Consider the following 72,089-nt stretch of genomic DNA (forward strand, 5'->3'; position numbering starts at 1 on the left):
AGATCTATGGATTAAAGGAACAGATCTGACCTCAAGAGGTCAATGGAGTTTGTGCATGGCATGAACTCGCCGAGTCCAAAGATCAGACTCAGCGAGTAAGGTTAGGGTTTCCCGTAAATCACCCAGTGAGTAGACTTGCCGAGTTGGGGGAGATAACTCAGTGAGTCTGAGGGGGATTAGAGGACTGGAGTTCAAGGCGGAACTCGCCGAGTTGTTCTTGAGACTCGGCGAGTTGAGTCGGGGTGGCCCCACGATTAATGCCAGGTGTGACTCGTCGAGCAAGGGGAGGAACTCGACGTGCCAAGCGGGACTAAAGATTTAGTGGACACGCGTAGACTCGCCGAGTCGCCCAAGTGCACTCGACGAGTCAAGTCAAAGTTTGACCGTTGACTTTGTTGACTTTTAGGGTTTGGTCAACAATGTGGCTTTTAAGCCAAGAGAGGGCTAAAATGGTCTTTTACCCTACCGAGGGTGCTAAGAGAGGGTTTTGTATAGTTATATTTATGAGATTATTTACTTGATGTGATTAGGCGGAGGCTAGATCGTATTTCTACCGAGTCAGAGATTTACCGAGACATCTGAGGTGAGTCTTATCACTATACTTTACCTAGTGTGGTAACAGAGTTATGTGATAGAGTATTTTAGAGTTATATGCCAGTGTATTTGCATGTTATTATGTGTTGTGATTTATTTTGATATATGATATGCATGATTCAGAGTTTACAGAGTTAGGACCAGTGGGTCCAGAGAGTTATGGTACCAAGAGGGTCCCACCGAGATATTCGACTAAAGGGTCAATAGAGTTACAGCCTTGAGTGGCTAATATGTGTTATGTGGTATTTTGGGGAACTCACTAAGCAATTATGCTTACAGTGTTATGTGTGGTGTTTCATGTACCAGCGATGATCGTGGGAAGGCGCCGGCATGACTCGTACACACGCACACTAGAGTTCATATGTTTTGATCTTGGGGTTTTGTATTGAGATGATGTTGACACAATGTTTTCAAAAATGAATGTGAATGATATTTTATGAAAAATTGTTTAAATTTTTACTGTGTTACAGAAATAGTCCCCAGCATCCGGCCGAGAGGACCGAAGGGGAGACCAGCACCCAGATATGCTAGTCAGTATCCGGTCGAGAGGACCGAAGGGGAGGCCAGCACCCAGATATGCTAGCCAGTATCTGGTCGAGAGGACCGAAGGGGTAGGTCGTGCACCCAGATATGCCTAACAATACATGTATGTTATGTGGTTATATGGTATGTGGTATAGTGGGGGAACTCACTAAGCTTCGTGCTTACGTTTTCAGTTGTTGTTTCAGGTACCTCTTCAGTCAAGGGGAAGGAGTTGGCGCGGTAGCGGCGCATCACACACACGCTCTTTGTTTTCCGCACTATGAGATATTCTGGGATTTGTACTCTGACATTATTATGTTTTACGTTTTGGTTTACAGTCACGAGACATGTTTTTATTAAATGATATGATCATGTGATATTTTGTTACAAACATTTTGCAAATCTCTTAATTAAAAATGAAATTTTTGGCCCGTATTTTTGGGATGTTAGAAGTGTTGGATTAGTGTCTAAGGCTGTAACTATAATTGGTAAGTACTTGACCCGGTTATGCATGGTCCTTTTGGGTTGCTTTCACCATAGCAACTTGACAGGGTGATTTATACAGAGAAAAGAGATATTATTATTAATTTATTATAAGAATAATATGTTAAAAGGAATAATAATATTATTTGATTGATACAAGTCATAAATTAATTAGGAATTAATTTGGTGACTTAAAGAGATTAATTGAATAAAGGGGCATAAATTGTCAAATGTGTGATAGTTGTATTTTTGGGCTATGAATCCTTATGGATATGGGAGGGGAAGATTTTAAGATAACGATATCTTAAAAATCGTCCAAGACCCTTATCTAGAAGGATCTTTGGATTTCTTTGAGGCTAAGTTATCCAATTAGGGTTTAAGGTGAAACCCTAGGAGCTCATAGTATAAATAGACCCTTAGGGTTGAAGAAATCGGCCACTCTGTGATTGAGGATACCCTAGGCCCGATTTCTCACCTCTCTCCCTCTCTCAAATCATCTTCTTGCTAGTAGGTGTTTGTAAGCCATTAGAGGAGTGACAATTCTGACTCTAAGCTCCAAGGAAAAGAAGTTTTCAAGCAAGTAACTCAAGGTATTCTTCTAGATCTGATTTCATATGTTATGAATTGTTTGTTTACACTAGATCTATGAAAGAAAGTCTTGTATACATTGCATGTTCAATTAGAGAAACCTAGATCCAAGCGTTAGGGTTTGCATGTGCACATAGGAAAGTTCTTATGGCTCAAACCCATCAGTGGTATCAGAGCCTTGATTGGATTCAATTGAATGTGATGCTTAACTGTTTTGCTTGCTGAAAATCGTTTTTCTTGGCCCCTGCCCAACCCAACTCGGCGAGTCAGTATCTGGACTCGGCGAGTTGGCCCTACTCGGCGAGTCCAGAGCTGACTCGGCGAGTCCGAGCGTCAGGCAGAGGATATTTCGGGATTTAGTTGTTGTTTTGTCTTGGATTTGATACCTAAATCGTTTTATAATGCTAAAATCCGAATTTTGACTTAATTAAATGATTATCCTTGACATAACAATAGATAATTTCAAATCTTTTGAATATTGGTTATTTATATGATAAATATGGGTTATTTAAAATTATTTGGTAATTATCTAATGACTAAAATTGGATTAGGTCAAATATAGATAATTATGAAATTAATTATTTAATTTGAATTATTTGTTATTTGATCCCTTTAGTTTTGAAAAGTTCAAAATTTGTCCTCAAGTTTGAAATTTGAATTTTGTGATTAAAAGTTTAATTTTGAAGAATATAAATTTCAACCCCTAGAGTTTTACAAGTTTAAAATTCAACCCTATACTATTATATTATTAAAAGCTTAATAAATATATAAGTATAATTAAAATGCTAGTCTTACCGTTAGTAGGCCTCATTCACGAAGCCGGTCTATAAGGTGGGTATAAGGTTGCTGCCTATAAAATAGTGCTTAATGGGTGTATACTCACACCCACCGCTTGCTTTACTGGTGGAGGGTCGTTAGACAAACGGGTAGGATAGGGAAACTCTCTCTCGTCATTAAAAGTATAATGTTAAAATATAAATTAACTACATGTTTTTTCCAAATTTCTAATCCTAGTTACTTTAGGCAAAAGTGAATGGATGCAATCCCATGAATTTACACTTTGCACCCTTGCTAAGAAGTTAGTGGAGCGTGTGTGGTTTACTAGCACACTAATTGGTTCTAAGCAATGGTGGCAAAGGGTGATTCATTGTTTATCATAGTTCGATGGAGCGTGTGTGGTTTACCGGCATATCGAATAGGTGATTGTAACAATGAAGGCACCGTGTAGATTTGCATGGTTATTCACACCCACTTTGTGATCCTCAGCATCCCAGTCACAAACGAGAGGGGCATATCAAGATTTAAACATTCCATTGAAAAGTTCAATGAATCTCCAACAAAATCTAGGAATTCTCAAAGCATTTAAAACTTAAGGTTATGTTTTTCATGGTGAAGAATTAGTGAATCCTCATTCACTTACCTCCAAATTATTTGCGTGTTGGATTACGGCATCCCTTTTCTAATATGTGAATAATGTTGTTGGGTCCTAGCCCTAATTTTTCATTTTAGGTGTTTAATTAGGGATTCAATTCTAATCAAACTTTGTCCTTTCTATTTTGTAGATGGCTAATGCAAACAACGTTGTTGCTAACTCATTCACACTAATGAGTCTTTGTCAAAAGGTGACTTTTGATGGATCGAAATTTAGCGAATGGATAAGATACATTCGCATGATTGCACGCTACGAGGACAAAGAGTATGTCCTCAACGAGAAGCTCAAGAAGATCAATCCAGAAATTGCTACTCCCGAAGAGATGGCTGTCTTTGAGACCCACGAACGTGATGCAACGAAAGTACATTGCATCATGATAGCCACTATGAACCAAGAATTCCAAAAGTCCTATGAGGACATGTATCCCTATGAAATGCATCAAGACTTAATGTAGAGGTACCACCAAAGCATGAGGCAAGAGCACTATGAGATCATCACCAACATGATCACCGCTAAGATGGGAAGTGGAGAATTGTTAACTGTGCACTTGCAAAAGATGCAATGATATGTTGATCGTCTTCGCAACTTAAATGTTAACTTTAGCCATCGACATTGTTCTTCACTCCTTTCCCTCATGCTACAACCAATTTAGGATGACCTACCACATAAACAAGGAAGAGGTCACCCTAAGAAAACTCCAAGGACTCCTAAGGATTGCTGAGAGAAACCTCAAGGAAAAGTCTATTGCACCAACTCCCGTACCCCCTGCTACTCCTGTTTTGGCTATTGGGCAAAGAAGGGGGAAGAAGAGGAAGGCTCCGTCAAAGAGCCACAACAAGGGAAAGTCCCAAGATGGTTCCTCTTCTATTGGGACCAAAGATGGCCCTGCTAAGCCCAACTCTAACCCAAAGGAGGCAGAGTGCCACTATTGCCACAAAATAGGGCATTGGAAGAGAAGCTGCCCAGAATATCTGCAAACCATCAAGGATGGGAAGATCAAGCCGTCTTTCGCAGGTATTTACACAATTAAATCTAATGATTCATCTCATGCTATTTCTTGGGTTCTTGATACAAGATGTGGTTACCACATTTGTTCTGATTTGCAGTGACTAAGAAGAAATAGGGATGTGGAGCATGGAAGAATAAATCTAATCATGGGAAATAGAAGATCGTCGCCTGTCACCAAGATTGCAGTGTATTCTTTAGTGCTTAGTAATGGATTAGGTTTAGATTTAAATAATTGTTGCTACTCGCCAGATATGGCAAGAAACATCATTTCATTTCATGGTTTGTTTAGACAAGGATTTAGATATTCGTTTAATAATATGAATGGTTCTATTTATGCTTATCTAAATGGTGTTTTATACTTTGAAGCAATGCCTTGTAATGGAATTTATGAAACTGTTATGGTTGTAGATAACCTAGGAAATGATGTGTTGTTTATGGATTCTTCCAATAGTATGGATAAAGCATGTTTGTGGCATTGTCGTCTTGGACATATCAACAAGAAACGCATAGCCCAACTCCAAAAGGATGGAGTGTTGGAGTCATTCAACATTAGGGAAGATGACACGTTTGAATCTTGTTTACTTGGAAAGATGACCAAGTCACCCTTCACTGGCACTTATGAGAGGGGTGAGGGTTTATTTGATCTCATACATACCGATGTATGTGGGCCCTTTAGATCCACCACAAGGGATGCGAACCGCTTCTACGTGACTTTTACCGATGATTATAGTAGATATGGGTATATTTACTTAATCAAGCACAAGTCATAAACGTTGGAAAAGTTCAAAGAGTTCAAAAATGAAGTGGAGAATCAATTGGGCAGGAAGATCAAGATGCTTCGATCCGATCGAGGAGGAGAGTACCTAAGTCTTGAATTCCACGACTATCTCAAGGAATGCAGAATAGTTTTGCAATTACCACCACCTAGGACACTGCAGTTGAATGGTGTGGCAGAAAGGCACAATCGAACCTTGTTAGACATGGTTCGTTCTATGATGAGTCGTGCTTCACTACCTATCTCATTTTGGGGGTATGCCTTAGAGACTGCCGCCCATATCCTTAACCGAGTCCCTACAAAGAAGGTTGCCAAAACACCTCACGAGATGTGGACAGGGAAAGCTCCCTCATTGAAACATATCAAGGTTTGGGGTTGTGAGGTTTTCGTAAGACGAGAGACTCACGACAAGCTCGAACCTCGTAGTGAGCGATGTATTTTCATCGGCTATCCGTAGAAATCCTTTGGATATCTTTTCTATAAACCGAGTGACAATGTTGTCTTCGTTGCGAGAAGAGGGGTTTTCCGAGAACGAGAACTCGTAAACCAAGGAGACAGTGGGAGGCAGATCGATCTTGAAGATATTCAAGAGTCGAGTGATGAAGGAACCTCTACCGCTGGCGCTCAACCCGAGGAGGAAACTCCGGTTGAACCAATTGACGAGTCATTACCTCTTAGACGTTCCGAAAGAGTTAGAGTTCAACCCCAGTTTTATGGTTTTCACATTACTACTGAAGGGGACATGTATATTGGTGATGGTACACTAATAAATCTAGATGAACCTAATAGCTATAAGGAAGACATGGCAGGCCCAGAGTCTGCAAAATGGAAACAGGCGATGGACAACGAGATTCATTCCATGTATGACAACCAAGTTTGGAATTTGGCTGACAATGTGCCCGGACGTAAGACGGTTGGGTGCAAATGGATCTTCAAGAAGAAGACCGACTTGGATGGGAATGTACACACGTATAAGGCGCGATTGGTTGTGAAGGGATTTACTCAAACTCCCAGAGTTGACTATGATGAGACCTTCTCACCAGTTGCGAAAATAAAGTCTATTAGGGTGATGCTAGCTATTGCTGCATTTCATGATTATGAGATATGGCAAATGGATGTCAAGACCGCTTTCCTTAATGGGAAGTTGGCTGAGGATGTTTACATGGCTCAGCCAGAGGGTTTGTCGATGCCAAGCATCCCAATAAAGTGTGCAAGCTTGAGAAGTCCATTTATGGAATTAAGCAAGCATCTCGCAGATGGAATCTTAGCTTTGATGAGAAAGTCAAAGAGTTTGGATTTGTACGAAGCGAAGATGAATCATGTGTATATGTCAAAGCCAGTGGGAGTATAGTTAGCTTCCTCGTTTTGTATGTCGATGATATACAACTCATGGGAAACGACATCCCGACTCTGTAGGAAGTTAAGTCCTGGATCGGGAAGTGCTTCGCTATGAAGGACCTCGAAGAGGCTTCCTATATTTTGGGAATACGGATAGTGAGAGAACGAAGTAAGAGACTAATAGGACTTAGTCAGAATACTTACTTAGATAAGGTACTAAAACGTTTAGTATGGAAAACTCAAAGAATGGAGAACTACCGATACAAAGTAATGCCAAGTTGAGTAAGACTCAAAGTCCGAGTACCGAAGCCGAGATAGCTGAGATGAGCCGAGTACCTTACGCATCCGCAGTTGGCTCGATCATGTATGCTATGACTTGTACTCGCCCTGATGTGGCCTTTGCTTTGACCATGGTCAGTAGATATCAAGGGAATCCTGGCAGAGCTCATTGGATTGCGGTCAAGAATATCCTTAAGTGCCTTCGGAGGACCAAGGAATGGTTTCTAGTCCTCGGAGGGAGTGATGACTTAAAGGTTCGAGGGTATAGTGACGCCAGTTTCCAGACCGATAGAGACAACTACCGTTTGCAGTCGAGCTGGGTCTTTACCCTTAATGGAGGAGCAGTGACTTGGAAAAGTTCCAAGCAGGAAACTGTAGCTGATTCAACGTGCGAATCAGAGTACATTGCACCAAGCGAAGCGTCAAAGGAGGCAATATGGTTGAAGAACTTCATTGGTGACCTTGGAGTTGTGCCTGCCATAAAGGAACCTATGGAAATTTTCTGTAATAATGAAGGAGCGGTTGCCTTGACCAAGGAACCGAGGGATCATGGTAGATCTCGACATATCGACAGAAAATATCACTTTATTAGACATCGAGTAGAAAAAGGACACCTCGTGGTTAAGAGGATATCATCAGAAGATAACCCAATAAATTTGCTTACGAAGGGACTGAGCAGGGTTAAGCACTTGCAGCACACTAGGAGCATTGGGCTGAAGGATGATATTAGTTTAGATTAGATAGTTTGGAAACTTGTAATAGATAAATGTAATTGAAATTTGATGATTAAATAAAGGAGTATTATTTAAAAGTTTTGTCTTATATTATTTGTTTAACTATTGTTTCACTTTGCATGTTTTGACTTCCTGAATAACTGAGTTTATTAAGAATAATCGAATTATTCAAACCATCCACAATCGTTCATATGTTGGAAGTAGGTATGAATGAAGATTGTCATGAATTGGTGTGTAGATTGTCTAAATGGTATTAAACATTGCAAAGGTTTGCTACAACGTTCATGAGTGCTTATGAACAAGTTTTGAGCATTGGAATAAACCCGCGCTTGCTGGAATCACTTTATGGAATGTACCACAAGTGATCACAAGACGATAATATCATATGGTCTTAAAACCTAGATATATGGTTTATTATATACTAATTGTTTGTGCATTGATAATGCGAAACCGCATCAGTAAATTGATGTCATAAAACGCATTGTTGTGTATAGTTTATTAGTGGATAAGTAAATGCATAGAAGTCGATGTTTATCTGTTACTTTTATCCTAAGAGGGTAAAAGCGATATCACGGCCGCTCGATGATTTGATTTGACTTATGTCTCGGGCACGGTAAGGACTGAATTGATGTGTTCAATTAAGTTCTATGTCAAATAAATCTGAGATCGAGAAAATAATTGCTAGACAATAAGTATGAAAAATGTTTCATGAGATCGTCTGCACGATATCAAAACAGAGGACTGTAAGATCCCTTATCTAAAGCATAGGATACTGACAAGATCAGAGTTAACAGCGTCTTTGAGAGCTATGATTGCTAATCGGATTGTGTTTGCATTTATAGTTACTAGACTTATCCAAGTGGGAGACTGTTGGATTAGTGTCTAAGGCTGTAACTATAATTGGTAAGTACTTGCCTTCACCATAGCAACTTGACAGGGTGATTTATATAGAGAAAAGAGATATTATTATTAATGTATTATAAGAATAATATGTTAAAGGAATAATAATATTATTTGATTCATATAAGTCATAAATTAATTAGGAATTAATTTGGTGACTTAAAGAGATTAATTGAATAAAGGGGCATAAACTGTCAAATGTGTGATAGTTGTATTTTTGGGCTATGAATCCTTATGGATATGGGAGGGGACGAATATAAGATAAGGATATCTTAAATCGCCTGAGGCCCTTATCTAGAAGGATCTTTGGATTGCTTTGATGCTAAGTTATCCAATTAGGGTTTAAGGTGAAACCCTAGGAGCTCATAGTATAAATAGACCCTTAGGGTTGAAGAAATCGGCCACTCTATGATTGAGGATACCCTAGGGCCGATTTCTCACCTCTCTCCCTCTCTCAAATCATCTTCTTGCTAGTAGGTGTTTGTAAGCCATTAGAGGAGTGACAATTATGACTCTAAGCTCCAACGAAAAGAAGTTTTCAAGCAAGTAACTCAAGGTATTCTTCGAGATCTGATTTCATATGTTATGAATTGTTTGTTTACACTAGATTTATGAATGAAAGTATTGTATACATTGAATGTTCAATTAGAGAAACCTAGATCCAAGCGTTAGGGTTTACATGTGCACATAGGAAAGTTCTTATGGCTCAAACCCATCAACAAGTTGGTATCAGAGCCCTGGTTTGAGGGATTTGGACACACCTTCGGGTGTGTCTGGACTCAAATCGAGGGATTAAAGGATTTTGAAAAAGAAAAAGTTTTCTGAAAGATTAACTAAAGAGTTTTAAGAAAGAACAAAGTGTGTGATGTGCGCGACCAGCCAAGCTCAAGTAAGTATTCCCCAAAGTACCCATACAAGTTAATGTTATGTTTAACAGTTTCAGTAGAATAGCATGCTAGAATAGGACTAAGGATCTAGGAGTGATGCCTTATGTCTCTGCTTTATGTACTTCAGCTTATGAGAATTGCATGCTAGTATTGAGTAGACAGCAGTAGGATAGCCTGTTTAGGTTACGCCTAACAGTATGAGTTTAGCACTGTATGCTAGTTTAGTTTCTCTCTATGAGAACGGATTTACTTGAGATTGTTCCCTTTTGTCTGAATGATGCTTGCTTTGTGCTTTGTCGGACTCTGAGTGATGGGAGTTAGCCATTAGGTGAATATGTCACATCACATGTGATCAGGGTTGAATAATCTTAGAGTGCTGGATTTGGCCCTATTGCGCAGCTCTTGTTTGAGTCTAACCATTGTAGGGACGAGTCTGTTACTCGAAGGATTATCTGAAACTCATCACATGTGATGGTATTCAGGTAATGGCTAATTGGCATTACAAGGAGGCCTTCAGCAGCTGAGGACCGGGTAGGGTGGAGTCAGAGATTTCCCTAGGGCAAGCCTAGGATGAGGATAACAGTGATCAGCAGTAGTGAAAGGGATCTGGTGGAGTCGAGGCAGTCCTTGAAGAAGGTACGGATAGATGTGGAAGGTAGTATGTGTTGGGTTTTGAGCATTCTAACACTCCTAAGTGTACAAGCAAACCCTAAATACCTTGGATCTATGTTTTTTCTATTATACATGCAAATATGAACATCCAAGGTATTATCCCAATCTAGCATACAAAACAATGAATATAACAAGATAGAATACATACCTCTTTGATGTAGAATGTCTTCATGAAGCTCGAGTGCCTAGTGCCTCAAGTGTGACACCTCAAATGGTTCACACAACACCAAATACACTTGGAATAACTTGAGAGAATTCTACACTACATGAAATCGGCTAGCCCTTCCTTTTACACACACTAGTGCCGATTTCGGTCAAGAATAAGATGCATATATAGTTAGGATTACACCATGTAAACCCTAATTGACATGGCCTTTCATTTCCATGATCCATGGGTACAAAAACACCATGGAGCATCATATGGGTTTTAGCCCAACTAGATAATCCATGCAACATTAGCCCACTATATAAGTATGGATGATTTGCACAATCAACCCATATATTTAATTAGTCTTCTTTTGATCACTTAATTAATCCTAGATTAATTCTTGATCAATACTAATTAAATAATATTATTAATATATTCGAACTTATAATATATTAACCAACCATAAGTGTTATTTTTCTCATTATAGTCTATCCAAATGCATGATGCCATGCAACCCAAATGGACCATGTCGGGTCGGGTCAAGTCTTACCAATTATAGTTATGGACTTAGACATTAATCCAACAGTCTCCCACTTGGATAAGTCTAAAACTATTATTGCGTATAACTTCAAGAATCGACTGGCAATCATAGCTCTCAAAAGCTTCTGTCGAACTCTGACCTTGTAGATGAACTCTGACCTTTGTCAATGACTTGTCCATTAGATAAGGGATCATATATTCCTCCATTCTAGATATCATATGGACTGAGACATGGATTATAATCATTCTCTCTGTCCATTTGTTGTTTCCCGATTTCCGATTTATGACGACTAACTAATTGAACAAATCAAATCAGTCATGGCCCGGCAAGCACTTCCATTTGCCATCATCAAATCATCGAGGGGCCCACAGATATCGGTTTTATCCCGAAGGTAAAATGAATGGATAAACTTCGAATCATATGGCTTGTTCTACTACTTGTTGAATCATACCGAATGCGTTTTCGTGCAATCAATGTACAATCAACTCATAGTAACAACTCATATTTGTAGGTTTGAAGAATATAAGATATTATCGTCTCATGATCACTCGTGATAAAATCCATGAAGTGATTCCATGAGCGCGGGTTGAATCCAATACTCAGAACTTATGAGCACTCATGAGTGTTGTAGCCCTTTGTCCAACACCTTAGACCTCAACAAGCTAACCCATGACAGTCTTAATTCATACCTACTTCCAACATATGACTGACTGTGGATGGTTTGAATAACTTAGTCATTTAGGAAGAACGAACTAGTTATTCTGGAAGTCAAAACATGCAAAGTGAAACACAAGAATAATTGAATCCAATATGGTCTCAGAACTTATGAATATAAATAGAACACCTTTTATTTATCACCATATTGATTACACATTATTCATTGCATACTTTTTCAAACTATAAACTTTATACTTGAATTAAAACAATAGTTTTCTCATGCTCCGAGCATGTACACTATGTTTTTCTAAACACTAGTCATGCCATACACCAAGTATGCACACTATATTTGTCTATGATCTTTACTTTGTGAACTAGATCAATTGAACATAACTTCAATGATTCTCTTTTCACACTCCCAAATCCTTACTGCAAATGCAAGAATTCCAAATTCATGCCATTTACTGAAATCTGTTAGATTCTAAACTTATATGCATTGATCCTCTTGTAATGATTATGCACAAATTCACACAGACTTGGCAAGAATCATTACAGAGTATTCCAGAGGAGATCATCTCCTTGGAAACATCCTTCTTGCATTAAGTTTCCTAATCTTACACAAATTGCATAATTTCTAACTTTGAAACATTTCAAGATTCCATTTTGACTATCACTTCTGAACAAGAGTTGCCTCCTTACAGATTATGTCAATATGGTCCTTCCAGAATTATCACTATACTTCCAACTATCCTTGAGCAACCAATCTTTGGTAAACCTTATATTGTCCTCGACAATTGTTTAATCCTTTTAGTCATATCCAATTCTAGACCTTTTCCCTTCTTAATGCCCCAGGCATTTGGAAAATTTTAGAACGGATGAATATTGCACATGTAATCGATCCTATATCCGAAGCATATGGGACACGATTCATGATGTCTCACATAAAGACTAAACCAGTCTTTTGCTATAACATTTCCATTTCTATTTTCCAAGTTCTCATAATTCAGATTATAAAAAGGGATGCCGTAATCATAATCGAATCTTAGAACGCAAATAATGGACTCATATACAAAATTTCCTTATGTTGAGCCATTCAAACATGAAATTCATATATATATATATATATATATATATATATATATATATATATATATATATATATATATATATATATATCCTTGACTAAATGATTAAAACCTCAATCTAAGCTTTTAGATTTGAGATGAAGCATAATTTCCACTCCTTTAATTATAGCAAAACAACTCTTTCCCAATTGAAACTTTTGTTTTCTATAATTAACATTTCAAACTTCCAATAATTATCATAATTATCATTTTCCCACTAACATGATGATTATTAGCATAACACTTATGCTCCCACTAGCTTTGACATGTACTCAGAAATCAACTGACTTTCTTACCAAAGTTCAGATTTCTGATACTAGATTGTTTTGATAAAACTTTATCAAAATCATACACCTTGCCTTAGATAGCACACTTGTGTGTCCAAACAATTTTAAGAACTATGAAAAAGGATTCCGTAATCATAGTCTCGATTGTTTAGACCTTTGCCACTTCACACAAGTCCAGGTTAGTGTGTCGGTAAACCACACACGCTCCACTAACGACTTTGAGAATGCAAATATCATAATTGCTATCTACTTCAAATCTACTTGGTGGAAGTGTTTCCTCACCATCATTTTCATGAATCAGAGAGAAACCTTATGACCCTTAGATTTAATGGTGTATGTGTTCTTATCCATGTGAATTGTCAAAACCATAGTCACAAGACAAGGATAATGACAGATCCAAACTCATATGGACTGAACTCAATCCTAATTTCTTGCCACCTGGCAGCTCAAGGGCCTGCCATTGCTTCCAAGTTGTTTTGCAACCAATTGAGAACTCTAAGAACTCATATGCAAAGCCAACTTTAATTGGAATGGGCACAGAATATGTCGACACGATAGGTTATAAACCTTAAGTCGTGTGCTAGTGAAGAACTTTAGGTTTTATTCTTGATTAGTTCTTGAGACTTTCAAGACCTTTAAGACTCCCACTGTCCTCTTGACATATAAGACTTTCTTGTCAGATATTCAAGAGATAGTGCGGACTCTAATCAAGACAAACACTTCACACAATTGGCCTTAGTTGGTCTTTGTTTTATCCAAAACATCACAACTTACCAATTTCAAATGTACAAGAGTAGAAAACTTTTACTCTTAGATTTGATAAGTGTTTTAAACCTTCATTAAGACATGTCACTCAAGTTACAATCTTAGAGTATAACTCTAAGAATTGTTTTTGGAATGAAGTATGAATCATCTTCTTGATTTAACCACTTTAACAATTCATAGCTCCTCTTCTTAGCTATAAGAAGACACTTAGAGGATGAATTGTGATAAGGTCTCTAAATCATTAAGATGATCATAAAAACTGATACTAAAGTACTCTCCCATCTTTTCAGATTTGAGAAAGTTTTATCTTTCTGCCTAAGTTGATTCTTCTTATTCACTATGCCTTACATTGGAACCTTTTTCCAATGTCTCAGAATTACACTTAAGCTTGTAAGTATAACCATATTTACTGAGCTTTAGTAAACTATGACGAATAGTCTTATCAATCTTTTGTGGTGGACTTAATCAGTGCACAAGGATATGTACTCGATCCCTTAGTCCTTTACTTGACTCACACATCCATGTGAACAAGTAATTAGTCTTAATTTTCCAATACTTGAAAGTTCTCATTCATCATGCTATACACCTTGCATGATTCCAAGTCACGATCCAATTGAAACTTAGGTGATGAGAATCTTTCCAGATTTGGTAAATTTAGACATTACCACAAATGAAAGAATCAATTTCATATTTCCACTCTTGCTATTAATGGAATCATATAAGCAACAATTTTTCCTCAAATGCCATTGTAAGGATATTCTAAAATAAATAAAATCAAAATTTTTCTTTTATTTTAAAACTTTGCGGAAAAACTTATCCTTACAATCCATATGAAAACTTATTGTTATCTATTCCTAAGAAATATCTCATAACTCATAAGAAGTAGCTCAAGAATCCGATCTTCAAACTATGTGATAGAAATCCATCTACGCGATCTGATTCAGCATATTCTTTCTTTAAGTTTCTTCACTTTTCTTTGATTCTTAAAACAGCACCATGTGACCCAGTCACATCATGTATCAAGAATCTTAGAATAGAAACTTAGCAGAGTTAGATAGTGGACTTTACCTGAAGTAGAGTCAAACTTATTGACTTTAACATCCTTAGGTAAATTTGGCAGCTTCGCAACCAATGCCCCTTTCTTTGGAAATATAAACATATGAACCCTTTGGTAATGGTACACGGGACTATCACAGGCTTAGCTTTTCTCTTTACCATTTGGTCAACCAAGTTGACTATGGTCGATCCCTTTCCATTGGGAAGAGAATGCTTTTCTGGATTTCCTGTGGCACTATTGTCAATGTCCATCAAGTTTTTAGGAAGTTGATCTTACCAAATGGATAAGATCATTAAGGGTCTTGTCTTAGTCTGTTTCATAGGAGTCCCAAAGAAGCTCACTATGTAACTTAGAAAGTGATGGAACCACCAACTTTCTCAAGACTTTGACACCCAACTCTCCCGACTTGTCAATATGTGACTACATCTCCAAGATGTGACCACACATAGACCTTTACTTGACAATAGGGCTTGAGTGACCTTAAACTTTTCAAGAACTTGTGGGTTAGGGAGAATAACTGGAGGAGGTGAAAGAAGTATGATTTCCATGGGACATCATCTTCATTTAGGAAAGCTTGTTTCAAGAGATTTGGGAAGATCATAGATGTCTAAACCAGACATCTTTTGGGAGATATTCAAGATAGTTGATCTAAAGTCCTTAATATGACACCCAATACGAAATATTAAGGCTAGGACCCAACAAACTATTTTATAACTTGGAAGAGGGATGCCGTAATCCAAGCTATAGAATATTTGAAGGTAGGTGAATGACGAATCACCAATTTCCACCATGAAAAACGAAATAATTTATTAGGTTTTAATTGGATTTGAAACTCCTAGATCTTTTGAGATTCATTGAACTTTTCAATGGCATGTTTCAATCTCGAGTGTGCCATTTACGTTTTGTGACTGGGATGCCGAGGATCACAAAACAAGGTGTGAAGTAACCATGCAAATTACTTGGCACCCTTAAGTGTTTACCCCTCAATCGATGTGTCGGTTAACCACACACGCTCCATCGATACTATGATAAACATTAAGTTACCCTTTGCCTACCTTGTTAAATACGAGTTAGTGTGCCGGTTAACCACACATGTTCCACTAACCGACTTAAACAAAGTGCAAAGTGTAATTTCATGGATTAGCACCTTATTCACATTTTCCTAAGTAACTAAGATTGGGTATTTATAAAATGTTTAGTTACTTAGTATTTATCATTAATACTTTTAATGAAGGGAGAATTCTAGTCCTGTCAAACCCGTTCAGCTAACGACCCTCCACCGGTCAAGGAAGCGGTGGGTGAGAGTGGACACCCATTAAACTGCCATTTTATAGGCAGTAACCTTATACCCCCCTTATAGACCGGCTTCGTGAATGAGGCCTACTAATGGTAAAACTGACTTTATTCTTATACATATATATAAATATTATTAACTTATAATATTATAAAGTATAAGGGTTGAATTTTAACTTTTAAAATTCTAAGGGCTAACTTGGAATTAAAGTATTCATAAGAGAAAACTTTACAAATTCCAAAACTTGAGGGCAAGTTTTGAAACTATTCAAAACTAAATAATTCCATAACTTATGTGTTTAAAGTAGTTTTAATCCAAAAACACTTCAAGTTCCATAACTTGAGGACAAGTTATGGAAGACTTTAAACTAATAAAAGAATTAACTTTTCTTTATTTTATAACTTATGGAATTAATTAAGGTTACACCTATTTTATTTATTTATTATTTAATGAAGAGACTCTTGGTCCTCCATAACTTGAGGACAAGTTATGGAGTCATAAAACCATTTAACAGAACTAGACTCTTCATTTTGTAACCTTTGCCAACTTTTATGAGTTTTATGAAACTTAAATGTGACTTTTCATATAACTTGAGGACAAGTTACAAAAACACATTTTAGAATCAACTCTTAGATTAATTTGGATTGAAAACAACTATTTCACTCAACTTTTCTATTAATGTAAGCAACTCATAAGAACAAGCACTACAAGAAAAAAGGCCTTTTACGACGCTCATTGCGCGTCGTAAAACGCTCAGACGACGCGCAAATGCGCGTTAAGGAAGGTCCTGTCATAACGAGAGACGACGCGCATTTACGACGTGCATTTACGACACGCAATGCGTATCATTAAAACCGCTGTCAAGAAAGGCCATGTCATAAATGAAGATGACACACATTTATGCGTATCGTAAATTTTATTTTCATTTTTTAAAAAGATTATTTATTTTACTAATTTTCAAATTAAATTTGCATGTCATGTCTCATAATATAAAATAAAATACCATATACAAAAAAGACAATCCATTGCACAAAAGTTAATGTCATACAAAATACAAAATAAAATACAATAAATAAGAAAGATAAATCATTGCACTAAAATGTCAAATACAAATAATCATCGCTAACTATATAACCTAATACTACATGCTCCTTCAACATGTTTGTAGACAAAGTGAAGATACTTGGCTCCCAAAATCTCTGCATGCATAATGAATAATGGGTATTAAGACTTAAGAGATTACATAATAAAAGTGATAGAATCTGAATTACAATATAGATCATACCTTCATATCTCTTTCCTGCCCATCAAAAGCCATTTGTAGTTTCAGCTGACTTCTTTTCGTTCGTTTATCAGAGATCAAATTCTTATGAAGATTTTGATCTTTCACAAGCTTTTTGTCTTCCGTTTTGAACTTTATTGAGAAAACAAAAGAAAATCTCAAAATTTAATTGATATTCACACCACATAGAACACAGATAAAAGATATAATATGATCAACTTTATATCATCAGAAGTAGTTTTTAAAAGAGTCATGTTTCCATATTACAGGTATCTTTAGCAGCTGCAAGTCATTGGTGATCAAGAATATACAAAATGTCAAGCAATTATGATCGCTTATGAAGAATACCAAAGATACATTGCCAAAGCAAGAAGATGGTAAACTACCTCGCTCTGCACCATCTATCTTGCAGGAAAAACCTGCATACAGTGAGAAATTAAGTAGTAAGTTGACAAATTAAACAACATTCAAGCATATATTTTCCAGTGAGAATGTAAATTTATGATTTAATATTCAAATAAACATAATTCAAGTAAACTAAAATTTCTAGTTTGTAGCCATCTTCTCTAGAGCAAAATAGCAACCTGGTTGGTCGTTATTGGAATCTGCATCAACATCTGCTATCTAAGGTTCAACATCGCCTTCTTCTTGATTCTCTTCTTGGAACTCGGTCAAATCAATCTCAGTTGACTCCACACTACAGGTTCCCATACATAATTAGTGATACATATGTTTGCAAGCTATTACTATTCTACAAAAATCAATAAACAAAACATGCCTGATTACTGAAGTTTTTAGAAGTCTTGTTGCTAATTTAACATGGCCAGGGTGAACCTGAAACAGAATACACACAATTTGGAGCTAACTTAGCACATAAGTCGCAAAAGAGGAAACTAGGACATGAGAAAACATTTTGTATATGTTTGACAAGAGGATAAAAATTACAATTTTTTGTAAAACTTAAAAAGATGAAACAAGAAACTCCTTCTCTGCAAATCATTAAAAATTGCAAAACACTTAAAAAGGTGTTTGTTTGCTACAAAAGGATGCAAAGACCAAGACAGGACATCACATAACTGGTTTCTGTTAATTTTTCTTTACCTCATCATCGAGGTGACACCTGGAAATTGCCTCTAAAAATCTGATTAGAGCCTCTAACTGTCTAACTGTCATGCTATATGCAACTCTACTTCCTGGAGTTGTATCTCCTCTAGGAAGAGCAACATAAGAATCAACCAAAAATTTTCTTGCTTCTGCACATAGCTGCATTAAAATTGACAACATGTTAGAAAAGATAAGATGATAAGATGATAAGAAAATCAGACGAACCTTTGGCTTTTTAGACTTGGCAACTTAAATGTAACACTTGAGTTGTACAGTGGTGAAGGCAGGAGCAACATCATTTTCATGCTTTTGATGAACCCTCACAATGTGATATGCGATACGATGATAAGAAAATCATCACTTTTGATACTGACAATAAAAAGAAATTAAGAAAAATAGAAACTTGCCTGATGTAGAGTTTTGTAGGGTAGAAAGTGTTTGTATTATACTCCATTAACCCACGAGCTAAAAACCTTCATACATCAACCAATTAAAACAAATCCAGAAAGAACAGAAGACAATAAATTATGGCATCCATAACAAAATAAACTGTTTTAGGAAATGACATGCACATTTGAAAACCAATGATGAACAAAAATGATTTTAACAGCTTGTAACTTACCCATACTCAGCATCAGTGAAAAGAAATGGATTTGCAACAGCTGCAGGGGGTGGATTATATGGAAAAGGGGATGGATCGAAAAATGGAAAGAATCTAAGGGTTAATCTTGGAATTTCTTTTGGTACTAAAGCAATCAACTGGTTCATAGACCTTTCAACAGTTGTATCAAGAATCTATCTTCTTTGATACTATTAAATAGCTGTCAATATATGAAACAATGGTTAGCATAACAACTTGAAGTTACAACTTACAAGCCAAATAGAAACATAAAGTAAGTAACTTTTGACATACCAATTGAAGAATCATCTATATAGCTTCTAACTAAACTAAGTAGGGCCACATCTATGACAGATAACAAGTTCTCACTAACCAAAGGCACCCAGAAGAAGGAACCCTGCATAGAAGATGATATAATTGGTTAAGTTCAAACTTCAAATTGTATAAACAATAATATAAATGAAGGGAAACGATATAATAACAAAAGTTAAATTAAGTTTAACCTCTGTGTAGTTTGAAACTCCATTAGAAGAAGAAAAAAGAGACCTTTCATACGCACAACATATACCTAGAATCTAAATTAGGCATGCATGAAGCACAAACAATGATTTTAAACCTAATAAAGTCACAACATAAACCATAATCTAATTCCATTCTACATGAAAGTAACCTGACCAAAAGCATAAATTATAGCATTAAAATGTAGAGCACAAAAGTTCAATCAAATCATGTCTCAGAAGCATAAGAAGAAAGAAGAACAAAAAACCAAGCTGAGGTTGTGTGGCTCTGAACTTATGTGCTCCTTCAACCACCATTTTACAAACCACCTCTTGTAATAAAAAGAATACGACATGTTTAATTTGAGTAGCAGTAGACATGGTCTACTAACAAAACCTGCAAATAAAAAAAAAATCAAACCTAGTATCGATGGCAGATCAGTGCAAAAGAAGAGTTGAGGTGTCAAATTGAGACAAGAGAAGAAGACGTCGACTTAATCAAACCTAGCATTCCTCCTGTCAAAATGATCAAACTCATGTCTCTTTGACGGGCAACGCGTAGGTCAGCGACGGTGGCGGAGAGGAGAGATGGGTTAGAGGAGAAGGCGGAAGTGCGTGCTTAGGTTGATGGCGAGCATATGAACCCTTCAAAGGCAAATATAAAGTATCCATTATTTATTCATTAGTCTTACAACCCCTTCAAAGGAAAGTATAAAAAGTAGTCAGAATTTCTTTTACCTGAACCTGGTGGGTTACTAATGCCATTATGCCCTTCCAGTTTACCCTGTCATTTATGTAGCAAAGGGCTTAGACGACGCTCTGTTCAACCATAACAACCGGAGCAAGAAAGAAAGCATACCTTAGTTCAATCCGAGCTAGGGCTTGTCAGAATGACAAAAAAATCACGAGCAACATCTTCAACACTGTGTGGGATGAGAAGTTGTAAGGCCCTAAATCGTCGGCTCTAGGATAGAAGTAGATGGAGCAGGTAAGTTCTTCATACTTTCCGATTAGATGTCGCGAATTCAGATTCCAGCGGGTGCAGGTGAACGAAATTGTTGTCGATTTCTTCTTGGTGTTTCAATGGCGTCGGGAGGAACATCGTCTTATGATTGGTCGTCAATCGGAAAATTTTGTATGTTTTTTGTTTTTTGGGTGTTTTGCTTTTCCAGGGATTTGTTCCCAGGTGAACGGAATTGCTGTTGGTTTTGTGTCTTCTGGTTCGGCTTCCTGTTGAGATTTAGGAACTGGAAGGGATTGTTGTCTTGTTGGCCTTGATCTTCTACTGGAATTGTTACATAGTCCTTCTAATTTCGAAGAGCTAATAGGTCGATGGCAGAGGAAGGTGTGAAAAAGATGCGACGTTGGCGGAGGGTCGACAATGGTAGAGGGTCGACGACCAGGAAATAGCACAAAGTGGTGGTCAGAGTGTGAGGGGAGTAGTTAGCGGTCGATGTGGGAAGGGGAAAGAAGTATCGCCGATTAGGGTAAAGAGGGAAGTGAAAGCGGGCTAGGGTAAAGAGGGAAGTGAAAGCGGGCTTTTCTAATTTTTGGGTTTTCTTTTTCCCGCTTATTACTAAAGAGCGCGTTTCATTAAAAAATATAAAGCGACATGTTTAGATGACGCATATTTTATAATAAGTGCCCTCCGTGTTTTTTTCTAACACTTATTCTAGGTCACGCAAGAATGCGCGTTCTAAATCCTTAAAATTTCTAGAGAGCTGACATTATTTTCAGGTCACGTGCTTTTGCGTATCATAAATCACTGCGTGACATAAATTGCGCGTCGTAAAAGGCCTTTTTTCTTGTAGTGAAGATAATTTAAATTAAACTTTTTCATGTAATTAGTCTAAACCTTAAACTAATACAAAACATGAATCTATTGACAATTATCTTTGAAATTGGATTAGCATGAACATTACCACAATCAAAAATAAGTTTATAAGTCCAAAAACATCTTAGGGTAATGTTCCTAGTCCAATTCTAGCCAAAAAAGTCGAATTTGTGCTGTCTGGGGTTCCAACTCGTCGAGTGCACGAACCAACTCGGCGAGTTGGATGCATTTTGCCTTGGACTCGGCGAGTCCATTCATGGACTCGGCGAGTCTGCTGGGCAGACAGCATCAAAACTCGATTTTTTAGCTACTTTTGCAAGTATAACAAGAAAACAAGCCTAGGCTCTGATACCACTGTTGGATTTTGAGCATTCTAACACTCCTAAGTGTACATGCAACCCTAAATACCTTGGATCTATGTTTTCTCTATTATACATGCAAATATGAACATCCAAGGTATTATCCCAATCTAGCATACAAAACAATGAATATAACAAGATAGAATGCATACCTCTTTGATGTAGAATGTCTTCATGAAGCTCGAGTGCCTAGTGCCTCAAGTGTGACACCTCAAATGGTTCACACAACACCAAATACACTTGGAATAACTTGAGAGAATTCTACACTACATGAAATCGGCTAGCCCTTCCTTTTACACACACTAGTGCCGATTTCGGTCAAGAATAAGATGCATATATAGTTAGGATTACACCATGTAAACCCTAATTGACATGGCCTTTCATTTCCATGATCCATGGGTACAAAAACACCATGGAGCATCATATGGGTTTTAGCCCAACTAGATAATCCATGCAACATTAGCCCACTATATAAGTATGGATGATTTGCACAATCAACCCATATATTTAATTAGTCTTCTTTTGATCACTTAATTAATCCTAGATTAATTCTTGATCAATACTAATTAAATAATATTATTAATATATTCGAACTTATAATATATTAACCAACCATAAGTGTTATTTTTCTCATTATAGTCTATCCAAATGCATGATGCCATGCAACCCAAATGGACCATGTCGGGTCGGGTCAAGTCTTACCAATTATAGTTATGGACTTAGACATTAATCCAACAGTTTGGGCCCGTACTACTGAAAGCAGAGGATTCGTACCCGATCTAAGGAAGGCCGAGACAAGACCAGGGAACTTGTTGTGGGTGTGATCCCTCAAGAGGTATCAGTATCACTAACAGTTGTTATTTATGTATTGCAGAATGGTGGTACTATGACCGAGGTCGACAGTTGGCAGTTCAGGAGAGGGATCAGGTTCCGAGGCAAGTAGATGAGGGGCTACGCGAGTTAATCGCGTTAGAGATCACCAGAGGCATCCTTGAGTCGACCCCCATCATCTTCGGGTCGATCAAGGAAGGGATAGTTGAGTTAATGGAGGATCGCCTTAGGGCATTCAGGAGCAACATGGCATCTGGCCAGTCGGGATTTCGCACACTGTCCTTTAAGGACTTCAGGGGAAGTGGTGCGCCGGATTTTCACGTGGCAAAGGACCCCATAGCTGCCAGACGATGGATTGCAGACATTGAGTCTACACAATTGACTAGCTTCTGCCCTGAGGGGTTAAAGGTGAGGTTTGCAGCAGGGTGTTTAGGAGATCGAGCTAGAGATTGGTGGGAGTCCGTTGGTGACTCGTTGGGAGCCTCGGCTGTTGAGGCAATGACCTGGTCGGACTTTGTGACCAGGTTCAAGGCAGAGTTTGCGCCGGCTGTCGAGCTTCAACAGTTGGCCAAGGAGTTCTTAGATTTGAGGCAGACGACGGAGACTGTGGCGGTGATCACCGCCATGTTTCGGGAGAGGGCGTTGTTGGTGCCTCAGTACGTGGGTGACAAGGATATGAGGAGGACCTGCTATCATGACATGCTACGAACTGATATTCGGGAGCATGTCAGTTTTTCAGCTTGCCCTACTCTGGACTCTATGATTGCCAGGGCAAGGGAGAGGGAGATAGATCTGGAGCACATCCAGAAGAGAAAGGCAGAGGAAGGGCAGGTTACGGGGGCTTCGGGGAAGAAGCCCAAGGGACCAGACGCGGGGCCGAAATGCCAACAGGGGCGAGGCCGCTACAGGAAATGCGGCAAGATGCACGAGGGAGCGTGCAAGTTGGGATCGTCAGGCTGCTATAAGTACGACAAGACAGAGCACTTTAGCAGGGATTGTACTGCCCCTGCACCGGTTATTCAGATGTCTGAGTTGCTATGTTTCCACTACAACCAGAGGGGCCATAAGAAGGCCAACTGCCCCCAGTTGACAGCAGCAGCGCCAGTGAAGGTGCCAGTGAAGGCACCAGCTCCAGCGACTCTGCCAGCAGGGCAAGGCAGAGGCTCCAGTGGTGAGCAGCCGGTCATTTCAACTGACTACCGAGGAGGGACGCGTCGCAACTGATGTGGTGACGGGTATGATTATTTCCCTCTGTTTTATTTATATGATGTTATGATATTGATATGTGCTCTGTGTATATACGTTAGGATCGTTCCATGTGAGCGGTATCCCAGTGCAGGTGTTGTTTGACTCGGGTGCCACCCGATCGTTTGTTTCTCTTGCGCTTAGCAAGAAGTTTACTGAGTCTTCAGGCACGTTGGATTTCCCTTTAGAGGTAGAGATTACCGATGATCGATCGGTGCGAGCATTAACAGTGTTTAGAGATTGTGTTCTAAGGTTGTTTGAGGAGCGCTACTTGGTGGATTTGGTTCCCATTTCGTTGCGTGCGAACAAGGTGATTATAGGCATCGATTGGTTGAGCCCTAATGGGGCGGTGATAGATTGCGCACAACAACTGGTGCGGACCAGGACCCCAAGTGGGGGAGAGTTGGTGATCCACGGCGAGAGGCCACAACACGGACCCACAATATGTTCAGCAGTGAGAGCTAGGCGCTACCTACAGCAGGGTTGCGCGGGATATGTCGCGTATGTTATGGATACCCGGGAGGCGGGTAAGGTGATGGTGGGCGAGGTTCCAGTGGTGCGAGACTACGCAGAGGTGTTCCCAGAAGAGCTTCCTGGGATACCTCCGGAGCGACAGGTAGAGTTCAGGATCGACCTCATCCCTGGTGCGGCTCCGATAGCCAAGGCACCGTATCGGTTGGCTCCTCCTGAGATGCAGGAGTTGTCTACACAGCTGTAGGAGCTGTATACAAAGGATTTATTAGACCGAGCAGTTCACCCTGGGGAGCCCCAATTCTGTTTGTGAAGAAAAAGGACGGGTCGCATCGGATGTGTATAGATTATCGGGAGCTGAACAAGGTAACGGTGAAGAACCGTTACCCACTCCCAATGATTGATGATCTCTTTGACCAGTTACAGGGAGCATATTGGTTCTCCAAGATTGATTTGCGTTAGGGATATCATCAGATGAGGGTCAGAGAGGAGGATGTGCAGAAGACCGCATTTCGAACGCGCTATGGCCATTATGAGTTCGTGGTGATGCCGTTTGGGCTCACCAATGCTCCTGCCGCATTCATGGACCTCATGAACCACGTGTGCAGACCGATGCTGGACCGGTCTGTGATAGTTTTCATTGATGACATCTTGGTTTATTCCAAGACGTAGGAGGAGCACGATGAGCATCTGAGAGAGGTTTTGGAGACCCTGAGGAGGGAGAGCTTGTACGCTAAGTTCTCCAAGTGCAAGTTTTGGTTGTGCAAGGTGCAATTCCTTGGGCACCTTGTCAACCAGAACGGTATACTGGTCGACCCGGCCAAGATAGAGGTCGTGATGAGATGGGAGCTTCTGAAGTCTTCATCTAAGATTCGGAGTTTTCTGGGATTAGCGGGCTACTATCGGAGATTCATCCAGGACTTCTCCAAGATAGTCATACCCCTGACACGGTTGATTAAGAAAGCCGTGGTCTTTCGATGGGGGCCTGAGCAGCAGGCAGCGTTTGAGGTTCTGAGACAGAGATTGTGTGAGGCGCCAATCTTAGCCCTGCCAGAGGGCGAAGAGGATTTTGTGGTATACTGTGACGCGTCCATTTCAGGGTTGGGCGCGGTACTGATGCAGAGAGGGCATGTCATTGCCTACGCTTTGAGGCAACTGAAGCCTCACGAGGCGAACTACCCGACGCACGATTTAGAGTTGAGGGCGATGGTCTTTGCCCTCAAGATTTGGTGTCATTACCTCTATGGGGTTCGGTGTACCATTTACACGGACCACAAGAGTTTGAGGTACCTCATGGATCAGCCGAATCTGAACATGAGACAGCCTCGGTGGTTGGATGTGATGAAGGATTATGATTACGAGATCCTTTATCACCCAGGGAAGGCCAATGTGGTGGCCGATGCACTTAGTCGCAAGGCAGCGCCGATTAGAGGCGTGTGCATGAGGATGACGGTGGTGACTCCCCTATTAGAGCAGATTCGGGAAGCTCAGCAAGAGGCTATGAAGGAGGAACCTCGTAAGAGCGAGCGAATAGTGGGTCAAGTTACCTCCTTCGATTATGATAGCCAAGGATTATTGACACTACACCGTAGGGTGTGGGTGTCGTATCACGGAGGCGTGCACTAGGTATTGATGGAGGAGGCGCACAAATCCCGATTCTCCATTCATCCCGGGGCAACGAAGATGTATAGGGATCTTCGTCTAGACTATTGGTGGCCCTGCATGAAGCGGGATGTGGCTTGGTACGTTGAGCGGTGCTTGACCTGTAGGAAGGTCAAGGTCGAGCATCAGAGACCGCACGACAAGATGCAGCCGTTGGATATCCCGTTGTGGAAATGGGAAGACATTACGATGGATTTTATCACGAAGCTTCCCAGGACCACACGAGGAGTGGATTCGATATGGGTCATCGTGGATCGATTGACTAAGAGCGCCCATTTTATTCCGATTCAGGAGAGCATCTCGGCCGAGAAGTTGGCCAACATCTATATCAGGGAGATAGTGGCACGACACGGGGTGCCAGTGTCAGTGATTTCAGACAGAGATGTGTGTTTTACTTCCAGGTTTTGGAAGAAGTTTCATGACAAGTTGGGCACTCGTCTGCATTTTAGCACCGCCTTCCACCCGTAGACGGATGGTCAGAGTGAGCGGACCATCCAGACTCTTGAGGATATGTTGTGGGCATGCGTGCTAGACTTCGGTGGTAGTTGGGATACCTATCTTCCTCTAGCAGAGTTCTCATACAACAACAGCTACCACGTGAGTATTGACCATCCTCCCTTCGAGATGTTGTACGGGAGGAGGTGCAGGACCCCAACATGTTGAGGTGAAGTTGGCCAGAGGGTCATGGGGAGCACCGAAGTAGTGCTCAAGACGACCGAGAGGATACAGCAGGTTCGGAGCAGGCTTTAGACTGCACAGAGTCGGCAGAAAAGTTATGCCGACAAGCGCCATTCAGACTTGGAATTCCAAGTCGGGGATACGGTTCTTCTGAAGGTGTCGCCATGGAAATGCGTCATCCGATTCAGAAAGCAAGGCAAGTTGGGCCCAAGGTACATCGGGCCATTCAGGGTTATAGCCCGGGTGGGCAAGGTGGCATATAGGTTGGATCTGCCAGCCGAACTCATCCAGATCCACAGCACTTTCCACGTCTCTCAGTTGCGGAAGTGTTTGGTGGACAACTCGGCAGTGGTGCCTTTGGAGGATATTCAGGTCGATGACAGCCTAAATTACATCGAGCGGCCTGTGGCAATCTTCGACAGGAAGTTGAAGGATCTGAGGAACAAGAGAGTAGAGCTGGTGAAGGTACGATGGCAACACCAGAAAAGCTCGGAATGGACTTGGGAGCCGGTGGATGAAATGATGGAGCATTACCCAGAATTGTTCCGGGAACGGGCAACCGACTTCGAGGATAAAGTCTAAGATAAGTGGGGGAGATTTGTAACATCGGATTCCTAGTACGATTTCTATTTATGTAATTTTTCTCATTTTGCCTTGGACTCGGCGAGTTGGAGGCCTGACTCGCCGAGTAGGATCGACCTTGGCACGGGACTTGAGCAAGGGACTCGGCGAGTCGGGTCCCAGACTCGGCGAGTCCGTGCTGGACGAGTAAAACCCTAACATGGGTGTTTACACCCTATTTAAACACCCTAACTCGGCCTCCCTTGTCCCTAACACTTCCAGAGAAGCTGAAGAACGAAACCCTAGCCCCCTTATTGTTCTTGTGAATGATTTTGGCCTTGTGAAGGAAGTTGGAGCTTAGAAGAAGAAGGAGGAGGTTGAAGAGTGCAAGGAGGGGAAGTAGATCTGAAATCTACACTGTGAGAAGCTTCCATTCAGGTAAAAAGGTCCCTACCTTGATCACTAGTTCATTAGATCCCCTTTTTGTCCCTAAATGGTGGTTTTTAAGCCCTAAAACCTCAAACTCCATGTGTTATGCATTATGTTCTGAAAGGACTTCAAATCTGGACCTTGTGGACGTATTAGAAGTGTAAAGTCTCTGTGGCTGAAGTGATTGAGGTCCCTATTGAGTATATGACCTCATAAAGAGCTTGGACTTGCCTTTTGGAGCTTATAGGGCCATGCATGCACGTAAAGTTTTGCAACTTTACGTGATAAGCATGCCCTAGGAACATAGATCTATGGTTTGGAAGCGTTGCATGTCTCAGCTTTGGTCTGTATGGGAAATGGGTCGAAGGGACTCGGCGAGTCCCAAAGTGGACTCGGCGAGTTCTATGAAGATGGTCTTAGACTCGGTGAGTTGGATGAACAACTCGACGAGTCCTATGAAGATTGCCTGGAACTCAATGAGTTGTTCTTCAAACTCGGCGAGTCATATGAACTGTTGCTAAGTAAGAGGGGTTTAAGTGTAGAAGGTCCAACCCTTCGTAGCTGCACGTGGAATTAGCAATTTAACATGTAGCAATAGTCCCAGAAACCCAAATCCTCATAAAGGATGCTTTGGAGAGGATTTGGAAGCGAGTAGGAGATCTGCTCGTGGGGACTCGGCGAGTTGTTCTCGGATTTAGCGAGTCGGATCGCGAGTCAGATTAATCGTCCCAAGTAGTGAGTTAAGGGTGACTCAGTGAGTGGAAAGAGGGACTTGACGAGTAGGACCGAGTTAGTAGGAGAGGGACTCGGCGAGTCTGTGCCATGACTCGGTGAGTCCAGTCAACTGAAAGTTGACTTTGACCAAGGAGTTGACCTTGGACCAGGGGTGGGTCAGTCATTTGACCTAAGAGTATTTATGAGTGACTAATATGTGTTTATGGATTTATAGCCGGAGGATTACCGGTTCAGCAGTCAGACGCTTAGCAAGCAGACTTTCAGCAGCTACTTTTCGAGGTGAGTTACCTTCCAGTAGCAGTGGGTCTACGACCACAATATCGGCCCACTAGTAGGAGTTGTATGATTAGGTGATTGTCTCTATGATATTCACCTAGGGTTGCTACTACCTGTGATATGTTTATGTGCTAGTATGATATGATGCTATGTGCTAGTGACAGTAGGGGAGATAGTCCCCAGATTACCGGTCGATAGGGCCGAAGGGGCAGTCATGCCTAACCATGCTAGATAGATTATGTGATATGTGTTATGTGGTAGTGGTAAGGGTGAAATAGTCCCCAGCATCCGGTCGAGAGGACCGAAGGGGAGACCAGCACCCATATATGCTAGTCAGTATCCGGTCGAGAGGACCGAAGGGGAGGCTAGTACCCAGATATGCTAGCCAGTATCTGGTCGAGAGGACCGAAGGGGTAAGTCGGGCACCCAGATATGCCTGACAATATATGTATGTTATGTGGTTATATGGTATGTGGTACAGTGGGGGAATTCACTAAGCTTCGTGCTTACGGTTTTCAGTTGTTGTTTCAGGTACCTCTTCAGTTAAGGGGAAGGAGCTGGCGCGGTAGCGGCGCATCACACACACGCTCTTTGTTTTCCGCACTATGAGATATTCTGGGATTTGTACTCTGACATTATTATGTTTTACGTTTTGGTTTACAATCACAAGACATGTTTTTATTAAATGATATGATCGTATGATATTTTGTTACAAACGTTTTGCAAATCACTTAATTAAAAATGAAATTTTTGGCCCGTATTTTTGGGATGTTACATATAGTCCTTAATACTTTGTATATATTTAGTCCTTAATATTTTTTTTTCAAAATAAGTTCTTTTTTGTTTTTGTACTCATTCAATACTTATGAATGATTTATTTAGGTTTTTCTCATGACATCTTACATGTGACAATCATTTATGAGGTGTTTGAGGTTGTTGATGCTTATGTCCATCGCAATCTCGACTGCTTGGTTGCGTAGGTCTTGTGGTTTGGTTTAGGCCTTGTATTATAAACGTCGTAACTTCTTCATACAATATCAGATTTTAACGATCTTTATATCCACGTGTTCGTTTTTTGAGTCCACTACAACTTTCGTTAAGATTACTCCGGTTCAAAAGATAATATATTTTTACTTATGATTTTATAAAAAAAAAACATCCATACACGCGTTCATAAAAACCGTATGGATATAAAGATCGTAAATAAAAATATATTACTTTTTAACGGGAGTAATCTAAATGAAAGTTATAGTAGACTGAAATACGAATACATGGATATAAAGATCGTTAAAATCCGAGATTGTATGAATAAGTTATGACATTCATAACACATGACCTAAGCAACCAAGTAGTCGAGACCGCGATGTACATAAGCATCAAAAGCCCCATACGCCTCATTAATAAACGTCTCACGTAAGATATCGTGAGAAAACCTAAATAATTTTCTTATAAATACTGAATGAGTACAAAAAAAAAAAACCAAAAAATAACTTATTTTGCAACAAAAAAATATTAATGAATAAATGTGTATAAAAAATATTAAGGACTAAATGTATACAACGTAAGAAATATATTATCATATTAAGTCATTTTTACCAACTAACCTGGAGTAACCGGTCATAAAGACTGAATATGTATAGTTTAACAAGTTGAAGGGGTAAACGTAGACGTAAATAAACCCATAACGAAAAGATATATAAAAATGAAAAAATATATATTACCTTTTTAAACATTATCTTTTTTATAAAATAGGCTAAATTTATTTAATTTAATAAGTATTTGAAAAAAAAAACCATAAAAATGCTTATTTGCTTATTTAATCCCAAAAGTTGGATTACTTTACCGATATCTATGAGGCCAAAACCTTTCGCTTAACCTTTCCTTTCAAGCCAAAACCCTGAACAAAGAAACGATCATTCCATTTTCAAATCCCAATGGCTGAAATCGTTAGCGCCTTCATTACTTTGCTCTGTGGGAAGCTCAACTCCGCAGACTTGATGAAGCTGGCTCAATCTAATGGAATCGACACTCAGCTGAAAAAATTGAAGAAAACCTTGCCCCTGATCCAAGCTGTGCTTGCTGATGCAAGAAATAAGCAGATAACATACATAGCTGCTCAACGGTGGCTGTGCGATCTCTGTGAATTGACTTACGATATAGACGACTTACTCGATGATTTAACCACCGAAGATATGCGAGGCAAGTTGAATCAAGAATCCCGTGCTAGCATCAACAATACGATTTTGAAGTTATTGTCAAGTTTTAGTAATTTTGGTCCCCACAGCATCATGTATGGTCGGCAGATGAGTTGTAAGCTGGATGAGATTACCTACCAGTTGGATACATTTCTGGAAAGGAAAAATGATTTGGGTTTGAATGTAATTGTTGAAGTAGAGTCATATAGAAGGGCGAGACGGTTGGAGGAAATTCCAGTTGAGTCGCAAATAATTGGTCGGGAAAGGGATAAAGAGGCATTGCTGATGAAGTTGTTGGGAAGTGATGAAAATGTTGGCGTAGTGTCCATAGTTGGTATGGCTGGGGTAGGCAAAACCGCTCTTGCTGAAGTTTTGTACAACGAGGAGAAACTGAAGGATCACTTTGAACTTAGAGCATGGGTTTGTGTTACTGAGGCATACAGTATATTTCATATCGGCAAGTCCATTTGGGAAGCTGTAAGCGGGGAGGCCAAAAGATTTCCTGATCTTAATCTGCTTCATGTGGCCCTGAAAGAAAAACTTTCAAAGAAGAGGTTCCTACTGGTTCTTGATGATGTATGGAACATAGACTACCTTTTATGGAAACTTCTTGGAAGCCCGCCTCTTGTAGGTGCACCTGGAAGTAAAGTTATTGTCACAACCGGGAGAACCAGGGTTGCATCAGTGATGGGCTCTATTGAAACTTACCATTTGGATTTGTCAAATGAAGATGCTCTGTCTTTATTTGCTCAACATGCCTTGGGTGAAAAAACCTTTAACAAACATCCAACACTTCGGTTGCATGGTGAAGCTATTGTGAAGAAATGTGGTGGATTACCTCTTGCTCTAATAATGCTTGGGAGGGTCTTGAAGACAAGTAAAAATGATGATGAATGGAAGAAGTTGTTGACGAATGATGTATGGGATATAAAGGATGCAAGAGGGATTCTTTGGACTCTAAAACTAAGTTACTATCATCTCCCTCCACATTTGAAGCTGTTGTTTGCATACTGCTCCTTCTTTCCTAGGGGCTATGTGTTTGACAAGAAAACGTTAGTCCTAATGTGGATGGCAGAAGGCTTCTTGTCCCAATCAATAGGCGACAAGTCAATGGAGAGTTTGGGTTATGAGTCTTTTGAAGAGCTAAAGTCAAGATCGTTTTTTCAATATTCAACAAATGACGAAGTAGGGCATACAATGCATTACCTGCTAGGTGACTTGGCAACAAGTGTTGCAGGAGAGTTTTTCTTTAGATCCGATGAAGAGATGGATGTATCCAACATGAATGAAACTTTTGAGAAGTTACGCCACTTTTCACTTAAAGCTCTACAAGGTGTCTCATATAAAAAGCTGATCAAGGAATTACAAAGATCCCAACGTTTGCGCACTTTCTTACTAATGTCATCTGGTTGGAAAAGTAATGATTTATTGGACAATTTTCTTGTTGAATTACTTCCTGACCTACAGTTCCTAAGGGGGCTCAGTCTAAGTGGCTGGAATATAACAAAGATACCTCAATCCATTGGTGATCTCAAGCATTTGCGGTACCTCAATGTTTCTAATACTAGAATCACATGTTTGCCTGAACAAGTGAGTGACCTTTGTAATTTACAAAGCTTGTTGGTTAGTGGTTGTTATGAGTTATCTGCCTTGCCTGAAAGTTTTGTTAACTTAATAAACCTGAGACATCTTGACATAAGTCGTACTCCAAAGTTAAACAAGATGCCCTTGGGGATTGGTGGGTTGACAAGTCTACAAACTCTACCAAAGGTTATTATTGAACGAGATAACGGCTTCAAAATATCTGACCTTAAGGACCTATCAAATCTTCAAGGTCGACTTTCTATCATGGGGCTGGACAAAGTGATAAGTCCACTGCAAGCAAAGGATGCCAACTTACATGAAAAGGAGGGTCTTGATGTTTTGGATATGGAATGGAGTGATGTGTTTGATGATTATCGGAATGAGTTGATTGAATATGAAGTACTTGAAGAGCTAAGGCCTCATCATAAGTTGAGAAATCTGAAGATTTTGTTCTACAAAGGAATGACATTTCCTGATTGGGTGAGTGATCCCTCATTTGACCAGTTAACCGAGCTTACATTATGTGGGTGTAGAAATGATTGTTTACCAATGCTTGGATGTCTACCTTCACTTGGTAAATTGTTTGTTAAAAGAATGAATGAGGTGAAAACCGTGGATTTTGAGTTACTTTCATCTTCTAATTCTTTCCTTGGTGTTGCATTTCCATCGCTTGAAGTTTTGAAATTTGATGATATGCAAGAATGGATGGGATGGTTCATTAGTGGTGGCAATTACTATGGAACTAAAAAACCGTTTCCTCGTCTGCGTGAGTTATCTATAAAACATTGTCCAAGATTGGTACAAGTGTCAATTGGATTTATACCATCACTTCGTGTTTTACATGTAGAAGGATGTCTGGAACAAGTGTTAAGAAGCATTATTGGTGCCACTTCATCGCTCATCGCATTGAAAATGGGGAATGTTAAAGGACTTGTTCAACTAGATGAAGAGCATTTAATGTGTCTTGGGGCCGTTGAAGATCTATATATTGATAGATGTGATGAATTAAGATACTTAGGGGAACCAGAAACGGAGGACTATGAGTTTCTTAGCAGTTTACAGAAGTTGGAGGTACGTAACTGTGACGCATTAGAGAGTTTGATTTGTCCAAATCGTGTGGAGAGGTTGGTGATAAGTTGTTGTCGTAAAATGACATCTTTGACCTTCTCACCATTGCTTCAACTCCCTTCCTCAATCATGTTTTCCCTAAGATCTCTTGACATCCATGGCTGCAACAATCTAAAATCATTTCCTCATGAGCATTTGGAGAGTCTCAAATCTTTGGAAGAACTGTGTATATGTGATTGTCCTAGTATGGACTATTCCTTTCCTTGTGGGTTGTGGCCTCCTAATTTACGTAGCCTTGGTATAGGATACTTGAATAAGCCCATGTCAGAGTGGGGCCCACAAAAATTTCCAACCTCACTTGTTGAACTACTTCTATATGGAAAACATTCAGGAGTCGTTTCATTTGCTGTGGGAGAACATGCGAGCAATACCACTACTTCTACATCATGTTTTCTTCTGCCACCATCTTTAGCATCTCTGGGACTGAATGGTTTTATGGAATTGGAATCACTTTCAGAGGTTTTACAACACCTGCCCTGCCTTAAAACTCTTCATATTTGGTCATGCCCGAAACTTAGAGATCTGCCCGAGACAACTTCATCTTTGACAGTAAAACTGTGGCTGTAGAAAAGGTATGTAGTTTCCTCCCCTCTCAATTTGTCATTATCAGTTTATATTTTTTTGCTGAAGTTATTTTGTTTCGATAGGATCGATCTGTGTATGTACTCCCTTTTTGGAAAGAGTCAAACTCAGTACTTTCTAGTGCAAAATTTACATGATTTTTCCTCTAAAACAAACAACAGTTTTTATGTAATTTCAGGACCTTTTATGAAGTTTGATTAGATTTTTGTTTGAAAGTTATGCAACTCCAGATGAATGTTGAAATTGGAATGCATTATTTGATCGACACTAGAATCAAATCTGTTATTTTTTTTTTACAGGTCGTATCAGATCAAGATTACCATGAGATGGGAAGATAGTGACTATGCATCTTCTATGTGAACTCCTTCAAGAGTGGTTCAGTCCGATGGGTTTTGGAGATGGAGAGTTAATAAGGTAAAAAAGAAGTGTTTATTTTGTTTTTGTTCTTATAAAAATATAAGCTTTTCAGTCTTTTTTATGTTTATAGTTTTGTTATGTTGTAGAGTCGTGTAAATCAAGTATTTTTACATAGTTTGTATGTCTTTTTTATGTTTATAGTTCAATTTTTTTGAATAAATTGTGCCATAAAACTCCACATACATCATTGCATTTACCAGCATCTATGTTTTTCCCATTTCTTTTCTCTATCTGATAATACTTGACCATATATGTATCATTGAGTTTACCAACATCTATGCTTTTCCTATTTCTTATCTTTGTCTAATCATACATGACCAATATGTTGAATAGGTTCAGAGACGTCTCCATGTTGGAGACACATAATACGTTTGTTCTTGCAGTTTCGTTACTCCAGGTTTGTTGATGTTTTGCTTTTTGCCTCATGGTTTTGTCATAAAAGTAAAATAAGGATTTTGAACGATTACAGGTATATATTCATCTGGGATGAGGATTTTAGATTGGAAGATTTTGATGGCGAAAGGTGAAAATTTCAAAATCTTGTACCTTTTAATGACTGAAAAGTAAGTAATTTTTAAAGTGGAAGTACACTGCTATAATTGGCTTGATATTTCTGACCAGTGTATGGTAACATGTGTTTTATCATGGTTTATTTCAGAATTAGAACATATTCTCAAGTCAAGACAGATGCCAGGTGGCGCTGAAGCTACTGTTGTGAAATTGAGTTGCTACTAGGATCTAGAAAAAACAGTTGGTAAATAGCATCCTTGTATGTGTCAACTACATTTTCAATACACACAGTAGCAAAATACTTACATTTGTTTCTGAATCATAGCTTCCTACTTTCTTTCTGAAATAGTGGAACTGTTTAAAACTGTAATTTCATATTCTAATTTTGAATTGTAAGATTCTACTTTCATATGTTTTCTGTTAAGCATTGTACTCTTAAATACCACTTTGGCCCGCCTCGAAGTGCGGGATACCACCTAGTTATTGATTATTAATTGTATCAATTGTAACCATACCAGTATCGGTCTTGTCATTGAAGAAAAGAAAAGCCACCTCAACCAAATATAAAGACCCACACACATCGATCTTTTTGCATAATGAGGTTGTTCCCATTTTTCTTTGTATAAATACTTATAATAAATAGGGCCCTTTATAGTTTATAATTTATTTGCAAATAAATGGGTGTGGCCCCACTCAAAACACTATTAGTCTTGTTTACGAGACTCTAAATTTACATTTGAGACCCTTGAACTATCTTAATATATTATATATATCATTGTGTTAACTTTTATTCATTTATCTTTATTATCTTATCCATAAACTTATTTCTTTATAATATATATATATATATATATATATATATATATATATATATATATATATATATTGTTATAAAATATGATCAAATAACAAGATAAATTATAAAGTAAAGAAAGACATGAGAGTAGATAGAATTTTTATTTCAATACTTGTGATGAAATCATCAAACTTTACAATACATAATATTCACTATTTATACTAGACAAAGAAGATGAAAGGTGATGTATGATATGAATGCTCATTATAGTGGTGCATAACTACACTCATAAAACACATAATAATGTTTGCTATAATGTTCACAAATTATGGAGAGTAATGGGGGAATATGGAGAATCCAATAGTTATTCACTAAATAATAATTCATAACACTCCCCCTTGAATGACGATTGTATCATGCCTCGTTAAAACCTTAATCGGTAAAACCTCATGGGAAAAACCCTTTATTAAGGAAAAAGAGTACATGATTAATAATAGATATTGGAAACAATTGCCTCGTTAAAAACCTTGCTAAGAAAACCCGGTGGGAAAAACATAGCTATGGAAAAGAGTACAATATGTTTCCAACCCCCCCTGATTAGCACATCACTTGATTTTCTTGAAGCACCGCATAGCAATGTTTCGTACCATCTTTTCAAATTTCGATGTAGGAAGTGCTTTAGTAAACCAATCAGGAAAGTTGTTACTGGATTGGATTTTCTAGATGTTGATGTCACTCTTTTTGAAGATCATGAGTGAAAAAAAAAACTTTGGTGATATATGCTTGGTTCTGTCTCCTTTGATAAATCCTTCCTTGAATGGAGCTATACAAGTTGTAGTATCTTCACATAGTATGGTTAGAACATCTCTGTTAGAAGTTAGGCCACAATTCTTGCAAATGTATTGAGTTAAATTTCTTAACCAAATACATTCATGGATTGCCTTATAAATTGCTATAATCTCTGCATGGTTTGGATAAGTAGCAACTAAAGTTTGTTTAACAAAATGACAAGAAATTACGTTACCTCATCAAGTGAATAAATAACCTGTTTGGGATCGAGCTTTGTGTGGATCAGATAAATATCTAGCATCCGCATAACTAATTAACTTCGCATTTTAAGAATTTTATTAGTATAAATTCATATCCATTGTACCTCGAAGATATCAAAGAATGTGTTTGACTCTATTACAATATCTTCTTGTTGGACAAGAACTATATCTAGCTAATAAGTTTATGACAAAAGATTTATCAGGTCTTGTATTAATAGTAAGATATAGTGGTGCACCAATAGCACTAAGATATAGTTCTTCGAGAACAAGAAGATTTTCATGTTTTTTTATGATGCTGAAATTGGTCCTTTTTGGCATCTAATTGCCTTACCACCTTCGGGTTACTCATGGATGTGAGTTATTCATATAAAACCTTTTTAGCACCTTTTCTAGATATTAATGTACAAAAACTCCATTTTTATGCGCTTAATTTGAAGACCCAAATAGAATTTCCTCTTACCAAGATCATTCATTTCAAAAAATTTTTTCAAACAAGAAGTGACCTTTTCCAATTCTCTAGGAGTTCCAATTATGTTCAAATCATCTACAATAACATCAATTATGATAAATTCTTATCTGGATCTTTTTATGAATACACATGGGCTTAATGGATCATTTTGATAGCACTCTTTCAATAGAAATGTACTAAAACAATTGAAGCATATACGGCCAGATTGTTTCAATCTATACAAAGATTTATTTAATTTTACCAAATATACTTCATGAGAATTGGAAGTTTGTGCTTCTGGCACCTTAAACCCTTCTGGGATTTTCATATAAATATCATTTTGAAGTGAACCATATAAATAGGCAGTAAATACATCCCTTAGACACATCTCCAGTTTTACATATATTGTTAAACTTATAAAATAACTGAATGTAATTGCATCAACTACCGGAGAATACATTTCTTCATAATCAATTTCGGGCCTTTGGGTAAAGAAAGACATGAGAGTAGAGAGAACTTTTATTTCAATACTTGTGATGAAATCATCAAACTTTACAATACATAATATTCACTATTTATACTAGACAAAGAAGATGAAAGGTGATGTATGATATGAATGCTCATTATAGTGGTGCATAATTACACTCATAAAACACATAATAATGTTTGCTATAATGTTCACTAATTATGGAGAGTAATGGAGGAATATGGAGAATCCAATAGTCATTCACTAAATAATAATTCATAACACTCCCCCTTGAATGACGATTGTATCATGCCTCGTTAAAATCTTAATCGGTAAAACCTTGTGCAACAAGTATTGTTTTATATCTCACAACTTCATTTTTCTCGTTTCTTTTGCGCACGAATACCCATTCGTATCCCACTGTTCATACTCTGTTTGGTGTATGGACTATAGGTCCAATAACTTTTCGTTGAGTGAGAGAATTAAGCTCTTTATTAAGCTCTTTATTTATTTCATCTTTCCATTTTGGTCAATATTTTCTATTCATACATTTCTCAATATATTTAGGTTCAAGATCCTCATTTTCTTTATAATCACATGCGGAACATGATATGAAAAATTATCGCCGACTTCTGTCTTATGTTGGTTTCGTCTTATTTCTGTCATGACATAATTTATTGATATCTCATCATTTTCATTTTCATTTTTTTTCAGGTACCTTATATTCTTTTGTTATGTCATTGGGCTCTTCTAGAGCTTCATTAATCTTTTCAAGAGATTTTTTTTTTCTCTTTTTTGACCATCAATTATATTTGTTCCCATTCCTTTTCAAGGATTTTTATCTTTAGAACAAGTTGTTCTTTCACGCTTCAGGCGTGGCTTAGATTCATTTGTAGTTGTATTTTTTCTTCTGGGATATCAATTCTAATTGGATCATTATAGCTAATACACAAGATTTTATTTTCCAGCTTCTTTATTTCTTCCCCTAATGTTGGAAAATATGATTCATCAAAATAATAATCATCAAATATAGCTATAAATAAATCTCCAGTTGATGATTTTAAATATTTTACTATAGATGGAGATTCATATCCAACATAAATTCTCATTCTTCTTGAGGACCCATTTGTGTGAAGTGAGGTGGAGAAATGGGTACATAAATTATACATCCAAACATCCTTGGATGGTAAATAATTGGTTACTGACCTCAAACCAGTTGAATAAGGAGAACTCATGATAACTAGTTGACATTATGCATATAAGTGATGTTGCATGTAAAATTGCATTCCCCATGTCAATATAGGAAGTTTAGAATGCATTAGTAATGGTCTTGCAATTAATTAAAAGTGTTTGATTAACGACTCAATTAAACCATTTTGTGTATGAACATATGCAACATGATGTTCAATAGTTGTCCTAATCAACATGGAATAATAATTAAAAGCTTATGATGTAAATTCTCCAACATTGTCAAGTCAGTTTTTCATAATTAGGTAATCGGGAAAATGTGCCCTTAGGCTGATTATTTATGCAAGTAATATTGCAAAAACCAAATTACAGCTAGACAACAAGCACACATGTGACCATCTAGTTGACTCATCAATTAAAACCATAAAATATCTAAATGGTCCACATGGTGGTTGAATTGGTCCACATATATCCCTTTGAAATCTTTCTTAAAACTATGACTTTCATACCCAACTTTTGTTCAATGATGGATGGGAAATTAATTTTCCTTAAGAGCATGCAACACAAGAGAATTCATTAGCTTGAAAAATCTTCTGGGTTTTCAAGGAATGATCACTTGAAGTTTTAATTATTTTGCGCATCATAATTTATCCAGGATGGCCCAACCGGTCATGTCAAACTTTGAAGGTATTATAATACCTTTTTTATTTTCAATAGCATGAATCATTGTAATATTTGTATAGTACAATCCGGAGGACAATACATATAATTTTTCCAAAAAACTTTTCTTACCCGGTATCATTTTTGTAATGTTGAGATAATTTGTATTACCATCATTAGTTGTTTCAATATGATATCCGTTAGATAGAATATCCTTAAACTTAATAAATTTATTGATGATTTTAATGAAAATAATGCATCACCAACTGTAATTATTGTCACTTGTGGTAATACCATATTCGCTCTTCCGGAGCCTTCAATCTTGGTGATTTAGACGAAAATAATGCATCACTAATTTGTAATTAGTGTCCCTTGTTGCAATATTATATCCGCTTTTTCGGAGCCTTCAATCATTTTGCATTACATGTTATTATATTAACATTTGTTTCTCAAATTGATAAGTAAGCAAAATACTTTTCATTATTAAAAATGCTATGCGTTATTGCATTGTCTGCAAGAAATATATCTTCATTATTTCTTTTGCGAATATCCATGTTTCTTTTCAACAAATAAATAAAACATAAGAAACATTCGACTTAGAGAAATAAATTCATATTTTATTAATTTGGAAAGATTGTGATGGCATCATTTCTCATGAAACGAATATGACATAAAAACATAATAAATGTCATGAAACAAAACTATTATATATTATTTTTCCATTACCATCAATAGCACTACTTGTCCCTTCTGGGTAGACAAGATAATTCACAACATTTATATTTTAGAGAATCTTGATAAAGATCAACAAAATGCTTTGGTAAGTGGCATGTACAAGACCAATGATCGATCATTCCACATTAGTGACAAACATTTTCAACTTTTTTTTTGCCTTGACCACTTTTATCATTAGGATGTGGATTTTTGTTATTTTCCAACTTCTGGTGGTTGCTTGTAATCTTTTTAGTTTTTATGATAATAACCTCCACGACCTCGATTATACCCATGACTATTATGATTATATGATATTGCATTCACTTCAGGGAATGCACTAGAACCGGTCGGGATTGATTGATGATTTTTCATCAATAGTTCATAGTTTTATTCAGCCACAAGAAGAAATGAGATTAATTCATAATATATTCTTTTTAAATCTTTCTCACGATATTGCTACTGCAGGAGCATGTTGGTGGCATGGAAAGTAGAGAAAATTTTCTCTAGCATAACATAGTTTTTCATAGTGAAAATACTAATCAAAATAAAGACTTGTATGTTCAAGAATTGTTAGTTAATAAATTTCATAAAATAATTTTTAAGCATTGTACATGTAAACTTATAAAAAAAATACATACCTGAAAATAAATAATAAGAGCGATAAAGAGTTAGAGCTCTATGGTAGAGTCGTGTTAATAACGTGTTATAAAATATGATCAAATAACAAGATAAATTATAAAGTAAAGAAAGACATGAGAGTATAGAGAACTTTTATTTCAATACTTGTGATGAAATCATCAAACTTTACAATACATAATATTCACTATTTATACTAGACAAAGAAGATGAAAGGTGATGTATGATATGAATGCTCATTATAGTGGTGCATAACTACACTCATAAAACACATAATAATGTTTGCTATAATGTTCACTAATTATGGAGAGTAATGGGGGAATATGGAGAATCCAATAGTCATTCACTAAATAATAATTCATAACATATATATATATATATATATATATATATATATATATATATATAGGGTTAGGTTCATGTGAGACAATAGTATTTTGTGACACAAGGGGACCAAATCTTGACCATTCATCTTGAATAATCTAAGACTAAAATAAAATCAAATTACACAATAAGGAAGCACAAGGAGACGGTGGCATTTTTGCAATTAAATGGAACTTCTGGATTAGAATAAGGGTGTGGAGGGGCAGTAAGGGGATTTTACTGTCTATTTCATTCAGGTCGTAAAAACTTTATATATCCTCTTCAATCTTCTTCATTCTGATCTGCAAAACCCTAAACAACCTCGATACGAACACCACAATTCGTCTTATCCAATCTCGATCATCAACATATTCTACTTCGTTTTGATTCGGAGTTTCAACATTGTTATTTTGATTCTAAAATCGGATCAAGTTCTCGAGCATCAACATTCCTGAATCAAATGAAATCGAAGCTTAGTTTTACAACAAATGGATCATTCAACAGAACCGAATTCATATTTGCATCAAGAGTTAATCCAGGTGACGTATAATACTATAATTTCTTCTTGATTTTATATTTGTGGGTGATTTTGAGTTAAAATATTCTAATTGTCGATTTTATAATATGTATGTGATGATGAGTTGATGTATTCATCTATGAGATTTCTTCTCATTCTGATTCTACTTTGCACCGATCTTCCAAAACCCCCAATAAAACCCTAAAAATCGATTTTCATTCACTGTCATTTTGATTTTAAACGTTTTTATTCATATTCTGATCTTGAATCATGCTTCTGCCATTCCTTCAACTGCTACTTCTTCTCATGATTCTTAGTTGAGGAAGGATTTTTCTCATCAGGTAATAAAAGATTTCATTGAATCATTTTTTTCTATTAACAATTTCAATGTTAATAAATCTACAATCCAAGCTAAGTTATTATGCATAAATGAAGTTATTCACAAAATTTGTAGAGATATTCTAGGAATTTGAATTATAATTTGATTCAAGATCTTAGTTTTTTTGGTTTATCTTATTAGTTTCATACTTCTAGTATCAGTTAGGTGTTTGGTAAATTTAGTCATCGCCCGCTAGGTGTTCGACATAATGCACTCTGTATTGATTTCATATTTTCTGCAAAAAAATTGTTATTGAAAATGATAGAATGTTATGCAAACATAACTTGCTTCCTAAATTGATTTTAGATGTTATTTTCTTTGAGTAATTGGATTATCTAGTAAATATTTAGTGAAATGTTGTTTGATAATTTGATATTCTAAGTATTCTAGTTTTGATAAGTAATATGGTACTTCTTAATTTAATTCAGATGTTACTTTGTTTGATAAGTTAGATGATCCAGTAAAATATTAGTAAAATAGTCTTTAGTAACTTAATATTCTAGGTATTATGATTTGTAAATTTAGGTGTCACTTCATAAATTTGATTTAAGATGTAATTTTATTGATTAACCAGATGTTACTGCTTACTTTGATAAGTCAAAACTAAAATTTTGAGAATTTGTTATTCTATCCTGACATAACTGAATTAATCTCTTTATGTTTTAGTTCGATAATATTTGATTCAGATTTAGATTCTACATAATGTAGATTCTAAATCACCTCTTATAATAGGCTTTAGGAAGTTGTTAAACAATTTATTTTAATTTAGGAATTATTTTCTGAAATTTATATTGTAGCTATGGTTAGTGTTTGATTTAGATTCACTATAGCTTGCGCTAGAAATGAACTTCTTTATTGTAGTTTCGGTTAAATATTTTTGAAATTATTTGCTATGGCTAGGATTAGTGTTTGATAAACATTAAAAGCTAATGAAATTTATTCTGATGTGTTCTTAATGCGACAGATGGCAATTTATTCTGGAATAGTAAATGGAAATGTGAAATATTGACTTGGGTAAAGAAGATCTTCTGCAGAATAAGAAGCATACAAAATAGTTATGCTTTGACCAATCAGATTCCAATTCCATAAGAAAGTAACTGACGAAGCAAAGGAATAGGGAAAGGTTGATAATGATGGTCATCAAAAATGATGAAGGAATGGATCGATGCAAGAAACATAGGGGAAGGATGTGAATAATTTTTTTTAGAATATTTGTAAGTATTTGATTATGAATGACATGGTAGTGTTTTGTTTGTTTGAATATTAGTTATCTTTTTTTAGTTTTGAACAATAGGTATGGTTGTTTCAATGCCCAGTAAATGTTTCACGTAATAATAGTCATGGTTAAAAAATAGTTATGCTTTTACCAATCTGAAATATCATGCTTTTATGATCAAATGTTCATTTTTTGTTATAGTTCATGTACAATATTTTAATAGAGTGATGTTATATGTTTTGTGTACATTTATAATATTTTATTAGAATAATGTTAAATGTTGTTTTTTATAGATTTATATGTAATGACCTTTTTACAATAATATTTTAGAATTTATAGATATATGTAATGTTAAATAAAATCTACTTACTGTGTATATGAGGAATATTCTAATAGAATAAATTTATAGGTTGTATGCTTATGTATAATAATTCTATTTGAATAATGCTATATGTTTTAGAATATTAGAAAATTACATATATTATATTTTTATGAATACAGAAATATTATAATATTTCACTAGAGAAAACTGGTCTAATGGTCTTAAGGTCTCAAAAAAATTGACATTTAGAACATTCTATTAGAATAGTGTTAAGCTTTGTTGGTTTTTATAGATTTATATGTAATGACCTTTTTACAAAAAAAATGAATTTATAGTTATATGTAATGTTAATAAGACTTATTTACTATGTATATGTAGAATATTCTGATAGAATAATTTTACAGGTTGTATGTTCATGTATAATAATTCTTTTGGAATAATGTTATATGTTTTAGAACATTAGAATATTACATATATTATATTTTCATGAACACTAAAATATTAGAATATTTCACTAGAGAAATGTGGTCTCATGGTCTCATGGCCTCACAATATTAAGGTCATCTCATTTGAATCTAGCGCATGATGTATGATGTTGATAATCTAATTGAATAATTATATAGGTTACTTGTTAAATAACTTCATTTATTAAATAAAAAAATATGTATATGTAGAATATTCAAATAGAATAATGTTATGTGTTATTTTTTTTCGTAAATGTATATGTAGAATATTCTAATAGAATTATGTTATAGGTTTTAAAATAAATAAATTAATTTATTACATGAAAATAATGTGTAGTATATGTAAAACATTCTATTATAATAATGTTATATGTTGTTACTTTTTAGAGGTTTATACATAATAAGCTTTTTTAAAATATAACACTACTTGATTATATCAACAACAAATATCAATGTAGAATATAACACATAACAATAATCAAATCTAGAGTATTAGTCATAGTAAGAAAAAACACATTCAATTACATCATCATTTATAAACGTGTATTAGAATATTACACTTATAAATTATTAAAAATAGAATTATACACTTTAATAAGATACCAGTATCATCAATACAGAAAATATAAGTTATTAAAAATAGAATTATACACTTCAATAAGATATCAGTATCATCAATATAGAAAATATAATAATAGACTATATCATTAAATATGTGCACTATATCATGTATCATATTCTAAACAAAATATGGAACTAATTGAGTAGTTCAACAAACAAAAATCAAAGTAGACTATAACATTATATATATGTACATGTACAATATCCGGAATCCAAACTAAATAATCATTAGTTGAAACGAGTTCATTGCTTGAGTGTGATTCTTCAGCACCATCATTAATTTGACCTACAAAAAAGTATTCCATTAATATTAATTATTGTATAAATATTTACAAAATTGTATTCTAAACTTAATTTTCTAAATATAGAAGGACGTATGAGTAATGTTTTTCAATTATTCTAATCAGAATAATATACAATTAATATGTAATGTAATAAAAAAATATGATGAAATGCGACCAAGTACCACTTCTGCTTCATGCTAAACTGGTCCAAATTCATCTTTTACTTCACATGCTACTGACAAGGATGATAGTAACTAACCAAAACCTTTCACTCATATAATCAAAATAATAAAAACAATGAGGAAACATCTTTCAAGCTTCAAGCTTCAAGCATCAACATAGTTTGAGATTTCCCTACAATGATTACACCAATCCTTCATATATGCACCATTTAGTGTACTTGTCTAAATATGATGGAAAAAGAACAACATTTATATCAACAAGAATATGATTTAATCATTTAGAGGCAAACCAATGATAAAACATGTTCCAAGCTCCAAGCATCAACATGGTCAGATATTTCCCTACGATACAAGCACCAATCTTTCAAACATGCATAAATATACATCATGATACTTAAATAAAACATAAAACATAAAACATACTATTATTCTAATCATAATAGTATACAATTCTATCAAGATTTAAACAAAATTATGCTAAAATCAATCTCCAACCTTTTGTGTTTGAAAAAAAATCATATTTAAACAAAACTGTAGTGAAGCTAATATGAGAAGCAAACATTATATCATTTTTCACCAATTGTGACTAATATTTTGTAAGTATACACATATTATTAAAGAGGACTTAAGTCGTAGGAAGGAGGGAGTGATACATCAGACTCATTATTCATTCAGGACTTTCATCAAACAGGTAGAGTGCATTTTTAGTTTAAGAGAATTTGCTCAATAATAATAATTTTTTATACATGCATCGTTCATTTATAGAAAGAATGCATATTCGCTCAAAGATTCGTTGTTGTTGCTTGCTTTTCTTTACGTAATATGTGCTCGAATGCATAGGAAAAAAAATCTTGAAACTAATTATTAATAGCTGAAATCAAAGCCTCTAAATGAGAATACATCTAAGATGATGATGAATTGCTAAAATCACAGATTTGATTGTAAAAAAATCAAAGCTTGATAAGTGTTGGAAATCGATATCAATTTGCTGATGATGATGATCTGATGAAAATCATTGAATAGACTAACAATCGAAACTTGAAGTTCTTGCAGATCATACTTTTAGTTGTGATTTCATCAGGTGAAAGAGATAACTTTTTGTGGGGGATTTGATCGATTTGGTTGCGATTGAGAAAATCATCAAATGAATAGGACGACATCTTGTTACGTTAAATGATGAATAGGAGATAAAACATGATTAGTTATTATGATTAGAACATTGACTAAACTGCGCCTAACAACTTAATTAGGCACCTTAATCTGGGTTATTTTTTAGCCACAAGATCAGTTTTGATCGAAGGTTAAGATTTGGTCCTCATGTCTCACAAAATATAGGTGGTCTCAAATGAACCTCTACCTATATATATATATATATATATATATATATATATATATATATATATATATATATATATATATATATATATATATATATATTATTTGTTAGGTTAAAACGTAACTAAAAGAGATAAGAGTTCAACCTTACACAAAACATGGAAATTCAATAACTAAAAGAGTTCGAAAGATATTTGAATTAGGTTGTAACCCCCAACAAATGACCATATTTTAATGCCAAAGTCTTCAGTCCAAATGGAATTTCACCCCAATGATTTTATATTATTAAACAATGTATCAAGTTACATATCATATTCTTTTAAGTGTTTTTCTCAAGACAATGAATACTTATTAGATACATAAGGTGGGCCAATCTTTAAAGCAATACACAACACAATGGAAACATAATCACGTTATCCACGACCCACGTTTATACAGACATCCTGAAGAACAAAGGAATATTTGATCATATCTAAGAGTTGTTCCATATCTAGTTCATATGAGTACAACAATTGCATTGGATAGAAAACTCTCTACTAATTATTAGTATATATCAGACAGAGTTGGATGACTTTTGCAAATGGGAAACAGTTGGAAATGGTGCCCACAGTAACAGACTCGGGTTCATATAGATATCTTGAAGAGCAAATAAATATTTAATCACTTATCTAAGGATTGTTCCATAGCTAGATCTTATGAGTGCAACAATTGCATTAGATGGAAAAAGTCTCTGCGGATTATTATTAGTAAGTATTAGACCAAACAGTGTTAGGTGATTTGAACAAATGGGAGATTGTTGGAATAGTGGTCATAGTCACACCAGTTGGTAATATTAATATTAATAGCAAGGTCCTTTTTGGTTAAATGCAAATACAAATAAAAGCAACAATTTGACATGAGAGTTTGTTAATTAATTAAGTGTTTAACTAATTAATAGAAACTTGTAGACTTAATGGGTTTAAGTGTAAAGATTTGAAAGTCATTATTTAGATAATTATTTAGTGACCAAGTAATTATCTAATAAGGATTCCTAAACCTCCCTTATAAATAGAAGAGCTTATGACCAAATTTAACATGTGATTTTCACATGAGAAAAAAACCCAAAAATCGGCAGCCTCTGTCTCCTCTCAAAGAACATATTTGTTTTCGCGTAACGGAATCTAGTTCGATGGGTCGTGTGGCCCACAAACAAAACCCTAGGGTTGGTACTTCGTAGTTATGGTGTTCGTACTACGTTCCTTGGATGTGTGTTCCTTGGGTGTAACTATGAAAAAGGAATGCTTCGTTGAATTCTAAACATTCGTTTTACTGGAAAGAAGAAAACAAAAGACTTCTTTTTCATTCTATTGTTGTTTTATAGTTGCGTAAGGTTTTATTTAATATGTGATCATGTTGGTTTCTGTGGTCTGGTTTTGTCATTATGTTGTGCGTGAAGAAGATGACGCAGGGGATGGTGTAGGTGATGTAGGAGGTGTAGAGCTAGGTGGTGGAGTATTAGATAGAGCGGTTATGGTAGGTTCAAGATTAGGATAGAGGGTGTATACGGATCAAAGGAAGATGTGGGTGGAGATGGTAGGTTGATTTGGTAAGGAACGAATTATTCATGAAAACGAACACGACGAGTGATATAAAGGTTTTGGAAAGCGGGTTAAAGCACCGATAACCATGGTGTGAGATGTTATATCTAAGAAAAACGCATGAAATACATCTAGAATCCATTTTGTGCTTGTTATATGAATGGGATGTGGATAGCATCGACAACTGAATACACGCAGAAACGAAAAATCAGGTTTGTGTTTGAAAACATGTTTAAAAGGGGAGATATTGGAGTTGGTTCTAGAAAGCATACAATTTTTGAGATAAATTGATGTGTCAAAATCATAATGCCAAAACCCTTATGGAACACCAGATTGAGCAAGAAGAATAAGGTCGGTTTTGACCACATGATGGCGACGACGCTCGACCACACCCATCTGTCGCTTATGTGAGGATAGGAGAGACCATGAGTAATGGCGAGAGATGAGAAAAACTAAGAGAGGTTTCGAATTCACCTCCCCAATCAGTTTGAACAAATTTTAGTTTGGTTTGAAATTGTCGTTCTATTGTAAGAAAAGAAAGTAGTAAAGTAGTAAAGACATCAAAGCTCGAGAGATCGGATACAACATGATGAATGGAGCCAGTCCAGTGACCCGGGTAGAGGAGGCCTAGGATCGATAATTTGCAAATTAAACTAGCATATGGTTGTTGTTGTCTCACGCATATGGTTGAGGGATTATGAAGAGGGCATTGAGATAGAGCATGCCCAATATTGCACCTGTTACATGTACCATACAAAGTATTTTGATTAGATGCCTAACTAAATTGGTTTCGATTACCTCTCCATGTGGACGATTGTTGTACTTCCCATGCCCACGATTGTGTGTTGATCGGTTGTTGTGATTGTTTTCTGATCAATTTGTGTAAAAAGCTTCGGATGATGTTGAATTGGTTGGTTGGAGTTATAACTCCAGCTGTTGTGCAAGCTTTTGAAAAACTTGGATTGCTTCATCTTGTGATAGAGACGAACCATTAGCCAAAAAACTAAGAAAGTATCCAATAAACTAGGAAATTGGGCTGTCTAGTGGTGGTTATTAACGCTTGGGCTGGTGGCAACTTTGTGGAGATCTTCTTGATCATATAGTCATGGTCGACAGTAAACCATGAAGTTCAACAAAGGCTGTTGGAGACTGTCTTGCTAACAGGGTAGATTTCAAAACATTGTATTCTTCTCTTAAGCCCGAGATAACCAACATAACAATATCATTTTATGTAACTGGTTTGCCAATATTAGCAAAGAGCATTAGAATACTCTTGTGGAACAATTAAGTAAGCAGAGGAGGACTCATTTCATTCATTATGATCTTCAGAAGTTGGGTTTTAAGAATTCATGAGAAGAGGTATGAGGAGCATAAGCACCTTCTAAAGAAAGCCAAAGATCACCAGATGTATTACTTTGAACATGTTGAAAAGACTGTCTTAGAGACGGTGGACATCGAACACGCGCATCCTTATAGACCAATGTATTGTAACAAGGGTTAGTTGTAGATGTGGATGTGGTCACGGTGTCGCCTTCTTTTCCTGTAGAAGTGGAAGTGGTGGACACGATGATGGTGGCCGGTGGGCAATGTATGGTGCCATCAACGTACCCAAACAGGTTGTTAGTAACTAGAAAGGGTTGTAACATAGTTTTCCAGTAGCCATAGTTGTTTGGGGACAAAGTAAAGGCATATTTATAAGAGTTGTTGGTTGTTTTCTTGGAAGTGGTAAATGTTGTCAAAGTCGGCATTGTATTGGCTGGCATCGAAATAAGAGAAGGAGAATGGTAATAGGTGTTGATCGATGTGGATGATTGTTTGTAATGCCCTGATTCTCAGGTATTGTTTTAAATAAGATTTCATGGGTTAAGCTCTGCTCGACGAGTTGATTGCCCTACTCGTCGAGTAGCAACGGGGTGGGATCGCATGTTAAGTGCCTTACTCGATGAGTCCATATTGGGACTCGGCGAGTAGGAGCTGGCAGATGAAACCCTAAATCCCAGGGTTTTCACCCTTATTTAAAGGAACCTTAGCCTCCCTTGGGCCTCTTTACACTTCTAGAGAGTCCTTGAGAGCCCTTATATGTGTGTGCGTGCCATTGTGTGTGTTTGAAGCTTGAAAAGAGAATCTTAGGAGGGAGAAGGCTTGAAGGAAAAGGAGATTGGAGCAAGTAGAGTGTGGGAATCAACACTTATCTCAATTATCATCTTCTAGAGGTACCCAACTCGTCATTCTCCTTGTAGATCTCTTTTATTGGTTGACTTTTAGGGTTTTTATGGAATATTAAGTTGATAAGATGAACTATGGGCTAGATCTGAAGTTGTAACTTCAGATCTGGACCCTCCTTGGATTCTAGAAGCATAAAGTTACAATTTTTGGTCATGATTGAGGTCTCTCTTGAGCATGAAGCTCCATTAAGAAATTAAAATAGGCATTTAGAGCCTTTATAGCCATGCATGCACGTAAAGTTTGCAACTTTACGTGATTAGCATGCCCTAGAAGCTTGGATTTGTGATTTGGAGCCGTTGCATGGCTCAAAATAGGTCTGTATGGAAAAAGGACTGAATGGACTCGGCAAGTCGCAAGGTTGACTCGGCAAGTTACATGCAACTGGCCGTGAACTCGATGAGTTGGATGAACAACTCGGCAAGTCCGATGAAGATTGCCATAGACTTGACGAGTTCAAGAACAACTCGGCGAGTTGGATGAGTTTTCTCTGGGATGTGTATGCGTGTGTATCCATTGAGTTGAATGGAAGAAACTCGACGAGTGGCCTTAAGGTTTGATTGAGAATCAAAGAAACTCGACGATTCACCCCGGTGACTCGGCGAGTTGGAATGTGCATCAAGGAACTCGGCGAGTGAGGTCAACATGGACTGTTGACCTTGACTGAGGAACTTGACTTTGACCAGGGATTGACTAGTGGGTTATAAAGTACCTTATAAGGTTAAGGACTTATGAGTATATTGTACTATGATAATAGGTGGTGGATCCTATGTCAAGTGATCCGAGAGTTGGAGTTTACCTTCCGAGTTGACATCTGCGAGGTGAGTTATCCTCACTATATCGATAGGGTCTACGGCACCAAGGTCAGACCTTTAGTTGTTATTGTTATGGTATGCTACATGTGGTTATGATTTGTTAGATCGGAATTAGGGTAGACAGTATGTTATGCTCTTATGATCTGTAAGGATTGGTATGTTAGTGACCTGCTAGGTCGGTGCTCTAGTTACGATAGAATTCTATGATTGATGATCACTTAGATAGATATGTTTGATGTTTGTATATGCCAGTATATGATAGTTATGCGCACATGGTTATTTTCTTGATTGGCTGGGTTGAGGCGGTCCTTCTTTGTGCTGAAGGCCAACATACCATATGAGCGGTCCGGGGAGACTGTAGGCCCACGTGGCGGACCAGTCATGCCGAAGGCTCGGGATAGATCCAGATAGACTGTAGGCCCTGTAGGGCGGTCCAGTCAGGCCGATGGCCCAATATGCATGTTGATTGATTGATTATTACTGATATGGTATTGTCAGTGTGGTATTGGTATTTTGGGGGTATCTCACTAAGCCCTCGGGCTTATAGTTTTCAGTTTATTGTTTCAGGTACTTCAGGAGATCATGGAAAGGTGAAGGCGTGACCTTATCGCTCCTCATCCTTATGATATGATTTTGGGACACTCTGATGGATAATGATTTGAAAACATATTTGTAAACAATGTTATTTGATTTCTATTTATGATTGAAAAAGTTTAAATTTGACGTAAAATTTATGGATGTTAGAAGTTGGCATGAGAGCCTTGGTTTGAGTAAATTGGAGGAATACTCGTGTGAATCCAGTCTCAAATCAAGGAGGTTTTTGGAAAGTAAGTTTTTAAGATGGTTTTCAAAATAAAGGATGGAGGGTGCAGAGTGTACGATCAGCCGGAGCCTGTAAGTTAGCCCCAAAATAACATACAGTTATTTGATATTCTGATATGTTAGAACAACATTCTAGTGCTAGGCTAGGGATCTTTAGGAATCACATGATAGATTTGCATGAATATATGATGCCTATTAGCCTAGGGTTTCTGGTATATCGAATTGATATCATAACTGTAGATGTTTAGTGTATTCATCACGGATGTGTATTGTCAAGATCTTATAGCCTGAGAATGTCTAATTCAACCTTAGTGTAGGATTGGATATTTGAAAGTCTATCGGGTCCAGCATTATGTGCAGCTAGCATATAGCACTGCAGAGGCTGATGGAAGTTTCATGGATGTGTGAGTTGTGCGGAGCTATGGGATCAGTTGTGAGATAGGCGATGTCCCCTATTAGTGAGGGTTGAGCGCATATTATGTTGAGTATAGTATTAGGGCGTTGTGGTGATACTTGAGACCAATATGGGTAGGTGTGGAAGGTAATATGGGCCCATACTACTGGAAGCACAGGACCCATACGCGTAGCAAGGAAGTCACAACCCCTAGGGTTTGAGGGTATTGGTCTCCCGACATTATATTGTTTATCTAACATATTGAGTGTAATTGCAGTATGGTTGTGACGAGACGTTTTGCTGATGGATCCGGGTCGGGATCGGGGTCAGGGTCGGGGATGGGAGACGGAGGGTTAGAGGTGCTGATTGCACCTGAGTCCGTGGTACAGATAGGGACGGAAGAGCTGGATACCAAGATCCGGGAGATTCTGCACGATGAGGTCGATGCAAATTTCCGAGCGCAGCTACCAGAGATGTTTAGGCCGATCAAGACCATGATGGTTGAGTATTTTCATAAGCGATATGCAGCTCTGGCAGAGACAGCAGCCGCTGCAGCCACTTCGGCTGTAACTACGGCAAGGGTTGGAGGAGGAGCCGGCAGGGCTTTCCAGTACCGGGACTTCGATAATATGAAGCCCCCGACATTTGATGGTACAAAGGATGCGATTAGGGTTATAAGGTGGTTATCTGACGTGGAGGGCTGTTTCTTCACGTGCTCATGTCCTGCTGATCAGAAGGTCAGGTGTGCCCTGAACCTACTGAGGCTTGGGGCAAAGGACTGGTGGAGATTAACGACTGGGTTGTACACTGATGATCAGCGGGCTACTGTTACTTGGGAGCAGTTCCGGGATATGTTTCGCACGTTCTATGTTCCGCGCGTGGAACGGGAGCGGCTTGCTTAGGAGTTTTTGACATTGAGACAGAATGGGGAGTCCGTGATGGAGATTACCCGGATGTTCACTGAGAGGGCTATGTTTTGCCCGAAGTTTGCGTTAGAGCAGTCTCAGATGAGTCGCTATCTGCGTATGCTCAAGACGGATATACAACAGTTTGTGGCTACATAGCGTTGTGATACCCTCCTGGATCTTCAGGAATCCGCGAGGCGGCGTGAGTTGGAGATAGAGCTGCAACTGAAGGAGCAGCGTCAGGCACCGATATAGTCTCAGCCGGTGCCTAAGCGGTCTAAGACCGCTAATACACGGTCTGGGGGTCAGCAGAGCTTCACTTGTGGAAAGTGGCAGGTTTCGTTCGGGGTTTGGGGAGCAGGAGTTGGGTGCCACAAATGTGGCAAGGAGAGGCACTATGCCAGGGACTGCTGTCAGTTCGCCCCTCCAGCAGAAATGAGGATTTGTTACCATTGTCATCTGGTTGGTCATGTGAAGACCAACTGTCTGCAGCTCGCCGCCAAGCCGGCACAGGGTTCCACCCCAACTACTGTGAGGATTGGATATGGGAGGCCAGTCAAGGTGGAGCCTCCGTGTAACGCCCGCAGATCCGGGCTAGTCAATTTTGAGGCAATAAGTGTCGAAAATGACTTTTCGACAAAATATTATTTAGAATAAATAATCTTAACCAATTTGTAGAATATGTCACAAGGTTTCCGTACATATAAAAAACGCCAAAATCCGAGTTATAACGAAGAAGTTATGGCCCGTCGAAGTTTCGCGACGGAACCGGCACGGCACCAGGAAGCGTAAATAGTGAATTTACGATGGAGGACTTTTTAGCCTTGTTGATCTAAATGAAAGTCGTAGAATATGTTAAACCGAGAAAATCCATAAAAAGAACGCCCAAATCTGACTTCGTATGAAGAAGTTGTGCTTTTTCTAAGATTCGGCTTAGCAGTGTACAACCCGAAACTCGAATTTTAGTTCGAGTGGTTTTTGGCTTACGCGACCTAAATGAGAGTTGAAGATCTCATTAATAGGAACTCAACGGTAAAAGGATGGACGAAAACGGAGTCCGTATGAAGGAGTTACGAATTCTTCGCGGTCATTTAACAGTCTAAACGCCTCCTACTGTTAAATTTGATATCGGTCGAGAATTAGCCGACAGAGTCTAAACAAAAGTTGTAGATCTTGATTTTACCTACGCGTGAATATAAAGAACGTCGAAAACGGAGCTCGTATGTGAGAGTTATGATTTTTCTAATTTTGAAGGTTAATACGCGATAGGGGGTGACGTGGCACCACCATAATTGGACACGTGGCACCACCAGAAGGTTGCCACATGCACCAACTCGACGAGTAGGTCCTCCTACTCGGCGAGTAGGTCAGTCAGCACCCCTATAAATAGAGGTGTCGGGTCTTGCCATTTCCTCACACCTTCAAACCCTTCTTTCTCTCTCTAGAACTTCTCTCTAAGCCTCCCTAACCCCCCTAAAAGCCTAGGAACCTCCCTAGCACCCGAAGGAAGCCCCGAGGCTCCCGGAGTCCCGAGAAAAGAGCCTTTCGGCTTGGGAATGCTGCTCCAGCGAAGCCCGGTTTTCGAGAAAACTCGTTGTAAGTGAGCTATGTCTACCCTATCTTTAGTATAGCTTATGTTTTAATATAGTAATGTTATTAGGACTTTATAATAAGTATTTGGGCTATTATTATGAGTTATATTGAGTGTTATTTAACGCTTATATAATAATAATAATAATAGCTAGACTATTAGTCGCGGTTAACGTTAGACTAAACCCTAGTCATATTGATACTAGGTTTTGTCGAGGAAATTGTTTTAAGAGTAACGAAGTGCTATCCGAGTGTCGACTCACCACCTAATCAAGTGAGTGCATAGTTACTTTCATCTTACACATAAATATGAAGTATTTTATATAAACTACGTGCTATGTGTGCATATTATCTGAATACTTGTTGTCTATGCTGGATGAACGTTTTATACATGTTTTAAATGATTTAAACTGTATACGTATTTTATATATACGAATATGTTGGGTATGACATGGGTAGATGAATGACGAGAGATATAAGATGATGAAAGTATACATTGGCAGCAATAGACTTAGTGCCTACCGGACAAACACCGGTAGCTATGGACTTAGTACCTGTTAGACGTTGGTAGCTATGGATTTAGTACCTGTTAGGAATTGGTAGCTATGGACTTAGTACTTATTAGTTAGATGCTGGTAGCTATGGATTTAGTACATGTTAGGAATTGGTAGCTATGGATTTAGTACCTGATGAGTAGACCATAGCAGCTATGGAATTAGTGCTTTACGAACGAACATTGGCAGCTATGGATTTAGTGCCAGTCCTATAACCCGGGAAGTAAGGAACTCCGGAATAAACGAATGCAAGATAGATGACTCTTAGGATAAATCCTTAAGAGTAAAGAAGATAATGGGGATGGGTAATTGGGTTGATTGTTTGATTGTTTAAATATAATAATTATATTATTGTGGGTTGAAAACCCTATGTACTCACCAGGTTTCCCAACCTGACCCACTCAGTTTATTTACATAACAGGTGTTGATATGAAGTCACATTACACTGAGAGATTAAAGAGATGTAGATCACTAGTGTAAATAAATGTAAGATCCGTTTATGCTTATGTTTCTATATTGACGATGACATCCCAAACGTTTTAACATAAATTAAATACGTTTCTTCAAAAACGTTTTGATAATGTATTTATCGTGTTTTTCTAGGAACAAATTCCGCAATATTTTTAATAAAAGAAGTACTCTGATTTTTACAAAGCATAAACAAAACCGGTCTTTTCTGGCCGTGAAAAATGGGGTTGTCACACTCCGAAGGCTCAGGGTCACACCTTCTAGCTCACGACCGAGGAGGCCAAGACAGCATCGGATGTGGTTGCTGGTACGTTTCTATTCTCTGTCTCAGTTATAGTATATGTGTTATGCTTATTGATTGTACATGTGATTAGGTACGTTTTTAGTGAATTCCTTGCCTGCTTTGGTATTATTTGACTCGGGGATGAGTTGGTCGTTTGTATTTCAGACCTTCTCTATAGGGTTCAGTGTGTCGATAAATGATTTCAAGTGTCCGTTGCGAGTTTCGAACGCCAACGAGCATGTGGTTTTTGCTTCTTCGGTCTACTGGGGATGCGAGTTGGAGATTTTCGGGGTGTCCTTCCCGATAAAGTTGATTCCTATCCCCATGGGGGAAGTATGTGTGATTGTAGGGATGGATTGGCTTAGCCGTTTTTGCACTATGATCGACTGTGAGGGACAGCGAGTGGTGGTTCGAACCCCAAGTGGGGGAGAACTTGTAGTATATGGTGAGGGCACCCAGTTGCAATTAGGGTTTTGTTCGGCAGCCAGGGCTCGGCAGTATATTCAACACGGGTGTGCCGGTTATTTAGCGTATGTGGTGGATACACGGCTTAGGGAGCAGCTTTCATTTTCTGAGGTCCCGGTGGTTAGGGAGCTTGCTTATGTGTTTCCGGAGGAGTTACTGATGGGTTTTGAGCATTCTAACACTTCCTAAGTGTACATGCAACCGTAATAACCTTGAATCTATGCTTTCTCTATATACATGCAAATTTCTATTTCAAGCTTATTTCCTAACTAGCATGGCATGGGGAATACATAATACATAAAAACTAGTAGAAATACATACCTTGTTGTTGCTTGGATTCCTTCAAGACTTTGTGAGCCTAGCACCCCAAATGTTGTGCCTCAAATGCTTCACACAACACTACAACCTTGGAATAACTAGAGAGAATACTTCAACACTTCAAAATCGGCTATGCCCTCACAAGAATACTCTAGTGCCGATTTTGCATGCTATATGGTTTCTTTTATAGTGTGTCATAATTAGAAGTTACACATGAATACTCTTAATTGTCATGACTCTTCATTTCTCATGACCCATGGATTTGTAACTCCCATGGACTATCCATGGAGCTCCAAGTGGTTACATCCATAACCCATAAACCATGGATCATTAATCCACCATAAAAGAATTGATGATTGTTATAATCAACCCTATATATTTAATTAGTCTCACTTTGATCACCAAATTAATACTAGATTAATACTTGATCAAATACTAATTAAATAATACTATTACTAATATATTAGAACTTATAATATATTAATAATCATAAGTGCCTTATTCTCTCATTTAGTCTATCCAAGTATTGCAATGCCATGCAACCCAAATGGACCATGCCAGGTCGGGTCAAGTTCATACCAAATAAAGTTATGGACTTAGACACTATATCCAACAGTTACCCGGAGTGCCTTCGGAGAAGCAGGTTGAGTTGAGGATTAATCTAGTGCTTGGTGCAGCCCCTATTGCTAAGGCGCCATACTGTCTGGCACCGCCTGAGATGCATGAGCTATCATCTCAGTTGCAGGAGCTGCTCGGTAAGCATTTTATTCGTCCGAGTAGTTCACCCTAGGGAGCATCGATCCTTTTTGTCAGGAAGAAGGACGGTTTGCACAAGATGTGCATTGACTATAAGGAGCTGAACAAGTTAACAGTGAAGAACCGTTATCCGCTCGCGAGGATAGATGATCTTTTCGATCAGCTGCAGGGTGCATCTTGGTTTTTTAAGATTGATTTGAGATCAGGATATCACCAGGTCAGGGTGAGGGAGGAAGACATGGAGAAGACCACGTCTCGGAATTGTTATGGTCATTACGAGTTCATGGTGATGCGGTTTGGGCTCACCAACGCGCCGATAGTATTCATGGATTTGATGAACCGGGTCTGCAGACCAATACTCGGTCGCTCGATCATTGTGTTCATAGATGATATCTTGGTGTATTCCAAGACTCGAGAGCAGCATGAGGAGCATCTCATGGTGTTGCTGGAGGTTTTACGGCGAGAACGGTTGTATGCCAAATTCTCTAAGTGTGAGTTTTGGTTGCGAGAGGTCTAGTTCCTCGGACATCTCGTTAACCAGGAGGGGTTTTTGGTCGATCCAGCCAAGGTGGAGGCGGTTATGCAGTGGGAGACTCTGAAATCTCTCTCGGACATCAGGAGTTTCTTGGGTTTAGCAGGTTATTATCGGAGATTCATTCGTGATTTTTCCAAGATTGTCGTACCCTTGCCTCGTATAACGAGGAAGGGGGTGGATTTCCGGTGGCACCCTGAGCAGTAGAGGGCATTCGAGACCCTTCGGTGATGTTTATGCGAGGCACCAGTGTTGACACTCCTCGAGGGAGTTGAGGATTTTGTGGTATTTTGTGATGCATCCATCACAGGCTTGGGGGCAGTCCTCATGCAGAGGGGACGAGTGATAGCCTAGGCGTCGAGGCAGTTGAAGCCGCATGAGACGAGATACCCCACACATGATCTTGAGTTGGGAGCGTTGTTCTTCACTCTCAAGATTTGGAGGCGCTATCTGTACGGGGTCTGTTGTACTATATACGCGGATCACAAGAGTTTGAGACACATCATGGATCAGCCGAACCTGAACATGAGGCAGCGCAGGTGGCTGGATGTGGTCAAGGACTATGATTATGAGATCCTTTACCATCATGGTGAAGTGAATGTGGTTGCGGATGCTTTGAGCCGCCAGTCAGCCGGGTCCTCTACCCCAGCCAGATGTATGAGGATAGCGATGGATTCCCCGCTAGTGGGTTTGGTCAGGGATGCTCAGATTGAGGGTATGAGACCAGAGAACTGGAAGTTGGAGAGGATTAAGGGCGAAAGCGCCTAGTTTGTTCAAGATAGCCACGGATTGTTGACCCGTTACGGTTGGTTTTGGGTTCCGATGTCCAGAGGGGTCCGGCAGACAGTGATGGAGGAGGCTCATAAGTCTCGTTTTTCTGTTCACCCGGGAGCCACCAAGATGTACCATGATTTGAGTTTGAGTTATTGGTGGCCTGGTATGAAGCGAGATATCGCTTGGTTTGTTGAGAGGTGCTTGACCTGTAGGATGGTCAAAGCCGAGCATCAGAGGACGCATGGTAAGCTACAGCCTCTAGAGATTTCCATGTGGAAATGGGAACGGATTGCGATGGATTTCATCACGAAGTTGCCAAAGACGACAAAGGGGTTCGATGCTATATGGGTCATCATGGATCGATTGACCAAGAGTGCTCATTTCCTAGCCATATGGGAGAGTTCGTCAGCAGAGAAGTTGGCCAACCTGTACGTCCGCGAGATTGTCTCTTGCCATGGGGTCCCAGTTTCCATTGTTTCCGATCGGGATGTCAGATTTACTTCCCGTTTTTGGCAGAAGTTCCACGAGGAACTGGGTACGAGACTGCATTTTAGTACGGCGTTCCATCCACAGATTGATGGGCAGAGTGAGCGGACCATTCAGACCCTCGAGGATACGTTGAGGGCATGCATCAATGATTTCAGTGGGAGTTGGGATTCCCACCTACCGCTTGTAGAGTTCGCCTACAACAACAGCTATCATTCTAGTATTGGCGCCCCGCCTTTCGAGCTATTGTATGGGAGGAAGTGTAGGACCCCAGTCTGTTGGGGCGAGGTTGGGCACATGGTGATGGGTCGGACAGAGGTATTTTTGCAAACTACCGAGATGATACAGCAGATTAGACAGCGACTGCAAACTGCTCAGAGTCGGCAGAAAAGTTATGCCGACCATCGCCGATCTGAGCTGGAATTTCAGATGGGTGACATGGTTCTCCTGAAGGTCTCACCCTGGAAGGGTGTGATCCACTTCAAGAAGAGGGGGAAATTGGGTCCCCGTTATATTGGGCCGTTTAGGATTGTTGTCAGGGTTGGCAGGGTGGCTTATAGGCTAGAGCTTCCGGAGGAGCTTAGCTGGACCCACAACACATTTCATGTTTCGCAATTGTGAAAATGCATTATGGACTAGGAGGCAGTGGTATTGTTGGATGATATTCAGGTCGATAAGCGCCTGAACTATGTGGAGAGGCATGTGGCTATTTTGGAAAGGAAGAAGAAGATTCTGTGGAACAAGGAAATACCCTTAGTAAAGGTACAGTGAGAACATCGGAGGGGATCCGAGTGGACATGGGAGCTGGAGGCAGAGATGCGCGAGCATTACCCGACATTGTTTATTCCAGCGGACTTCGAGGGCGAAGTCTAGTTCAAGTGGGGGAGAGTTGTAACACCCCGATTCTTAGGTATTGTTTTAAATAAGATTTCTTGGGTTAAGCTCTACTCGACAAGTTGCTCGACGAGTTGGTTGCCCTACTCGTCGAGTAGTAGCGGGGTGGGATCGTGTGTTAAGTGCCCTACTCGACGAGTCCATATTGGGACTCAGCAAGTAGGAGCTGGCAGATGAAACCCTAAATCCCAGGGTTTGCACCCCTATTTAAAGAAAACTTTGCCTCCCTTGGGCCTCTTTACAGTTTTAGAGAGTCCTTGAGATCCCTTATACGTGTGTGTGCGCCATTGTGTGTGTTTGAAGCTTGAAAAGAGAATCTTAGGAGGGAGAAGGCTTGAAGGAAAAGGAGATTGGAGCAAGTAGAGTGTGGGAATCAACACTTATCTCAGTTATCATCTTCTAGAGGTACCCAAATCATCATTATCCTTGTAGATCTCTTTTATTGGTTGAGTTTTAGGGTTTTTATGGAATATTAAGTTGATAAGATGAGCTATGGGCTAGATCCGAAGTTGTAACTTCAGATCTGGACCTTCCTTGGATTCTAGAAGCATAAAGTAACAGTTTTGGTCATGATTGAGGCCCCTCTTGAGCATGAAGCTCCATTAAGAACTTAAAATAGGCATTTAGAGCCTTTATAGCCATGCATGCACGTAAAGTTTTCAACTTTATATTATAAGCATGCCCTAGAAGCTTAGATCTGTGATTTGGAGCCGGTGCATGGCTCAAAATAGGTCTGTATGGAAAAAGGACTGAATGCACTCGGCGAGTCACATGCAGATGGCCGTGAACTTGACGAGTTGGATGAACAAATCGGCGAGTCCGATGAAGATTGCCATAGACTCGACGAGTTCAAGAATAACTCGACGAGTCGGATGAGTTTTCTCCGGGATATGTATACGTGTGTATCTGTCGAGTTACATGGAGGAAACTCGACGGGTGGCCTTAAGGTTTGATCGACAATCGAAGGAACTCGATGAGTCACCCCGATGACTCGGCGAGTAGCCGAGGGTACTCAGTGAGTGAGGTCAACATGGACTGTTGACCTTGACTGAGGACTTTGACTTTGACCAGGGGTTGACTTGTGGGTTATGGAGTACCTTATAAGGTTAAGGACTTATGAGTATATTGTACTATGATAATAGGTGGTGGATCCTGTGTCAAGTGATCCGAGAGTTGGAGTTTACCTTCCGAGTTGACATCTGCGAGGTGAGTTATCCTCACTACATCGATAGGGTCTACGGCACCAAGGTCGGCCCTTTAGTTGTTATTGTTATGGTATGCTGCATGTGGTTATGATCTGTTAGATTGAAATCAGGGTAGATAGTATGTTATGTTCTTATGATCCGTAGGGATTGGTATGTTAGTGACCTGCTAGGTCGGTACTCTAGTTACGAGAGAATTCTATGATTGATGATCAGTGAGATAGATATGTTTGATGTTTGTATATGCCAGTATATGATAGTTATTTATGCGCACATTGTTATTTGCTTGATTGGTTGAGTTGAGGCGGTCCTGCTTTGTGCTGAAGGCCAACATACCATATGAGCGGTCCGAGGAGACTGTAGGCCCACGTGGCGGACCAGTCATGCCGAAGGCTCGGTATAGATCTAGATAGACTATAGGCCCTATAGGGCGGTCCCGTCAGGCCGATGGCCCAGTATGCATGTTGGTTGATTGATTATTACTGATATGGTATTGTCAGTGTGGTATTGGTATTTTAGCGGTAGCTCACTAAGCCCTCGGGCTTACAGTTTTTAGTTTATTGTTTCAGGTACTTCAGGAGATCATGACAAGGCGAAGACGTGACCGCACCGCTCCTCATCCTTACGATATGATTTTGGGACACTCTGATGGATAATGATTTGAAAACATTTTTGTAAACAATGCTATTTGATTTTTATTTATGATTGAAAAATTTTAAATTTGGCGTAAATTTATGGATGTTACATTGTTGTTGTCTGCTTGACAATCTGTATGATTGACAATGGTTATGATGAGAGCTATTGTGGAGCCAATTTTAGGGTTAGGGAAAAGAAGCTCTGATACCAAGATGAACTTGGTAATCGTTGAATTGTATATTATATCTTGAATATGTCAATTATATGAGGTATTAATACTAGATATATTTACACTATGATCCCTCTAGATTATAAACATGTAACTATTGTCTAATATTTATAACATTCGTCTAATATTGTTATTAGTAAAACTTTTGTGTTACTCTAATCAACAATTTTGGTAATGTAAAAATTCATAGTACATTGTTATAAATAAGATTTCCAGCAAAGTACATTGCTAGTTTTGGCAACGAACCATTCCATTCACTCCGAGATTCCATTATACCAAACACTGTCTAAAGCAATGCAACAATGGAGGATGGTCATTTTAATTCAATGACTTACTTGAAAAATCAATTCATATAACTTTCTAAATAAAGTTTATAATAATGATATGACACAAATAGAATACCTTTATGCAACCAAGGTTCATGGCATCATCAACCTCGCCTTGTACCAGAAACTAACTTCCGATTGTTTTCTTCATGAAGAAAGTCTTCATGCCTCTAGAGTTGCTAGAAAACACATCACATTATAATTTTTTAAAATGGCTTCAACTACATTGAAAAATGTTCTTATAGAGTTGTCATACCATTCCATTTGAAATTGGCATTCCTTTGAAGTAAATTTCATTATGATCGACACTAAATAGTTTATCAGTTGCTCCCATATAGATAGAAAATAGCCCAGTTCACCAACAAACAGTTCATAATCCGATAAAACACCAGAATAAATCAATTCAAGGGGAAAAACGGTAAATCATATTTATGGTGAACTTTTGGATAGATAACTGGGGGAATATTGTAACTTCTTTTTTCACATCAAATGTTGTATGATAAGTTGTTCAATGGATAAATTATGTTTATCGCCACCAGATCCTTTCCAGACTCTAATCAAATAAAACATAAGAAAATAAAAATTATGAGAAAATGGAAGTGGTTTTACCTCACATCTAAACATCATATTCTATAAAAAAAAATAACCATACATCTAATCAGGGTTAGAAAAAAGAGACATGTAATCCTGCATGCAGTTGAGCTTTTGTAAGCTTTTTATCATTACAACCTTGGTGTATGTGTGTGTATAGACAACAGAAAGAGTGTGTGCATGTATCTTTCATAGCATCCTTCTCGATTACACAATAAATAGAAAGAAACATAGGGGGAAAGAGGGCAAATTCGGTTTAAACAAGCAAATGAAAGAAGAAGAAACACTGACACCAACGTGTCTTAAGAAGAAAGAGAAATTGGTTTTAGAGAGAAAAAGTTTGTATTTCGAAATTTGAATTCAGATGAGAAAATGAGGGAAATAGGTAGACGGCAGAAGGGAGGAGCGGTGGTGTCATAAAGTGTTTACTTATATGAAATAAATGAAACATGTGACTTTTTATGGTTTATTAGTTAAATATTCAAAAACAATTCTTATAAGATTAATGTTGCTAATTATTTTGGGAAAATTATTAAAAAGAAAAGAAAATATAGAAATTGAAAAACCTTATTTAAGAAAAAAAAAAAAAACTTAAGACGGAATATTGCCTTTATTGAAAAAAAAAAAACTACAAGGAATTAGTGATGTTTATGGTAGGAGGTTTCACTTTTCCACACGTACACAAGTACATGTTCGAAGGCGTGATCACGCATCGGGCTAGTACGCTAAGCGTACCACCCTGTACACCCCATGTACTAGTCTTAAGGACCATTTTGCAAACTTTTTCGATTGGGGCTTAAAATGAAACTTACAATATTTTTCCAAGTGTTACCATTTTAGGCTAAAATACCGTAGTCAAACTTACACTTAATTAAAAAAAAAATTAGAAAAAAACCAGGTGACGAAACCAAAGTCGAGATGAGAGGAAAACATAGAGGGCCACATGCCATCTATGATTTCGTCATCTTAGAAATGAAAAAATAAAATAAGAATTATAGAGTTGACCGAAATCGAAGACAATACCACGAAACCACAACATAACAAACGAAACTGAAGCTGAGTAACCCAAACTTCAAATGAGCCTCCATCATTTATGGTTTGTGTGACTATTTTATGAAAACTCATAATTTTTTTTGCTATTTTATAACATAGGCTAAATTTATTTAATTTAATAAGTATTTGAAAAAATATATAAAAAAAACTTATTTGCTTATTTAATCCAAAAATTGGATTACTTTACCAATATTTATCGGGTCATCGTCGAGTAATCCACGCGTGAAGGCCGACATGGCAAGGTTGGCTATGCGTAAACACCGCCCTTGCGTGCGTTATGGCGTGGTTCTTGCTATGGGAGAAGACAAGAAAGTAAAATGAAGATTTGACAACTTTGGTCCTTATAGTTTTGGCTGATTACAACTTCTACCCTAAGTAAAATTTCTTATATTTAGATGATTTTTGGAAATTATAGATCAGATGCTTGATTTATATATCTAAATTCAATTTTTTTAATTTCTAATATACCTTTAAATATTTCTTGAATTTTAAGATTATGTTTTTTTATTTAATTTATGATATTTTTTATTAGTAAAATATTTATTTATAGTTAATAACTGTTTTTTTATTTAATATGAATAAATGAATAAAAATTAAAAAAAAATTTAAAAAATAAAAAAAATAAAAAATAAAAAAAAATAAAAAATAAAAAAAAAAAAAAAAAAAAAAAACTTGTAGTGAACATTGGAGTTAGACGTGGAAAAATGACATCTCGGTGGTAACCATATCCTTAGCCTTTCGCTTAACCTTTCCTTTCAAGCCAAAACCCTTAACATAGAAACGATCATTCCTTTTCCAAATCCCAATGGCTGAAATCGTTAGCGCAGTCATCACTTTGCTCTGCTAGAAGCTCATCTCCGCAGACTTGATGAAGGTGTCTCAATCTAAAGGAATCGATACTCAGCTGAAAAAATTGAAGACAACCTTGCCCCTGATCCAAGCTATGCTTGTTGATGCAAGAAATAAGGAAATAAGCAGATAAAAAACATAGTGCTCAACTGTGGCTGTACGATCTCCATGAATGGACTTACGATATAGACGACTTACTCGATGATTTGACCGCCGAAGCTATTCGACACAAGTTGAATCAAGAATCCCGTGCTAGCACCAGCAATAAGGTTTTGAAGTTATTCCCAACTTTTAGTACTTTTGGTTCCCACAGCATGATGTATGGCTGGCAGATGAGTTCTAAGTTGGATGAGATCACCATCCTTTTCGGTATACTTCTGGAAAGGAAAAATGATTTGGGTTTGAATGTAATTGTTGAATTAGGGTCATATAGGCGGTTGGAGGGAATATCATTGGTTAATGGGTCACAAATAATTGGTCGGGAAGGGGACATAAAGGGATTGTTGAGTAACTACAACAATAAAACCCTATGGTGACGATAATTTCGGACCCTATCCTGACGACTTGTCGTCGGTATACGGTATATCATCGACAAATCGTCAGTATAAAGTCGTTGGCGTAGTCGTGTCGGCATAGGTCAATAGAGTCGTCGGTATAGATGTCGTCGCGATAGCGTCACTTATTCCGACGACTAGTCGTCGGGATAGAGTTTGTCAATCATATTTTCGGGATTAAAAAATAAAGTTTTATTAATTACCTATAACAACGACTTGTCGTCGGCAAACCTTTAGCGACGACTCGTCATCGCCACATGTTTAATCTATTACGATGACAAGTCGTCGTTATAGGGTTCTAACAAGAGCCAATGACATACCTATAGCGACGACATGTCGTCGGGATAGGTACTGTTTGTTTGTTTTTTTTTTTTTTTTTTTTTTTTCTATTTTACAAATTTAGTACATTACAATTCCTGTATTTTTAACAAATCCAAAACAGATTCCAACATATATCACTTAAAATGCATTAACTAAGTACCATTATTCAAATTCAAAACATCAAATCCAAGTTTAGTAGTTAACTAACATTGTTCAAATCACTAAAAAAACATCAAACATCATTATCATCATCATATCCTTCTTCTTCTTCTGCTCCTTCTGCTCCTTCTTCTCCTTCTCCTTCTCCTTCTTCTCCTTGTTCTTCCATCCTTTCAGCAACTTGTTGAGAGGTATTTGTTTGTGTGTTAGAGTTGAATAGAAAGTTAGGAAATGGAGGTGGTTGGAAGCCCGTAATACATGCCGCCAATGATGCATTATATTGTTGAAAGTATTCTTTCATTTGTTGTGCATCAAATTGGGATTGAGATTGAGATTGAGATTGGGGTTGAGATTGGGACGATTTTGAAGTGGAACATCGTTCATTTGGAATTAAACCGAAGTTGGCGGTTGGTCTCCTACCCACCCCGCGAGCATGCCCGCGTCTCGTCCCAATGACACGTTCTAAACATTCTTCCTCGTCTATTATTCCGCCTTCCCCAACCTCACTTTGTATTTTCTCATATTCTTCTTGAATTTTGTCCTAAAATAAAGAAAACAATAAACATACGTTAATTAAAACAAAAAACTAAACTTAAACATTAAAATAATAATAATATTCCTTAAACAAAAAACTATAATTAATAATAATAATAATATATTTAAACAACACATTCATTTTGTTTATCACTTACCTAATCTTCTTGTGCTCGACTTGTACACCAACCCGAACCTTCTTGGTAGCGCATTTGTCTCCAACCCTCAATATGTTGCGGCTTCATTCCCATTTTTTCCTATAATAATTGAAATCAATAAATATATTTATACAAATGTTAATAACACTTTTAACTAATACTATAATATTTTATTACCTCTAAATAACGTCGTTGAGCATAGGGTCTACATCCGTGAGCACTTGTATGCGGAAGTTTCGACCTACAAATTTTATTTTTGTCCGACGTGCATCTGTATACATCGGTCAAAAATAACAAATCAAACATTTTGTTCCAAGCTTCGGCGGACCAATCAGTCGGTGGACATCTTCTTGCCCTTTCCACATCATGATATCCACCAAGTATATCAAAATGGTTTTTCATATCATGCTAGCGGTCTCGATAAGCTCTTTACATGTCTGCTTGGATACCCGCTCGAACGGGTTCCCACAAGTCTGTGCCCCGGTACCTATTAATATCAAAATAAGTCTGCAAAAGGAAAAACATATTTGATTAGTAAAAAAATATTTAATAAGTGTAAAATTCAATACATATAAAATATATTGTATACTTACCTCTAGCTCGGGATATAAATCATTTTTTGTAATCAATAGAAACACGACGCCAAGTATGTTAATGTAACGCCCTGATTCTCATGTAATAATTTAAATAAAAATATTTTTGGGTTTTTTGGCCCTACTCGACGAGTTGGTTTCCCTACTCGTCGAGTAGTTATAACACCGTAAATTTCCAAAACAATTTTTCGCATTTTATAAAAACATAATTCATTCATTATTCATGAAAACATCATTGTTTAAAACTCAATTCATTACATATATCAATCCCAAGATCTCATAACATAAAAATCCCGCGTGTGTACTGATCAAGCCGGCGCCTTTCCGCGATCCTCACTAGTACCTGAAACACATAACATAAAACACTGTAAGCACAAAGCTTAGTGAGTTCCCCAAATACCACATATAACACATATTAGCCACTCGAGGCTATAACTCTGTGGGTCCGTGCACCCAAACTCTGTGAACCCTCAGGTTCTAACTCTGTAAACATGCACAACATAAATCACATAGAATAATGCAGTGCAACACATAACACATATATAGCATACAAACACTGTATCACATAACTCTAGTTACCTACTCAAGGTAAAGTATAGTGAGAAGACTCACCTCGGATATCTCAGTAAATCTTTGACTCGGTAAACTCTGGTCTAGCCCCTGCCTAATCACATGAAATAAATATTCTAATTAATACAACCCTCAGGGCTAGGCTAATCTCTTTCCCTCTATACATCCTCTAGGAAGAGTAAAAGACTATCCTACCCTTCCGATGACTCTAAGGTCCAAACATTGACTAACCCTAAAAGTCAACGAAGTCAACGGTCAACCTTGACCAAACTCGCTGAGTGTATAACTGTGACTCGGCGAGTCCACACGTGTTCTTCACTCTCCTAGTCATCATTCGACTCACTGAGTCAACCTCAACTCTACAAATCATCATTGATCACAATCTATGAAATGTCCCGACCCAACTCGCCGAGTCCAGCTCCTAACTCGGCGAGTACCATCGTGCACTCTGTCCTCTAGATTCCCTCTGAATCACCGAGTCGCTTCCCCAAACTCAGTGAGTCACCAACTGTGTGATTATCGGGAAAACCCTCGTCCTACTTGTCGAGTCGGCTATTGGACTCGGCGAGTTCATGCCATGCTCAAGCTGAACTGACCTCTTGAGGTCAGATCCGCTCCTCTAAACCATAGATCCAGCTTCCCAAAGCATTATAATCACGTAAAGCTAACATCTTGGTGCTCATGCAAAGGCTCAAAGGCCTTATTTGAAGATATGGCCTCTAAAATGACATCCTAAGCTCATAACCTCCATTAACACCCATAAAGCTCAAGGGAAAAGGGTCTCTGGACCTCTTTGGGTCCAGATCTACAGCACCAACACGAGAAGGGACCAATTACTCCATATAACCATCCCTTAGAGGGGCTAAAAAGCCCTAACTCTAAGTATTACACCATAAACTAAAGAAGGGTCGAATGAATACCTCAAAATGAAGTCTCTGAGCCTTGGAATCACTGGACTAGCACCCTCTTCAGCCTCCTCTTGTCTTGGTCCTCTTCTATTTGCAAAAACACTAACAGTGATCAAGAAATGACTCCTTTCCTCTCACAAACGCTCTAGCTCACTTAGGGTTTCTCTTTGGGGTCTGGTAGCTACAAATGACGGCCATAAGGCCCTTTAAATAGGCCCCAAACCCAAGGAATTAGGGTTTCATTAAACAGCGTGGACTCGCCGAGTCCTTGGGGCGACTCGCCGAGTCCAACCATCCACCCGGATAATGATTCACGTCTCTACTCGGCGAGTCTACGCATCAACTCACCAAGTTCTTCCATAAAACTTGAAATTCAATGAATAAATATAATACCTGAAATTCCGGATGTTAAAGTAGCAGCGGTTCGGATCACAAATTAAGTGGCCTACTCGGCGAGTCCTTTGTTGGACTCGGCGAGTAGGAGCTGGAGAGTGAAACCCTAATTTCCAAAGTTTGCACCCCTATTTAAAGAAGCTCAAGCCTCTTTCAGTTCTTTTGCACCCCCCTTTGCATCTCTATCTTGTGTGTGTATGTGTGACCTTTGTGTGTTGAAGTTTGAGAGAGGATTTTTGGTGGAAAAGTTTGGTGAATCAAATGATTTTGGCAAGGAGCTGGGAAGAGATCCAATTTCTTCTTTTGTGGGCATCTCTTGGGAAGGTAATTGACTATTTCCCTCAGTTATTTCAGTTAGACCTCATCTTTGAATGAGTTTTAGGGTTTTTGAAAGGGGATCCAGTTGGTATGGCAATCTTTGGGCTAGATCTGAAGTTGTAACTTCAGATCTTGACCCTCCTTGGATTATTCGAGCATAAAGTTCCAGCTTTAGTCGAGTGTAAGGTCCCCTTGGTCCATGAGCACCCATTAAGAGCTTGGTTTTGGCATTTGAAGCTTGTAATGCAATGCATGCACGTAAAGTTTGAAACTTTACGTGATAAGTAGGCTTAAGGAAGCTAGATCTACAATTTGGGACCTTGCCATGGCTTATAGACGTCTGCATGTTAAATTGAATGAAGCAACTCGGCGAGTCATATGAAGATATGCATTGGACCCGGCGAGTTGTATGAACAACTCGACGAGTCAGTTGATGGAAGCCGTGAACTCGACGAGTTGGTTGGACAACTCGGCGAGTTAGATGAAGATGGTCATGAAACTCGACGAGTTGAAGAACAACTCGGCGAGTTGTATGAGTTTTAGCCAAGGATATGTTTGCATGTATACCCGTCGAGTTGCAAGGAGGAAACTCGACGGGTGGCCTTGAGACTTGGTCAGGATTCGAAGGAACTCTACGAGTCACCCCGATGACTCGGCGAGTTGGTATGTGCTTCAAAGACTCGGCGAGCCGCCGAGTGTACTCGGCGAATTGAGGTCAACATGAACTGTTGACCTTGACCAAGGACTTTGACCTTGATCAGGGATTGACTAGTAGGTTATGCGGTGTCTCATAAGAGTAAGAACTTATGAGTATATTGTGTTATGGTTATAGGTGGTGGAGCCGGTTTCAAGTGATCCGATAGTTGGAATTCGCATTTCTATCGACATCTGCGAGGTGAGTTATCCTTACTATATCGATAGGGTCTACGGCACCAAGGCCGGTCCTTTATGGTTTACATCCTGGGTTAGGATGGTTGCTTTGTTATTGCCATGTTAGATTTCATCCTGGTTTAGGATGGGTGTTATGTTATTGCTTTGCTACAATTTGTCCTGCTTAGGATGGTTGTTATACTAGAGATCGGTAGTTATGGTATGCTGCATAAGATTCTGATCTATTGGATTGGAATCAGGATAGATAGTATGTTATGCTTTTATGGCCCGTGAGGTTTGGTATGTTAGTGACCTGTTAGGTCAATACTCTATCTATGAGTGAAACTCTATGATTGTTGGTCAATGAGATAGATATGTTGCTATGTGTACATGTCAGTATATGATAGTATGCGTACACGGTTAGTTACTTTTTGGTTGGGTTGAGGCGGTCCTGCTTTGTGTTGAAGGCCAACACACCCTCTGAGCAATCCGGGGAGACTGTAGGCCCACGCGGCGGACCAGTCATGTCGAAGGCTTGGGATAGATTCAGATAGACTGTAGGCCCAGTAGGGCGGACCAGTCCGGCCGATGGCCCAATATGTATGTTGTTTGATTGTTCGTATGGCTATGGTTTCTGTCAGTGTGGTATTGGTATTTTGGGGGTACCTCACTAAGCCCTCAGGCTTACAGTTTTTAGTTTATTGTTTCAGGTACTTCAGGAGAGCGAGGGAAGGAGAAGGCGTGACCGTACCGCTCCTCATCCTCATGATCTATTTTGGGACACTCTGATGATAAATGAATTGGAAATGTTTTGTACAAACAAATACTATTTGACTCTTTTGTTAGTATTAAAAGTTTAAATTTGGCATAAATTTATGGGTGTTACAGATAATGCAACGGTACCTTTGATCCCACCAGATTTGAGATCAGCCTGACAAACATTTGCCCATTGTCCCCCACAAATCGGTACGTCCGCCCGGAGATATCAATATCCAAATCCAAAGGGTTACACTTGTTGTTTTCATACTAATCGTACAAATTTAAGTTTCTCACTTTGTCACGCTTCTTCACATTCACATTCTTTGCTTGTGCTACATTTACATATAGAATTGAAAATTTAGAAATTTAAAACTTTAATATATCTAATACTTAAAAATTTCATGTAACTTACAAGATTGGCAACCCGATGGTACACCGTGTGCTCCCCCGTGTGGTGGTCTATCCCCACCGTCTCCTCCGTGTCCC

General features: G+C 38.2%; 1 protein-coding gene and 1 long non-coding RNA gene across 4 annotated transcripts; one reads left to right on the plus strand and one right to left on the minus strand.

Moving 5' to 3' along the window:
* Window positions 1-18,145: 18,145 nt before the first annotated feature.
* LOC111917877 (uncharacterized) lies at window positions 18,146-30,649 on the minus strand. The gene is made up of 6 exons (XR_008223710.1): window positions 30,512-30,649; window positions 19,385-19,487; window positions 19,094-19,292; window positions 18,697-18,944; window positions 18,469-18,630; window positions 18,146-18,201 (listed from the first exon to the last, which is right to left on the minus strand). It is a non-coding gene; the product is annotated as an uncharacterized LOC111917877 (long non-coding RNA).
* LOC111917856 (putative disease resistance RPP13-like protein 1) lies at window positions 30,603-35,493 on the plus strand. 3 transcript variants are annotated; one of them, XM_023913493.2, is made up of 5 exons: window positions 30,603-34,147; window positions 34,457-34,571; window positions 34,908-34,971; window positions 35,044-35,137; window positions 35,233-35,493. In XM_023913493.2, exon 1 carries the CDS (start codon window positions 30,603-30,605, stop codon window positions 34,140-34,142), a length of 3,540 nt encoding a protein of 1,179 aa, XP_023769261.1. In that variant the 3' UTR covers window positions 34,143-34,147; window positions 34,457-34,571; window positions 34,908-34,971; window positions 35,044-35,137; window positions 35,233-35,493. The 3 variants fall into 3 exon arrangements, with proteins under 3 accessions (XP_023769261.1, XP_042758277.1, XP_023769269.1); XM_042902343.1 differs by having other exon boundaries at window positions 35,044-35,097; XM_023913501.2 differs by having other exon boundaries at window positions 35,074-35,137.
* Window positions 35,494-72,089: the final 36,596 nt, after the last annotated feature.

This window comes from Lactuca sativa, chromosome 1 (genome assembly GCF_002870075.4).
Source record: "Lactuca sativa cultivar Salinas chromosome 1, Lsat_Salinas_v11, whole genome shotgun sequence".
Lineage (NCBI taxonomy): Eukaryota > Viridiplantae > Streptophyta > Magnoliopsida > Asterales > Asteraceae > Lactuca > Lactuca sativa.

Bases quoted from the DNA above. Each gene is read 5' to 3' on its own strand.
- LOC111917856 (XM_023913493.2), top strand. From the start codon at position 30,603: ATGGCTGAAATCGTTAGCGCCTTCATTACTTTGCTCTGTGGGAAGCTC.